This window comes from Amblyomma maculatum, chromosome 9 (genome assembly GCF_055883805.1).
Source record: "Amblyomma maculatum isolate TAMU_Amacu chromosome 9, ASM5588380v1, whole genome shotgun sequence".
In the NCBI taxonomy this organism is placed as follows: domain Eukaryota; kingdom Metazoa; phylum Arthropoda; class Arachnida; order Ixodida; family Ixodidae; genus Amblyomma; species Amblyomma maculatum.
The window spans coordinates 50,383,197-50,455,285 of record NC_139352.1 but is presented as its reverse complement, the minus strand read 5'-3'; the positions used below and the strand labels follow the sequence as shown (position 1 = coordinate 50,455,285).

Sequence of the window (72,089 nt, the reverse complement as noted above, 5' to 3'; positions counted from 1 at the left end):
CGGCTCTTCTTTCTCTCTTCCTCCCTTGTGTCTGTGGACACCTTCATCCCTTGGTGTCCACAGACACAAGTGTGACAGATACTGCGCCTTTCCCTTCCTGTGAACCAATTAATATTATTATCATTAATAATTAAAACTGTGAAGATATTTAGCCAGTTAATTTGGCCGTTACCTACAAACAATTCAGTGCCAACTTAGTGAAACGAGTCTTCCTCTACTACTACTACTACTACTAATAATAATAATAATAATAATAATAACAATAATAATAGCAGTAGTAGTAGCAGTAGTAGTGGTAGCAGTAGTAGTAGTAGTAGTAGTAGTAGTAGTAGTAGTAGCAGCAGTAGTATAGGCTTTCTCAAGCTAGTGCCGCGTCCAACATGACGCCCATTGAAAAAGCATACGCCTCTAATCGCTAGGCTGCTCGGCTCCTGGAGGCGGTAGATGCTAGTCGGAACAGCCCGTTTTCTTCGTCTCTTCTGTTGCTTTGTCCTTTGCGGAGCCACCGTAAACCCAAATACGCCCGTTTCCCCTCCATCGAAATGCAGCCGCCGATGGTCTGGTTCGAACTCGGGTATATTCCGGCACAGTAGTTGGGGTTTTTTTCTCCTGATGGGGCTGGGGCAGGTAGGTCACCGCCGCTTGCGGCGGGGGCTAGCCTGCCACCGAATTTTTATCTGTTGTAGACCGTCATTGCACACGCCACCGCTTCGGTGGTGGACGACGGCTGTTGTTGCGGCGCGCGTCTTTCTTTCCCTCTTCCTTTTCTTTCTTTATTTTCTCTTCTGTCTGCACGAGGCAGCGGAGGTGTCTCAGCTACAGAGCCAGTAGCAGGCCCGTGCATTTTCTTTTCCTTCTTCATACAGCCACAACAACAATGGGGATCTTAACCACTGCGTCCACGCGGTGGGGAAGTAGTAGTAAACACTTTATTCATGCGTAGTCATTAAGTGGCTATATTCGAAGCTTGTCTGCAGCATTGGTCATCACGATTGCGGTGAACTGAAATAAGTGGACGAATAAGAACAATCCTAAGAGAAAGAAGGACAAATAATCTCGCCAGGGAAATTGTGTGGTCGAAGTGGACTCATTAGTGAATTATAGCCAAAAGCGCCAATCAGACCCCTTAATAGCCGAGCGAGCTAATATCGACGTCCAAATCGACGTGGCGTCAAGCAACCGGAAGGGAACGTGTGTTTCGATGTCATAGTTAAACAGTGCAAATAAATTATCGAGATCGATCAAAAAGTGATTAACGAGTGTAAATTTAAAAATATGGTTAAGGCAAGAGAGGGCGAGGAGAAGCAAGCTAAAGCACAAATATAGCCCCGCCGGTGTGGTGCAGTGCTAAGACGCCGGACTACTGTGCCCGAGCACCCGGGTGCGTATTTGGGTTTGCTCGGTACGGTGGCTCCGCAAGGGATAAAGCAACAGAAGAGACGAAGAAAACGGGCTGTTCCGACTAGCATCTACCGCCCCCAGGAGCCGAGCAGCCTAGCGATTAGCGGCGCATGCTTTTTCAAAGGGCGTCAAGTTGGACGCGGCACTAGCTTGAGAGAGCCTATAATACTATTACTACTACTACTACTACTATTAAATAATAATAATAATAATAATAATAATAATAATAATAATAATAATAATAATAATAATAATAATAATAATAATAATAATAATAATAATAATAATAATAATAATACAGAGTAATATTTCTCTGCTAATGATTATTATTAATAATAATATTATTATTATTATCATTAGTAGTGGTAGTAGTATAGAGGAAGACGCGTTTCACGAAGTTGGCACTGAATTGTCTTGTTAACGGCCGAATTAACTGGCTAAATATTATCTCCACAGTTTTAATAATAATAATAATAATTGGTTCACAGGAAGAGAAAGGCGCAGTATCTGTCACACTTGTGTCTGTGGACACCTGAACTACTCCGTAGCCCACCGCTACGGCTCCTCTTTCTCTCTTCTCTCCTTGCGTCTGTTCTTCTCCCCTTGTGTGTTCATCTCTTGGTGTCCACAGACAAAAATGTGACAGATACTTCGCCTTCCCCTTCCTCTGAACGAATTAATATTATCAATAATAATTAAAACTGTGAAGATAATATTTAGCCAGTTAATTTGGCCGTTACCTACAGACAATTCAGTGCCAACTTAGTGAAACGAGTCTTCCTCTATACTACTACTACTACTAATAATAATAATAATAATCAATCAATCAATCAATCAATCAATCTTTATTTAATGTGCGCAGGAACAACCATGTGGTCTTTGTGCTGCAGCACAAAAAAAAAATGAAAAAGCACAAACATGTTTACACACACAGAGAGAACACAAAAAAAAGAAATAAATAATACATGAAATGAAACTGAGACGAAAAGTATCACGGAAATTAAGCAAACAATGAGTATCATCACTTATATACACAGTGAGAGAATTTTTTAGCACACCAGGAAATAAAGAAAAAAAAAAAAAAGAACGGTAGGTAGAAGAGAAAAAAAAAAAAACAGATGACTGACATTGATTATAGTAATATAGAAATATACATAAAATAAACAACCATTCCAGGCGCAACAAGTGCATGGTACTTAAAACACAGGCTAGAAATACAGAATAATACAATAAAGAAGTAAAATTGAACAAGGGACAGTAAGATTAGAATATAAAGTTTAAAGTTGAAATATAAGCAAGAAACGGATAAAAAGTAGTTCAAGATACAGACAGCATTGAACAGGAGAAAAAGCAAAAAGTGAAGTAAATACAATTTAAGGCTAGAAAGTATAATAATAATAATAATAATAATAATAATAATAATAATAATAATAATAATAATAATAATAGTAGTAGTAGTAGTAGTAGTAGTAGTAGTAGTAGTAGTAGTAGTAGTAGTAGTAGTAGTAGTAGTAGTAGTAGTAATAATAGTAGTAGTAGTAGTATAGGCTTTCTCAAGCTAGTGCCGCGTCCAACATGACGCCCATTGAAAAAGCATGCGCCGCTAATCGCTAGGCTGCTCGGCTCCTGGGGGCGGTAGATGCTAGTCGGAACAGCCCGATTTCTTCGTGTCTTCTGTCGCTTTGTCCCTTGCGGAGCCACCGTACCGAGCAAACCCAAATACGCCACCCGGGTTCAATCCCGACCTCGGCGGCTGCGTTTCGATGGAGGCGAAATGAAGTGGCGTCCGTGTGCTGTGCGATGTCAGCGCGTTAAAGATCCCCAGGTGGGCCAAATTACTCCGTAGCCCTACACTACGGCTCCTCTTTCTCTCTATCCACTTTCACTCCCCCCTTCCTCCCTTCCCTTACGGCGCGGTTCATGTGCCCACAGCAACAAGTGTGACAGATACTGCACCTTTCCTTTCCTGTGAGCCTATTATTATTATTATTATTATTATTATTATTATTATTATTATTATTATTATTATTATTATTATTATTATTATTATTATTATTATTATTATTATTATTATTATTATTATTATTATTATTATTATTATTATTATTATTATTATTATTATTATAGACGGAAATGTGGTGACGTCACATCGACGACGTTGCCATTGCGACCACCGCTGACGCCGCCATGGCGCCCCTAGCAACGGTGAAGTCATGGAAAGCCGGCGGCGCAGCATGTCTGAGGGCGTTGAGAGAGGAGGCGCACCGGTGCAAAATAACGTTGTTGCATGGTTGTGTAGTGTAACGTTACTTCACGTAAGGATCACTGCGCAGCCGTCAGGTACTCCCCTGATGGGGCTGGGACAGGTGGATCACCGCTGCTTGCGGAGGGGGCTGGCCTGCTGCAGAATTTTTGTCTGTTGTAGGACGTCATTGCACCCGCCACCATTTCGGTGGTGGACGACGGCTGTTGTTGCGGCGCGCGTCTTTCTCTCCCTTTTCCTTTTCTTTCTCCTCTATTTTCTCTTCTGTCCGCATGAGGCAGCGGAGGTGGCTCAGGTACAGAGCCAGTTGCAGGCCCGTGCATTTTCTGTTCTTCCTACAGCCACAACAACTGCGCAGCAGTCAACGACGCAGCTGCTATCATAACTACCGCAGTTTGAAATTTCTGCAAGTCACGCGCTTTATGACTGTGCAGCAGCAACGCTCAGGCTTACGCATCTCTCCAGGTGCAGATTCTGCAGTGCTCTCGGAATTTTTCAGAAAGGGAACTAGTTTCTTGTTGAATGCTTGAGTGAAAATTCCTATTTGGGGCTCCATGTAGTTGGCCCATGCCCGGGCGTGTGCCACCAAGGATCGATAGGCTTACAAGGCAAAACAGCGGAGCAGCTACTCTTCCCAGGCCTTTCTAGTGGGAGTGAGAAAAGGGGAAGAGAAAGAGAGTGGAGTGGCGAAGCAAGATCCCTTACTAGAAAGGTGTCCGGGAGGACTGACACTTGGGACCCGTGCCGGAGATTTCCGGCATGAAGTGTCGGGCGACCGCCGAACTAGGTAAATAGTATAGTCTGAAGTTAAGTTAAATTGGTTCACAGGAAGGGAAAGGCGCAGTATCTGTCACACTTGCTCTGTGGACACCTGAACCGCGCCGTAAGGGAAGGGAGGAAGGTGGGAATGAAAGTGGAAAGAGAGAAAGAGGAGCCGTAGTGGAGGGCTACGGAGTAATTTCGACCACCTGGGGATCTTTAACGTGCGCTGACATCGCACAGCACACGGACGCCACTTCGTTTCGCCTCCATCGGTACCGTAGTCGTTCGTCTGCTTTCCCCAGACCGTGTGCGGGTTCAGGGCAGATTGAGCCTTTGTTGTTGTTTTTGTTGTTGTAGCTGATAGGAAGGAGAAGAAAATGCACTGACCTGCTACTGGCTCTGTAGCTGAGCCACCTGATTGATTGATTTAAACTGATTGATTTATAGGAAGGGAAAGGCGCGGTAACAGACACTTATTTTCTGTGGACATCTCAACCGCGCCGTAAGGGAAGGGAGAAAGGTGGGAGTGAAAGTGAAAAGAGAAAGAGGAGCCGTAGTGGAGGGCTACGGAGTAATTTCGACCACCTGGAGATCTTTAACGAGCGCTGACATCGCACAGCACACGGACGCCTCTTCGTTTCGCCCACATCGAAACGCAGCCGCCGAGGTCGTGTTCGAACCCGGGTACTCCGGCACAGTAGTCGGGCGTCTTACCACTGCACCACTCCGGCGGGGCTAGCACCTCCGCTGTCTCTGATTTATTTATAGGAAGGGAAAGGCGCGGTAACTGTCTCACTTGTTTTCTGTGGACACCGCAACCGCGCCGTAAGGGAAGGGAAGAAGATGGGAGTGAACGTGGAAAGAGAGAGAGAGGAGCCGTAGTGGAGGGCTACGGAATAATTTCGACCACCTGGGGATCTTTACCGTGCGCTGACATCGCACAGCACACGGACTGCAGACAGAAGAGAGAAAGCTGAGAAGAAGGAAAAGAAGAGGGAGAGAAAGACGCGCGCCGCAACAGCCGTCGTCCACCACAGAAGCGGTGCCGGGTGCAATGACAGCCTACAACAGATAAAAATTGAGTGGCAGGCTAGCCCCCGCCGCCAGCGGCGGTGATCTACCTGTCCCAGTCCCATCAGGGAGTGCCAGAATCAGCCACTCTCTAGTCCTCCGCCGTATATTGAGTGAGCGCGAAGTGCGAAGTGATTGAAAGGTAAGCTCAGCGTTATCTTTCGATCCTTCCATAACTTTTGAAACATCTCACTCAACTCAGGCCGCTCTTCGCTCTTTCAACCACTCTTTCCAGTGTTCTCACGAATGTTCATTTTCTCTTACTGCATATATTGCATACATGCTATTGAGAATAAAAACTCTTGCCGTATCAGAATTGCAATGTCAAGGATGAATTTTTTGTCCTAGAGTGGACATCTTTAATGAAATTACTCAGGATGATATTGCAAGTTAAATTCATTTGGAGGGCGTTGGCTGCTGGGACATGCAGGGATAGTGCAGGATCCATATGTCTCAAAAAATGTTGTAGCCTTGTCATTGGGGTTATATTTGGCGTACTGTGTGAACCAAGCGGGGTCTATCACGACCAACGCACGCGCTTTCTGACAGCGCGTTTCAACCTAACGCTCAATGCAGAAGTCAGTATCATCAAGACAGGAGCGTGCGCTTTCGCCCTTTATGTGGCGCGTATCGCGACATTCCCGCGCCACGTGGCGAACCGACTCGCATCTCTTATAGGGGAGAAAACCTGGGCCAGGGGGCGCTGCGCCGCTCTGTGCGTCAGCGCCCTTCATGGAGATCCCGTCAAAACCTACGCGCAGTGCGGCTGCGTCGTCTGCTCCCCGCCGCATAGAAAAGCATGCTGTCGTCTGCTCCGCGCTGCTCTCCAGCACGTGTTTGCGCGCGCGCGCTCGGTTGTTTCTCTCCTCCTCCGGCCGCATTCTGGCCGCCGTCGCGCTCCAACAAAGGGGGCAAGAAAAAAAAACTGGAATAAAAAAGTGACGGCGCGCTTTTTCGCAAAACTCGTGAAAGTGTTTTTCTCTCTTCTCTCTTTCGTGTTGAAACGATGGTCGTCGGTTTTTTTTTTTTTTTTTTTTTTTTAGGTATCTCGTACTGCTCGTATCTCGCACCTCTGTTTGTAACTGGCGGTGCCGCAGCAGCCATCGCAGAACTAAGTCGGCCTCAAGAAACAGATATATGTCATTAATGCCATCACTCGGCGCTTATAAAGGGAAAACACATACGTTAATCGTCCTATCCTCATACGCGATCCTGCTTCGGGAGCTCAAAACTGCGCATTCGCTAGAGGAGATAACTGAACTAGGGATTGCACAGCGTAGCTGTGGAATTAAGAAGACAAAGGTTTACTTGGAGAGATGTCCCCGCCTGCATGAAAAGTCGTCAGGCATTTCCTCGCTCTTCGTCTCACGGAAAGAGGAAACAGCCGAAAGAATGGCATGCCTCGACTTCTCGTCAGTGATCCAGGTCGTTAAGAAACCTCTCATCGTTAAAGGTAGATAAGTCATTCATTTCGGATGGCAGCGCCACAGCAGCGCACTCCCCCTGACCGCTGTCAGCAGGAACCAAATGGTAAGGCGGCATGCTTTGTGCCTTTGTAGGGAACGCGTCCTAAACGCGCCGAAAGCAGGCACCACGGCTCCGGCAGCATCGCCTAAAACGTCTGTCCCCAAAGAGTTGAATAGGCCCCTTTCAAGTGAGCAGTCACAAATGGAAAGGAAGCTCCCCAACCAGCGCCCGGAGCACTCGTCGCTGTGTACACGCGTATCAATTCTCAACGAGAAGGCTGGACCTTTCATTCTCTGAACAACATGGAAGAGACATCAAGAGGTGCCGCCTCAAGTCCTTCAAAATACCTGTCGCTTGCCTCTGCCTTCGAGTACCGAATTCGCGTTTGTTTGTTGTTTTTTTTTTTTTTTTTTTTTTTTGTCTGAGCCTGCCAACAGGCTCTCTTTGAAAACAATGTCCGCGGCGAACAATTAATCATAATTTCTCACTTTCGAAAGCACCGATAAAAAGCGTGCCTCCAGCCAGCCTCTATGTCAGCCGGGGCACAGAAAAAAGCAAAAATAAGAAACACCACTGGCAAAGAGCGCCGGCTTTGCGCGCACAGACGCACGACCATCCCCCCTCGTCCCACTCTCCTTCTCCCGTTCCGCTTGCACGTGCGGCTGCCTGTAGCACGCGCTTCCGAGCGAGCGGGCTGCGCAGACTCCGCAGACAGCCGCGCGCAGAGCGGGCGCGGATGCGCGTAGGTTTTGTAGTTCCTCTCCGCTCCGCTGGAAACCGAGCGCTGGCGTCGCGGAGCAAACTCCAGCTTTGGTTCATAGGGACTTTTGTTTGGGACGGCAGGACAGCGCTAGTCGCCCGTCACATCCTACACCTTCCGACGAGTAGGAGAGGCCTTGGCCTGCGTGCATCCCGACAGTGGCTCGAGTACTCGCGTTAAGGCTGGTAGAGAGGCTATTAGCTGACGAGTCCTACCCTGGTCGCTCGCTCATCGTGTGCTGGATGAGCACGGCGCGTCGTGTGTTTTCACCCTGACATCACCTCGGTCCACAGGCGGACAGACCGCTGTCTTTTTACCGCGTGGTTGCCGAGATAAAGTCGACTCTCAATGCCGACCTGTTTAGATGCGAATGTATGCGACCTACCACCCATACGCATCAACGAACTAGTTGCCGTTCGCATTCTTTCAGCTGATGAGCAACGAGAGATTCGCTGTCCCCAAATGGCGAGCGTGGGCAGCTTGTCGTCTGCCAGATAAGTGCGAGATTTTGACTGCCTTAGGCGCTGGGGCGTCCTCCCCACGAGACAGCGCCTTGCCAGATGGGGTGTTGTACCCAATGACCAGTGTGCCAACTGCGGTGCTCCCAAAAGCCTCTCGCCTTCTTTGAAACGAAAAGCTTCACTACGAGGGTCAGAGTCGAGCTTCGCCTATGCCGTATGCCGTATGCCGTATGCGGAATGCCGCGACCGAGTGACGTCACAGCCGAAGCCAGCTGCGCAGCCCCCTCGCCAAGCTCGATCTGCCGGCGTTGCAGATGTCCATAGGAACCTATGCATTTGGATACATCGTAACTATTACTAACCACCATCACTTACTAGTTAAGGAGAGTTTACCAAACACTAATCAGACATTAACTAGTATTCAGAAAGTGCAAGTCATGGTTAACTATCCCTAACCAAGAGTAATATTTAGACGTTTCGAGACGTCCATAGCCAATACATAGTTACATCATCACCGGATGTGACGTCGTCACATCCGGTCATGTATATTAACCAAAAGCGCTAACTTGCGTAGGAACAGAAGCTAAGTTCAAAATTAGCGACAGCAAAACTGCCATTCAAAATTTTGGGAAGGGGAGGATATCGCCGGAGGCGGCCAAAATCCTCACCCAAAGAACAATAAATAGGAAAATTCAGTTAATTTGGACACCCGCTGCGCTGCCGTCCCTGGTAACGAGGCGGCTCACGAGCTAGCCCGAGCTCTCTACTTCCGGGTAGCCGTCGAGCCCCCCGAACACTGGGCATACGACGAGCATCTGCGAAATTACGGGGAAATCATCGACCATTATAAATTGGGACGTAGACTGGTACCCCCGCCAGATGTTAGACTAAATAATAGAGAAGCTGTCGCGTGGAGGCGGCTACAAACTAATACGTTCATGAACCCGGTCTGGGCGTTTCACGAGCTACCAGACCTTAGGGACAATGATCTCTGCAAACACTGTAGGGCGAGAGGGACCCTCGACCACATAATTTGGGAGTGCCCACAATCTCCGGGGATAGGGCAAAATATTACAAGTAGAGAAGCCTGGGATACCCTGCTGCGAAGCGCGGACCCTGCAATCCAGCACCGCACCGTCCATCTGGCGGAAGAGGCCGCAACAAGCCAAGGGCTACCTGCCAGCCTCTAATCCGCGGGCGCACGACTCCCCGTTTCCGATGGAATTAAAAGCTGTAAAACCAACCAACGTCATGACTGGTGGTGACGTGAGCATACGCATATCCGACGTATACGTATGGTCACGCATATACGAAGTTAACCCCGCCGCCGCCGGGCGTTCCATCCCTGTGTCCGTGCGGCACCTTTCATTTGGCGCTTCTTCGAACGCCGCACCACAGAGCATATATAAAAATAGACAAAAAAATAGTTGTCACTCAATTAGAGTGACGTCATGGATGTGACGTCACCCATCTGCCATCAGCTATTAGGACCAAGCGTGAACGAGTGCGCTCCAACGCCGCCGGGTGGCGCTTCTTGCCTTCCACGAGTGACAAACGTTCCGCCTTTCCTTTCTTGTAAACGAATTATGGAACGCCGGTAACTTAGACGCGCTGGACATGGAAGCCAAGGAGAGCTTAGCTGCTTGCAAACGGCGCAGAAGATTAACTTCTGATTCCGAGGTAGTCACTGCTTTTCGCTATTTATATCCAGGCATAGCAGAGCTAAGCCATCTTTCTTTCTTTTTTTCGAGTGTATAGTTGCGAGAACAATGTGGCGGCTCGCATATAGGATATTTAACGTCCGTATGAATCCCGGCTTCAGGCGCTGGCGCAACACTTCTGAACATATTGTGTTCACTGGGGTTCTGTTTGTGTTGTGGCGTTGCAGGTGCCTCGCTGAGGCGCGCTGCACTCCAGCCCGCGCAACGTACCCAGCCTTGCAAAGCCTACGCCTCATGATTTGGAAGTTTGGTTGGTTTGGTTTGTGAGGTTTAACGTCCCAAAGCGACTCAGGCTATCATTCTAGCCACTGTACTCAGGCTATGAGAGACGCCGTAGTGGAGGACTTCGGAAATTTCGACCACCTGGGGTTCTTTAACGTGCGCTGACATCGCAAAGCACACGGGCGTCTTGCTTTTCGCCTCCATCGAAAAGCTGCATCTGTCTGGCCAGTTAGAAACGGATGGCGAGGCGCTGTTTCTGCGGCGCTGGCACACGCGCTTCTATGTTGTACGCGGGAGCAGACTTGAGATGCCTATTGTGCTTTATTAGAACCCTCCCCCCCCCCTTCTACTGTTTCCCTCTCTCTGAGAAATCATGTATTTGAGCTTATTTTGTATAAGTACCTTTATAGTGTTTGTGTAGTGCTATTCGTCTATGGGTAATGTGCGTTGTATGCATGCATGTATGTATGTAAGTATGTATGTATGTGTGGTTGGTTTGTGGGGTTTAACGTCCCAAAGCAACTCAGGCTATGAGAGACGCCGTAGTGGAGGACTCCGGAAATTTCGGCCACCTGCGGTTCTTTAACGTGCACTGACATCGCACAGCACACGGGCACCTTGCTTTTCGCCTCCATCGAAAAGCTGCCGCCGAGGCCGGGATTCGATCCCGCGTCCTTGGGTACAGTAGTCGAGCGCCGTAACCACTGCGCCACCCCGGCGGGGTGTATGTATGTATGTATGTATGTATGTATGTATGTATGTATGTATGTATGTATGTATGTATGTATGTATGTATGTATGTATGTATGTATGTACTGTCACCCGCAAAAGTTTGCGGGATCTCCAGCGCGTGGCTGAGCGGCGGGAAACTGCATTCCTGCGCCATCTGTTGTCAAAGAGCACGGCGTCAAGGCTCACGGAAATGGCGCGCCAGGGGCGCTTTGCGCATGCTGTCCTTTCTGCGCTATCAAGCATGTCTCGTCACTAGCTTCCCCGTGATGCGCTTTTGCCACTCGCGGCAGCCGCTGATGCGCCGCGTCATCATCGTCGCGTGTCTGCTTTGGCGGGTAAGATGAACGACGAAACAAGCCGGTGTGTTTTGCTCGACGCGCAACGTTGTCACGGGGAAGCTAGTGACGAGACATGCTTGATAGCGAAGAAAGGACAGGCATGCGCAAAGCGCCCCTGGCGCGCCATTTCCGTGAGCCTCGACGCCGTGCTCTTTGACGGCAGATGGCGCAGGAATGCAGTTTCCCGCCGCTCAGCCACGCGCTGGAGATCCCGCAAACTTTTGCGGGTGACAGTATGTATGGAGGCGCTTTGCTGTCTGCTACTGTTTTTCCTGTGTGCGTCTTTTGACTGGTTTATCCTAACCTCCTCGAGTCTAACGCATAAAAAATTCGCTTCTCGCTGCAAGGTAACGGTGTATAAACCAACACTGTTTAAAAACAAAAGGGGCGCTCCAGGACGCCGAAGCAGAATGGGTGTGAAAAGTATAGCTGTTGTGTTCTGCGAAAAAAAAAACTTTTTTTTTTTTTTTTTCACCGAGCGGAAATAGACGTAGGAGGTCGTTAAACGTTTACGACGCCTCTGAAGAGGTTGACGAAATATCCTACATCGTTACTAAGGCAATCTGTTTCCAAATGACCTCATAAACGTGTGTGATGAATCGGACATGCACTAAAGATGCGTATAATCAGCTGGTTGTTTTTCTATCGCGCAAGCGTCTCATTTAGTCGATGTATACTTCGGCACTAAATTTTCTCGCAAATACTGTCGTCTAACTTTACAAAGCTGCAGTCATCAAAAGCCGCAGCAGCGAAACGAAGGAAAACTTCTCACTTCAACAGACAGCGTACACGATACCCGCTTGCGTTTTCGCTACCTTTTTGGGTTAACACTATGTTAGCCGTCTGCTACTACGAGCAGTCGGTTTATCGGGCTGCCTGAGGTCTATATTCAATGTAAACCTTAGCAGTATTTGCAAGGGAACGCAGCGTGCGCGGCAGCATGTTGGACTAGACGAGTATAGGCCATCCGGAGAAGCGCTGTTTGGCAGTATGTGCGGCTTCACAACATAGATTCATCATAACGTTTTAAAAATAGATTTTCTACGAAATGACAAGGCGAACTTTTCATACTCGATTTCAAACAACTCCCCAACTTTTAACGACAGGCCGCCTGCATTGGTGCTCTGCGAAACAATAAAAATGTTTTGGAAAGTTTTGTTTGCATTTATTTGTACTGTCCGCCTTTGAAATGACGCTTCATACGTGCCTACACTTTTCTAGGGTCTTCATGGTTACTCTTCACAAAAGGATGACATCATAGGCTCACAGTGATGTCAGAAAACTTGTTTGAATTTTTTCTACGTATTCCTAGGGTACTAAGCCTACTTTAGTCGCTGAGCCGGGAGTCATCAGCGCCATCGCACCTTGTTTACGTCACAGATCGGTGTTGGTCAATAGGATATCGCTATTATAATAGAGAGATTTAGTTTACCGTGATCCGCGATCCGCCACCATGGCCCTCTACCATGCATGGACTGGGCGCACAGGCTGATTGGTCCTGACGCGGCAGGTCTATGTGCCGGCATCCAGTATGTGGCGCCATCTATCGGCGTCAAGGGGGTCTGGGCATGCGCAGTGGAATGCGCGGTGGCGGATCTCGGTAGCGGATCACGGTAAACTAAAACTCTCTAATGTTAAGCATATGTAGGCTGGACCAGAAAGTGCCTTAATGAACTATTGAGAGAGTACCGGCGCAACCGTAGTCTGTTGAAGCCGTTGATTACAACAAAATACGCCAACATCAAGCCGCCGCAAAGGACGTGAATAAAAGACGCAAGCCCTACTGCCTTTTTATTTTTCTTGAGCAGTCTTGGGCCTAACTTCAGTTTCGCTTTTTCCAAGTTTGTCATGCCTGTTGATCAATTAATTCCTTCATTGAAGACAAAACTAGCAATGAAACAGCGAGTTATATTATACTGAATCTATTACTAATCAGCACAATAGGCAAGATGAAAGAGACAGTTTACGTAACACGTCCATCGAGGCGCGACGTATTGCTTTCCACTAATGTCGACCTTGATTGCTACCGCCATATTAGGTATGTCAACGCTTCTATTTGATTGCGATAGTGAAATTCGTTAACACGCGAAAATTTAGCGGCGATTCTATTCCCGAATTCTATTGGTAAGGTGTCAGCAGTGCATTTCCGTTCTTTTTGTGTACTAACAGTGCAGTAAAAATGAAAAATAAAACAGACCACATCATATTTTCCATACTTGAGGTGAAGGGCATTCTGCACGCGGCTTCCACAGATCTTCACTGTGAAACTTCAGAGCAAGAGGAAAGGGTTACCATTTTTGCTAGCTTCTTATATCAATATATGACTATACACTTAGAAAGAAGAGGAATAATGTCTTTATTTACACAGTATTATGCCGAATGGAGTCAGCAGGCTGTTAACTCAAGAAACCTCTGGGCGGGGCTGTCCTTGTGTCCCTCTCTACCAGTCACATGAGTTGCTCACGGTCGCAGTCGAAAAGGGCGGCCTTCCGTTAGTCCACAGTACTCCTCACATTCTCGCTGGCTGTACCTGCGATCTCACTGGGCATTGTAATCACAAAGGCAGATCTTATTTATTTATTTATTTATTTATTTATTTATTTATTTATTTATTTATTTATTTATTTACTTATTTATTTATTTATTTATTTATTTATTTATTTATTTATTTATTTATTTATTTATTTATTTATTTATTTATTTATTTGCTTATTGAAAGATTTATTTATTGTATGTACCCACAGTGGTGATGAGACAATTAACATAAATCAAGCGTTTTTGGTTAACAAAGCTCCGGAAACGGAAATAAGAAATATTCCTCTCTCGCAACCGGTGTTCAGCTTTTCCGGTTCATACTATTTTATTTATGCCTTCTTTAAACCAAACAAAGATTTGTTTGGCAAAGGTACGATAGAAATTAATTTTGCGTTGTTTTATTCTTCAACCGATGGGCTCATTTCATACAGCTGATCGTTGATATGCATATTTTAGCTATAAATGGCGAATGACTAGAAAGGTTGGTGAATAAAACTCTTCCTAACCCTACTCCTCACTACACTCTTGATATGGTTCCAATTCGTTTTTAAAAAGTTCCACACGTAAGGTGGAACTTCTTCTAAAAAGTTCCTCTTACAACTGGAACTTAAGTGGATCCAGCTAGATTAGAGTCCAATAGCCATTCCCTTGCAAAGAATATATAATCTAAAGCCACCGACAATGTTTCAACCATCTTTAAGGTCAGGAAGGCGATGTAAGCTTGGCGCCACTGTTTAAACTAAAATTTATAACGCAAGCAAGGATCAGAAAATTATGCAAACCTATAATATGCGACATTAATTCTGGCACAAAATTATGGCACTAAGCATATCCTGCCCGTCCACATGGATCCGTTGTCAAATGCTTGGATCTTTAGGCAGTATTTGTTAAATTTCATTAGTGGGCAGGAAGCGTTTAAGGTTTGCATTTACCCTCCAAAAGGATAATGTGGACGATTTCCACGATGCCGATAAGTATACTAGAGAAACGCAGGTGAGGTCCCAATCGCCGAACATCACGAGTCCTCATATGGGGCCGTGTGCATAAAAGCGCTTGCATGCGCCAATATTAAAAATAATCGCATATATACATGCGCACATTGGCAAAAAGAAATGCTCTTGAAGTCAGTGGTAAGGATCAATATTTCGCTATGCAAAGCAGTGTTGCGATGTCTTCGGCTAAGAGAGCATCTATTTACAGTTCGTTGCCTCTGTCGTCAAGCATCGCCGCCACATACAGTGGTCATCGTTTGTTTATTTATTTATTTATTTATTTATTTATTTATTTATTTATTTATTTATTTATTTATTTATTTATTTATTTATTTATTTATTTATTTATTTATTTATTTATTTATTTATTTGTTTATTTATTTATTTATTTATTTATTTATTTCACTGTCATGGTGCAGAGTACCCCACAGAAGGGAAGGAAAATTCACGACAATAAATAGAACAAGAAACATAGCTTATACAATAATAGAAAATAATAATTACAGATACTGTCCTCACGCAGAGCAAGACATTACAGGAGTGGTTAAATATGCAGTCATGATCTAACAACAAGCGGGCAAAGGAAACAAAATCAGCAAGAACGGTTGCACAAGGATACAGCACTGATATGGTTACAAATGGTTACTATTGTCAGCATTGGGACACATGAAAACGAGCGCTTGTTCGGGCCGAGAAGTTGTCTAAAGAAACGCTTAGCGGCTTTTTTAATACAGGCATGCCACTACCAGGCATCGCAGGCGCTAAGCTTCTAAAACATAAAATTTAATAACCGTCTCTCTCTCTCAGGAATAGGAAGTGCAGGCGAGTGATCGTAACTGTCCATACTGCCTGACACCGTAGCTGATGGTAATTTTCTCCGCTTACTAGAAACGAACATTTTCTCTGCGCTGTTCGAACAATAATCAAAATTGTATCCTTACCGTTATCGTCATCTAAGCCTGTTCTATCTGAGGACAATACAGCAGTAATATTTTCAGGGGAGTCAGTTTTAGAATTGGAAGCAGTAATTAACTCCCAAGCATGTCGAATAAATGGCTTGTTTAATTACAGTAAACTCAAGCTAAATAAACCGAAAAAAAATTGTTTTATATCATCCCAAAAATAAGTTCGTTAACTCTTCTAGCCTCAATATTTTAACTGATGGAAAAGCCTTGGACGAGACAGAATCGATAAAATATTTAGGTATTACAATTGACAGCCAGGTAAACTTTAAATAACACGTTAGAGAAGTGTGTTCGAAACGTGCTTCAGCTTGCTATATTCTTTTTCGAACGCGTATATATTTCAGTACCCCTATATTAAAAATGGTTCGCATTGAAAATTTTATTCCTACATCCCATCACCCGTTTTTGAAATAGAGCTAAACGCATAATGACCTTCTCGCACTGGCACTCACCTACACCTTTATTATTCTCAGAGCTCCACATACGCCCTTTTACTCTCCTGTCGGGAATAAAAGTATGCCACGCAGTAAATCCCATTCTACTGAATGCTCATTCTTTACCAATTACATTATTTTTTACACCAAAAAGGAGCACTAGAAATGCAAGCAACATAAACTTCAACCTTCCTATCACACGAAACAGTTACAACCAGAGCCTAATACAGTATGTTGCTGTAAAAATTTGGAATAATATTCCCCTTGTAATTGAAATGGCAAATACTAACTTCTTATTTTCTATCGAAAGATTTTATTTTGGCGGAATTCCATCATTATAACACTAAATAAAACAGATAACAATGCTTCCATTTCTGGCGCTGCCAAATTTGTTTTCGCTTTGTTCATTTCCTCATAATGGAAATTGTATTTTTGCGGTCTCTCAAACATGCAAGATGCATAAAGTAATAATTCATGTATGTACAGGGTCGTCCACTTCTAGCTAGAACACGGTCACTGCTTTTAAAGCAACATTGTATCTGACGCGGGCAGATATCGATGCAAAGCGATGCAAGCACACAGAGACACGGATGTGCTGCTTCACATGGCCAGCCACTTTACTGCGTGGCCAGGTCGGATGCAATGTTGCTTTAAAAGCAGTGACCGTGTTCTAGCTAGAAGTGGACGAGGCTGTACATGCCTGCTTTTCATTTTTAGGGTATTATGTTTCTTGCTTTTGTTTTTTGTGCTCATTGATCGTTATGCTTTTCCTTGTGTACAATAACTGTGAAAACTTTTGTCACATGTCCTTTAGCGTGTCTCCACTGTTGTGTATATGTATGTATTTACCGGTGCGGACAAAAGTAAACGGAGCCCGCTTTTTCCTTCTAAAATTTTTTTACGTGTTGTATAATTGAGACCGGCAGTCATGGTATGTGCGAACCGGTAGTAGACGTCAGTGTCCTTTCACTAGGACAAATATTGTTTTCTTATCTGCGGTACTGAAGGCACGATTTTAATTTGAGCGGAAAAGCGTGCTCCGTTTACTTATGTCCGCACCTGTATGCACGGACCTAAACTAGCTTCTTCTATTGGCCTAACATTTTTTTATTTGTGCATTTTATTGATTGATCGATTGATCGATTGATCGATTGATCGATTGATCGATCGATCGATCGATCGATCGATCGATTGATTGATTGATTGATTGATTGATTGATTGATTGATTGATTGATTGATTGATTGATTGATTGATCGATTGATTGATTGATTGATCGATTGATTGATTGATTGATTGATTGATTGATTGATTGATTGATTGATTGATTGATTGATTGATTGATTGATTGATTGATTGATTGATTGATTGATCGATCGATTGATCGATTGATCGATTGATCGATTGATCGATTGATCGATTGATCGATTGATCGATTGATTGATTGATTGATTGATTGATTGATTGATTGATTGATTGATTGATCGATCGATCGATCGATCGATCGATCGATTGATTGATTGATTGATTGATTGATTGATTGATTGATTGATTGATTGCGATCTGTATACGTCATGTGCAATGCAATCATGGTGAGTGAACGCTTTTGGCGATGCATCTCGCACATTTTCGCGCCATCTCGCATTGTTATCAATCCAGGGTATGTCATGTCTGCACGTTTTTGTAAAAGGGAAACAATCAGCTCGAGTAATTCTAATTCTAATTAAAATTACTTAATGCTAATTAATACATTTTGGTACAGGTTGCAAGGTGATTTCTCTGAACTTTTAAGGCCCCCAGATTAAAAAGGTGTGTAATATTTCAGCTATATCGCTATCAATCCAGATCTTGAACGAAAAATAACGCCTTTAGAAATGCACTCTATTAGCCTAATAAATAACCCACCCTCTGATGCATGGCGTTGTATGCCTTATGAAAGAAATAACGTTTAACATTTTTGGAACTCTATAATAAAACTATCTCTTCGGGTGGACTAGTTCCGTCAGGTCCAATTTACGCTAACACTGGTTCAGTGGTTAGAGCACTCGACTTCTGTAACCAACGATGCGGGACAGAATCTCGGCCGTGGCGGCCGCTTTTCGATGTGGCGCCCGTGTGCTGTGCGATGTTAGCGCACATTAAAGAACCCCAGGTGGCCGAAATTACTCCGTAGGCCTCCACTACGTCATCGCTCACAGCCTGAATCGCTTTGGGCCGTTAAATCACACAAACTAGAACTAAACAAAACTAAAGCTAAACTAACGATAAAGATCCCGCCTTGTGGATGCAACACGTTTTTGACTAGAGCGGTATTTCAGAGACCTGCCAGGCCAGACGAACCAACGTCGGTTCGGAATCTCTCGCGCTAGTAGTCAAATATGCGGGATACTAGAAACGAGAGATCATGCTTAAATTTGTTCTAAAGCCCGAAACTAATCAGGATATTCTTGATTTTTAATTTTGCGTCACACTATAGCTCTTTCTTTCTCTCTCCACACTTTATTCCTCACCGTGGGCACTCACCTGAAAACTCCCAATCCTTCTGATCAGTCTTCGGCACTCCTTCAAACGAAAGAAAAAGAAACGCTTCAGTGAAATAAAACAGATTCTTGCTCTAAACGTAAACTTCCAAGAACTCTTATAACAAGAAAAGCATCTGTCCTGAAGACCACATGGCGAAAGAGACGAGATATTTTGTTTGTAAAATGACAGAACCAATTCCAAGCGCCGACTTTTTGCTACAAATTCTCTGGTGGTTAACCGATGAATGCAAACCTCCTTTTTATATATATATTGTAAAGAAGACGAAGAAGAAACAACCCTGCGGCATCACCATCGCCACCATCGCTGGTCTCCGACGCCCATCTCCCTCGCGCTGAAGCTGTTCCCTGCGGCTGGTATTCTGATCCCTCTGTGCCCGAGTTACTGCCAGCACTAGACGTTCAGGTCATCTATTAAATCCACATTTCACTTGGTGGAGGTCAAGCTGAAGTTCCCTGTACCCATCTCGCCCTGGAACTTCGAAGCAGAACGTTGACTACCCCAATGACGGAGCCTACTTCATCGCACCTACATCCGCCAGTCACCTGCACAGGTTCCCTTCGCCAACGGGACCCCGCTACCTTCAGTGGAAGCAGTGATGACGACGTCGACGATTGGCTGTCCACTTACGAACGGGTCAGCCGCCACAATAACTGGGACGACAATCGTAAGCTTAATAATGTCATTTTTTTACTTGAGCGACGTCGCTAATCTGTGGTTTCGAAACCACGAGTCCGACTTTACCGCCTGGGCGCATTTTAAGACCAAATTTTCTGATGTCTTTGGCCGCCCCACCGTCCGAAAACTCCGCGCGGAAAAGCGTCTTCGATCGCGACTACAGCTGCCCGGTGAATCGTTCACCAGTTACATTGAGGACATTGTTGATTTGTGTCGCCGCGTTGACCCGACCATGACCGAGGCCGTTAAAATACGTCATGTCCTCACAGGAGTTAATGACGGCGCTTTCAACATGCTCGTCGCCAAAAGCCCCACTACGGTCAAGGAAATATACGACCTCTGTCAAAGCTACGACGAACTCCGCAAGGAGCGTGTTTTGATTCGCCAGTCTCAAGCATCACTTGCTGAACTTGCCGCGGAGAGGGAGTCATCTAGCCTCTCTGAAGACATCAAGGCTTTTGTACGTCAGGAGGTCGCGCGACAACTGTCTCTGCAGCCATATATTAAGGAGTCGACACAAACTGGCCTTGTTCCGGAGCTTCGCCGTGCAATCCAGCAGCATGTGTCTGAAGTCGTCCCTAATCCTGTCCCTCAATCAGCTCCGGTCGCACCCTCAATGCCGTTCCCCACGCCCACAATGTCATCGTCCGGCGTTGCGCCATTGAGCTACGCTCCAGCATTCGCGCCGGCTCCTCCTCAAGTATTGCGTCGCACGTATGCCGAAGTCACTTCAAGTTCACCCCCTGAGCCAGCATATGCCTATGCTTCGCCCCCCATGCGGTCGGCACCAACAGCTTTCGCTCCCCCCTTGCTTCAGACACGATCTCCATGGCGCACTTCAGACAACAGGCCTATTTGCTACCACTGCGGCATCCCTGGACACACTACACGCTACTGCCGGCGCCGAATAAATATGGCCTTTGCTGCACGGCCTGCGCCACCTTATTTGCCCCTCAGTTCCCCGTTCCATCGGGTCCTCCAACAGCATCCCCCGATCCTCCGGACTTTCTGCCTCGTCGTTCGCCATCACCACGTCGCCGCTCCATTTCGCCAATGCGCCGACGACCCGCTACTCAGCCGGAAAACTAACCGCCGCAGTTCGCGAGGCACGAACTGCGTATTCGACAGAATTTCAAAGTCCTCGTCTTAATCCCGCGAATGTTACTGCTGTCATCGTTGAATGTGTTTATACTCTTGCGCTCGTTGACACCGGTGCCGCTGTATCAGTTATCAGCCAAAAACTCTGCCGCTCCCTCCGAAAAGTGACTACGCCCCTCGAGGGACTGTCGCTTCGTACCGCATTCGCTCACAGTATACAGCCGACAGCTGTCTGCACTGCTCGCGTCGTCATTGCTGCAGCCTTGTACATCATCGAATTCGTCGTCCTCCCCACATGTTCTCATGACGTCATTCTCGGCTGGGATTTCCTGTCCAAGCATCATGCTATCATTGACTGCGCCAGTCCTCAAGTAGAGCTCATTGAATCGAGTGATGCACCGTCTGATGCCCTGCTCCACGAGCCGCGTCCTCGTTTTGCGGCCAAACTCCTCGTAGCTCATGACACAACCATCCCACCCGTTAGCGCTGTTCTGGCTCCCCTCACTGCCTCTTTTACCACCGCCGCGACAGTCCTCTTTGTGCCCTCTAACGTTGTCTGCCGCCGCCGCCACTTACCGCTGCCGTTTGCCGTCCTTGACATGAACAACGGCGCTAGCACACTTCTGGTAGCCAATCCTCTTGCGTCTCCCGCTATGTTGATCGAAGGGGAGTGCCTCGGCCGCATCGAGCCCGTGGACCTTCTGTTCGCCTTTGATGATTTGTCATTCCCTGTCTGCCAAGTTGACGCCTTGACTCCAACTCGTGTGGCTTCAGATCCGCTACAGCGGGATCTTTTTGACCATTCTGTGGACAGCGCTCTAGAGCCGCGCCACCGAGAACAACTTCTTGACCTTCTACACCAATTCCGCTCCTCCTTCGACATCCCGCAATCTTCCTTGGGCCGCACGACGACCGTTACTCACCTCATTGACACTGGCGCTCACCCACCTCTCCATCAGCGGCCGTATCGGGTGTCCCCGACTGAGCGCCGTGTTATTGCCCAACAAGTCGATGACATGCTGCAACGCGGAGTAATTAGAGAATCCTGTAGTCCATGGTCATCTCCTGTGGTCCTAGTTAAGAAGAAGGATGGATCCATACGATTTTGTGTTGATTATCGCCGCCTAAACAAAATTACTCGTCGTGATGTGTATCCCCTGCCAAGAATCGACGGTGCTCTAGACTGCTTGCAAGGCGCAGAATTCTTTTCCTCACTCGATTTGCGCTCTGGATATTGGCAGGTGCCCATGGCAGAGGAGCATCGCGCTAAGACCGCCTTTATTACTCCAGACGGACTATACGAATTTAATGTTATGCCGTTCGGACTCTGTAACGCCCCAGCCACATTTGAAAGAATGATGGACACTGTACTGCGCGGCCTGAAATGGAACATCTGTTTATGCTACCTCGATGATATCGTCGTCTTTTCAACAGACTTCCCGACCCACCTGACTCGACTTCGCCAGGTCTTCACCTGCCTAACCCGCGCCGGTCTTCAACTGAACCTCAAAAAGTGCCGCTTCGGTGCCCGCCAGCTCACAATACTCGGACATGTTGTGTGGAAAGATGGAGTTCTGCCTGATCCTGAGAAGCTCCGCGCCGTTGCTGACTTTCCGAAACCGACCACTTTGAAACAACTGCGAAGCATCGTGGGCCTCTGTTCGTACTTTCGTCGTTTTGTTCGCAATTTCGCGACCATCATAGCCCCCCTTACACAGCTCTTGAAAGGCGCCCCTAACCTCCCCTCTTGGTCGCCAGCCTGCGATGATGCATTCGCGACGCTGCGCAATGTTCTGACGTCACCGCCAATCCTTCGCCATTACGACCCTACTGCACGTACAGAACTTCACACCGATGCCAGTGGTGTCGGCCTCGGCGCCGTCCCCGCCCAGCGCAAGCCTGGCTTCTCCGAATACGTTGTCGCCTACGCAAGCCGCGCTCTTACCAAAGCCGAGACCAACTACTCCGTTACCGAAAAGGAGTGCTTAGCAATCGTGCGGGCTATAACGAAGTTCCGCCCTTACTTATATGGCCACTCTTTCGATGTAGTTACAGATCACCACGCGCTCTGCTGGCTCGCGTCTCTCAAGGATCCGTCTGGCCGACTCGGGCGCTGGGCTCTCAGGCTTCAGGAATACGACATCCGTGTTGTGTACCACTCTGGCCGCAAACACTCTGACGCCGATGCTCTTTCTCGGTCACCGGTGCGTTCGCCTAACTCATCATCCCCTCCTGAATGTCAGCACTCACCATTGAGGATATGCCTTTCGAGCAACGACAAGATCCTTGGGTTTCTAACCTGCTAGATGTCCTTGGCACTCCTTCCGCGGCTATGCATCCTCGGGCACTCCGCCGACAGGCCTCCCATTTTACATTCGGGACGGCCTGCTATACCGCAAGAACTACAACTCAGATGGCAGAAAATGGCTTCTTGTCATTCCGCGCCACCTCCGCTCCGAGGTTTGTGCCCACCATCACACTGACCCGCAAAGCGCTCATGCCGGCCTCCTAAAAACCTATGATCGAATTCGTCAGAGGTATTACTGGCGGGGAATGTACAATTTCGTACGTCGTTACATTCGCTCTTGTACCGCCTGCCAACAACGCAAGATTTCTCGCCACCCCGCTGGCCCTCTCCAGCCTTTACCGTGTCCAGCTCGCCCGTTTGATCGTGTGGGAATCGACCTCTATGGTCCACTACCATGCAGTGCCGCTGGTAATCGATGGGTCATCTCCGCCGTCGACCACCTGACCCGTTATGCGGAGACTGCTGCACTTCCCGCGGCGAAAGCCCGAGAGGTAGCCCATTTTCTCCTGCACCACTTCATTCTTCGACACGGCGCCCCTCGCGAACTGCTGAGCGATAGAGGTCGTGCCTTTCTTTCCGAAGTAGTCCAAGAGCTTCTGTCGGCTTGCAAATCGATACATCGGACTACAGCCGCGTACCACCCGCAAACCAACGGCCTCACGGAGCGTTTCAACCGTACGCTTGGGGACATGCTCGCAATGTATGTTACATCTGAATCTGGGAGCTCCAACTGGGACCAGGTACTGCCATTCGTAACATTCGCGTACAACACTGCCACCCAGGCAACAACTGGTTTTTCGCCCTTCTTTCTCTTATACGGCCGTGAACCATCTTGTACTCTGGACATAATTTTGCCATACCATCCAGATGCCTCTGAGTACAGTGCTTTGTCCGATATTGTACAGAAGGCTGAGGACTGCCGTCAGCTAGCTCGCACGTTTAACTCCAACACTCAAGGCTATCGCAAAGATCAGCATGATAGCGACACCCTTGCTCCGACGTTCCTGGCCGACAGCTTCGTTTGGCTATGCGTTCCTGCCACCAGCAAACTAGAAACGAAGTACCACGGACCTTATCCCGTCTTGGAACGCACATCCCCTGTTAATTACATCATCGAGCCAGTCACCCCTTCTTCCGACCACCGCCGCCGCGGCCGTGAGGTTGTCCATGTTAGCCGCCTCAAGCCGTATTACAACCCTCTGGTTGTCCCTTCCCCGTGAGTCGCCAGGATGGCGACTTCTTCACGCGGGGGAAATGTAAAGAAGACGAAGAAGAAACAACCCTGCGGCATCACCATCGCCACCATCGCTGGTCTCCGGCGCCCATCTCTCTCGCGCTGAAGCTGTTCCCTGCGGCTGGTATTCCGATCCCTCTGTGCCCGAGTTACTGCCAGCGCTAGAAGTTCAGGCCATCTATTAAATCCACATTTCAATATATATATATATATATATATATATATATATATATATATATATATATATATATATATATATATATATATATATATATATATATATATATAACGTGCCTGCAAGATAAGTGAAAGTTGATGAATTATACAAATAATAACGCGTAATAAAGTGGAAGAGGGGGACGGGAGCCCTGTCTGTATTCATCAACACCTTTTTTTTTTTTTTGACCCCGTGCTAGTGTGTCGTTTCTGTTCAAAGAACCTTCTTCCTGCGAGAATGCACTGAGGGATCCAATTCTACTGGTAATCACGAATATTTACAGGGCTCCTGCAGCACTCTAACTTCTTACATTGTGACCTTGGATCTCCGCTATGAAATCCAGAAGTGTCATGCGTAATATATTTTGCATCTATATTACAATATTTAAAATACGTACGTTCGCAGGAAAACTTACTTGTGGCGATTTAGCACCTGCCAAGAGTGACTCATGGGTAAATATAGTAATATTGCCTATGACATAGGCAATAATAATCCATAGGCAATATTACTGTTTACCCAAGAGTCACTCTTGGCAGGTGCTAAATCACCACAAGTAAGTTTTACTGCGGACGTACTTATTATTACTATTATTAGTGTCGGTCGGAAGAGGCTATTAGTTCACTATGGAGAGAGAAAAACATAGAGCTAACCCTCACCCACCACTCTGCCCTCAATAAATCCTAACACCGCCGTCGCAGCTACGGTCATTAAAGCAGAATTTTGCTTTGTGCGAGTGATTTAACCTGACCACTCGTAATCAGACGGTGTAGCATCCTGGGCTGTTGGAGCCCAAAAAGAAGACTACTGCATAGCAAAGGCGCCATGTGAAAAGCTCCTTGTTATTGTTTACTTTTACTTTAATTGTAAGGAACAAGCAGGAACTTGCGGTGCAGAGCTCCAACGTTGAAGAGAAAGGAGGTAGCGGAAATAGTATAAAGCACGAGAAAGCAGATTTTGCTGGCAGCTGATGAAACTGATAGAGCGCAACAACAATGCATAACACTAATCGGCACAGCTTTGTTCAGGTAAAGTGGACAATAGAGGGTGTTTACAGCTTTTCCATAAGCACGGCAAAAGCCTGGAATTACCTGCGCATTTCTAAAGATCACTTTTTCTTTCTGCTCAAAATATAGAGAGGAGCAAGCTTCTCACGATCGATATAGGACGCCAGGTCCAAACGTCAGTATATATGTAGCTGCAGAAGTGCTCGTGAAATTATTATCTATGTATACGTGTAACCAATAACAATTAATCAATCATTTTTTCTTTCTTTTAGCATGAACCACTTAGTTGGACAAAATGACAAACACGATTTGTTCCTTACCTCCAAACTTGCTCATCAGGAGTCTCGCGACTGCAGCCTTTACACCTTTGGCTTCAAGTTCGTGGCTTTCGACTAAACAAAAGCCGCTGGTTGTCTTAATTCCAAAAGTGTCGAGAGTGGCAATGAGTTCCCAGATTTCTCTGTCTGTGTAAAATCCGATGTCGGTCAAAGCCGCGTGAAGCTCCAAGAAGAACACCCTACAGAAAAGATAACAAGAAGAATGAGGGGCAATAACGCACTCGCCCAGTCTCTGTTTGCTTCTTCTTGAACTCTTTGCGCAAAACTTGTTTGCTTCTGTCAAAAGGACTCGTGAAGTATATGTTTACTACGCTCCTGCGTCTGCCTCGATCCAGATTTTTTTTTCTCCCTGTATTACCTGAACAATTTTACAAAATAAATGAAGTATATGTTTACTACGCTCCTGCGTCTGCCTCGATCCAGATTTTTTTTCTCCCTGTATTACCTGAACAATTTTACAAAATAAATGGGGGTCAACTATACTGGTACAAGCGCAACCTCTGTTAAGGATAGTTTTGCGTGATTTATCAAGGTTTCACTCGGGTTGTTGGTTTGATTTAGGTTTACAGTATACATTTGCCATACTAATAGACGTGATAGCTCCTTTAACATCTCCGTTGCGCGATGTTTCAATACTTTTTGTCTAAGTTGGTTTTTATAGCAAGGAAGGCGCGGCATCTGTCTCACTTTTCGGTTGACAAGTACAACACTTCATTAGAGAGATTTAGGTTACCGTGATCCGCGATCCGCCACCGTGACTCTCTACCACGCGTGGGCGGGGCGCTCAAGCTGATTGGTCCCGACGCGACAGGTCTATGTGCCGACATCAACTGGGTGGCGCCATCTATCGGCGTCAAGGGATCTGGGCATGCGCAGTGGAACGCGCGGTGGCGGATCACGGTAGCGGATCGCGGATCACGGTAAGTTAAAACTCTCTATTATGTCAAGGACAAATTCGGACCCAGTGTGACGAAATCGGAAGCTGCACCACGAGTAGTAGAGCCTCGGCTATATTACCGTGTACGCCATGCAGCAGCTGTCCCATGTCAGTAGGCCAGCCAGTGTATAGTGAGTTTCCGGCACCGTGGCTTTTCGCCGCATTTCGCAGATCTTAGGGTGCGCTTATCGAAAGAAAGAAAAATGAAAAAGCCCAGCGTGCACCACGCCACATTGGGCAGAAAACTGCACACGCAAACTATACAGATTAAGCCCTACAGTACTCAAAGGTGAAGGGGGAAGGGGGGGGGTGAGATTCACTATTTTGGTCATTTGGATCAGTGCGGCTACATACCCCCTTCATGGATCACTGCCTTGTCGTGGCGGAGGGGCTTGCGGAACTCGATGAAGTCGTGAGCTCTGCTGTGTAGGGCCACCCAAGATAGACAGGTCACGGCAGAGAGTTCTGACAAAATGTGATTCACTGGAGAAGGTAATGGCAACCCACTCCAGTATTTCCTGCCAAGAAAACCCTATGGCCAGTCACAATACCATTATCAATTATATTATTTGCCAGCAGAGATGGAGAAGCGCTATACAAGCAATAAAAACAAGGCCTGGGGCCGATTGTGGCACCGATCATCAGCTTCTTGTTGCCAAAATTAAGCTTCGATTGAGGAAAACGCAGAAAACTAGAAGGCCTTTCAGGTATGATCTGGATCAAATTCCATTAGAATATGCTGTGGAAGTGAGGAATCGATTTCAAGAATTAGATCTAGAAGGCAAACAGCCCGAAGAGATGTGGACTGATGTTCGTGATATAATACAAGAAGTTGCTACTAAGGTAGTTCCAAAGCAAAAGAAATGCAAGAAAGCAAACTGGTTATCTGAGGAGGCTTTGCAAATAGCTGAGGAAAGGAGGATGGCAAAAGTTATGGGGGAAAGAGAAAGATACAAGGTTCTCAATGCGGATTTTCAGAAAATAGCAAGGAGAGATAAGAATGCCTTCCTGAACATACAGTGCCAAGCAATTGAGGACAACAGCCAATTAAGGAACACAAGAGCTCTGTATAAGACAATCAAAGATATCAAAGGAAGCTTCTGTGCTAAGCTAGGCGTGATAAAGGACCAACGAGGCAAGGACCTCACTGAAGCCTCAGAGATAAAGAAGAGGTGGCAGGAATACACAGAAGAACTGTACAAGAAGGACCCGAATGTGCAAACCCAACATAAGACGGTTATGATCACTGATCTCGAGCCGGGAATCCTGAAGAGTGAAGTTGAGTGGGCCTTAGCCAGCCTTGCTAAGAACAAAGCTAGCGGAATTGATGGCATTCCAGCTGAGTTGCTTCAAAACCTCAACCATGACGCTGTTAACATTCTGCATACATTATGTCAGAAGATTTGGACAACCCTGCAGTGGCCACAGGATTGGAGGAGGTCAGTTTACATCCCCATTCCAAAGAAAGGCAGTGCCAAAGATTGTTCCAACTACCGCACGATCGCGCTTATTTCACATGCTAGCAAGGTGATGTTGAAAATCCTCCAAGGTAGGCTGCAGCAGTATGTGGATCGGGAGCTTCCGGACGAGCAAGATGGGTTTCGCAAGGGCAGAGGAACTAGAGACCAAATTGCCAACCTTCGCTGGATCATGGAAAAAGCAAGAGAGTTCCAGAAACCCATCTACCTCTGCTTTATTGATTATGCGAAAGCGTTTGGCTGCGTAGATCATAGCAGATTGTGGCAAGCTCTCCAAGAGATGGGAGTTCCAATTCACCTCATCTGTCTCCTCAGGAACCTGTATGAAGGGCAAGAGGCCACAGTCAGAACTGGGCATGGTCTTACTGATTGGTTTCCGATTGAGAAAGGAGTGAGGCAAGGCTGCATACTGTCGCCCTGTCTATTTAACCTATATGCAGAGTGCATCATGAGGAAGGCCGGTCTGAACGAGTCTTCAGCTGGAGTGAAGATTGCTGGAAATAGTATCAACAACCTTAGATATGCGGATGATACCACTTTAATGGCAGAAAGTGAAGTGGAACTCAAGAGACTTCTGATGCGCGTACAAGAAGAGAGTGAGAAGTTTGGGCTTAAACTGAACATTAAAAAGACAAAGATCATGGCGTCTTTCCCTATCAAGTCCTGGAGCATCAAGGGACAAGAAGTGGAAGCTGTGACAGATTTCCTCTTCTTGGGCTCGAAGATTACCTCGGAAGGAGACTGCAGCCATGAAATTAGGAGACGCCTGCTTCTGGGAAAGAGAGCAATGGTTAGCCTTGACCGCCTAGTAAAGAGCAGAGACATTAGTCTGCCAACCAAGATACGTATAACTCGTGCTATGGTCTTTCCAGTTGTGATGTATGGATGCGAGAGTTGGACTGTGAAAAAGGCTGACCGCCGAAGAATTGACGCGTTTGAATTGTGGTGCTGGCGAAGACTCTTGAGAGTTCCTTGGACTGCCAGAAGATCAAATCAGTCGATATTGTCGACCATAAACCCTGACTGCTCATTGGAGGGTCAAATTCTAAAGTTAAAGCTCAGCTACTTTGGTCATCTGATGAGAAGAGAGGAGTCGCTGGAGAAAGATTTGATGTTGGGAAAGGTTGAGGGTTGCCAGAGAAGGGGTAGGCAGCGAACGCGATGGTTAGATGGCATCCTCGAGGCACTGCAGATGAAGTTATGTGATGCTAAGAAGATAGTGAGAGACCGGAAAGCGTGGCGTGACATGGTCCATAGGGTCACGAAGAGTCGGACACGACTGAACGCCTGAACTGAACTGAACTGCGGCTACATAATCTAAGTACGACCGGGAGAAAAGACGTAGCCACGATCTGCCTCACGGTTTACTTTTCCAAATTTATAGATGCTTAGCCAAGTTTACACTTGCTCTCTCAGCTCTTTACGGGAACACATTGGTGCGGTGAGGTCATTGTATATTCTTCACATTCCAGTCTGAGCACTGCGGGAAAGTGTGAAACTTTCATCACTGCTCTAACCGACATGGGCAACAACTCATTGTTAGCAGCGCCTCTATCTCCAGTGGTCCGACGTTGCCGTTCATTTCGCCGCAACAAAGTACGTGCGACTGATTTTATTCATCCGTATCTATAGAAAGCTTCTTCGTTTAAGAGGCCTACTAAGGAACGATTTGGCCTCCGAGTGCAAGTATATCATCCAGCGTGGTTCTCACCGACATTCACTAGGGGTACATGACACTGAACCATGTATCTGGAGGTAACTTTTCTCTTTCTGTGGCCCAGATAATTTTCCTCACGCTGTTTGCAACCGTTCAAGAGATTATTTCAAATATTCCGCAGTGAAGCGACCCCCTGAAAGTGAAGACTCTTCTCTTTGGTTTGGAGGGTTTGACCTCCCAAAGTGATTTAGGCTATGATAGAAGCCATAGTGGAGGACTCCGGAAACTTCGACCGTCCGAGATTCTTAACGTGCACTGGCATTGCACAGCACACGGATGCCTTGCTTATCGCCTCCATCGAAAAGCTGCCACCGCGGCCGTGATTCGATGCCGCATCCGTGAGCTCGGTAGCCGAGCGCCTCAACCACCCCAACCAGGTAAGACTTTTCTCTTTGTAGGGTCTTTAATGCATCGGCTACCTGTGCCTTCCCTCCGGCGAAATATAGATGAGTAATCTTTATCGCAATATTACGGTTTGCTTTACTTGGACTCCAGAATTTCGTAAGCTTGTTGTCCACAAGGCATACAGTTATGAAACTGTAACATGTGTCAAACATGAGCACAGCCGCTTACCACAGCTGCAGTATCTTTGGATATCAAGCAAACGTCCGACGCTGTTTGCCACATAAATGTCTCGCTCAGGTTACTGGCCATGGTGCGAGTAGTTCGCTACCGCAATAATGAAAAAAAAAATAATAGTTGGCTGACATGTCTGATCGATTTTACCTTTCTCTGTAAAAGAGAAAGGCGAACCAAGAGCTACCGAAACGAAGAAAAACAAAGAAGAATTATTTCTTGCATTCTGTGGTGGTCAAGCTAAAATTATTAACCTAGTAATTTTAGGACTGTAACTGTAAACAAAAAAAAAATAGAACAAAAGACAACAGCATACCAACTGCGGATTCCAAATCCACAACCTCCGAGTTTCTCCTGTATGGGGCCATAACAATTCAAATGGCGCAGCCGCAGTTGTCTTCTACTTTCAGGGGTAATTATGTTGTGTGTTGATTAACCTTGAGAGTATTCACCAACGCCGTACTCGGGTCATAGCGATGAATGTACAACATTTTTTGCTACCGCTAATACTCACTCACATTAGTGAGCATAAACCGCCCAGCATTGCTTCAGACGCGCAGTGCTGCCGTATAGCACGCTGGAATTTTCTCTTCATTTTAGTAATGTAGTGATGTAGTATTCGCCGAGAAAACTCCCGCGTTCTAACAGTACGGCGGTTATATCTCCATTGCGGCTTCTCGCCGAGCAACAAGCCTCGCTCATTCGACTTTGCATTAAGACCTAGGCGTCACTGTTGAACATTACCTTAGTCTTCTGCGTATTGATTTTCAAGCCTACAGCTTCTGGAAGGAACAGCAGTTTACATTATGTAGCGAAATACTGGAAGTAGTAAGCGAACATGTCTACTTAGGACAGGTAGTAACCGCAGATCCGGACCATGAAAAGGAAATAACAAGAAGAATAAGATTGGGATGGAGCGCATTTGGCAAGCACTCGCAGATTATGACTAGCAGCTTACCGGTATCGCTCAAGAGGAAAGTATACAACAGTTACATCTTGCCTGTACTAACCTATGGGGCTGAAACGTGGAGGCTAACCAAGAGAGTTCGACTTAAGTTGAGGACAACCCAGAGGGCTATGGAACGAAAAATGGTAGGGGCAACATTAAGAGATAGAAAGCGTGCAGAGTGGGTCAGAGAAATAACTCAAGTTACCGACATTCTAGTAGAAATTAAGAAGAAGAAATGGACATGGGCAGGACATGTAGTGCGAAGAGAGGATAACCGATGGTCGCTGAGGGTAACAAACTGGATTCCAGGGAAGGAAAGCGTTGCAGGGGGCGGCAGAAAGTTAGGTGGGCGGATGAGATTAAGAAGTTCGCAGGGGTCAAGTGGATGCAGCTAGCACAGAACTGGGTTAAGTGGAGAAATATGGGAGAGGCCTTCGCCCTGCAGTGGGTATAATCAGGCTGATGATGATGATGATGTCACTGTTTGTTTTATAAAAGAGAGAGAGAGAGAGAGATGACGCACGCAAAAAGGAAGGAGATAACGGATTTTCAGCTGTTTCTCGGCGGGAAGCCTTTGACAATTTATGAAACACAGCTTTCTAGGGAATAGTTCTTGACCGACAGTTGTCTTGGTCTCCGCTTACGAGAACTCCAGAACAGCAGGTAAATTTTATGGCAGACGTGGTTCGCAGGCTCGCTGGTACATTTCGGGTAAATTCGACGTTATCTATGCTCTAAGTTACCGATGATCTGAGTGCTAAACAAATATCTTCTCCTTCGCCGATATTGCATGGGCTTTCGCGAACATCGCAGGAGCGCTTACAAAGGCTCATATCTAGATGCTTCTATAGCGTTTAGGAGTTCTTTAAGCGATTTTATTCATTATAGTCATTGCAAAAGCACCGCGACTTCATTTCAACCGCTGCGAGCAGAATATAGCGGGTGCATTTCCGAGTTTTAAGTCGCGGTTTAAAGAAGCACTCAATAGATTTCGGATTGTAGCAACGGAATTGAAGGCACGTATAAAAAGGTACCTCTAAGAGCAGCGAAAACTTGCACCAAGTTACGAATTTTTCGCAGGAGATATATCGTATCGACATCGGTCTGTGATGGTCACTACAGTCGAGTTGTCTATCGAGGGGATAGTCGGGAAACACAACGTGGTGATAGTAGTTGCTCAAGAGTTGAGACTTCAACAGATGCAAATGGCGTCCATTCAGGTGTTGATACTGGAGGCTTCAATTGCAAATTATAAATGACGAGCATTTAAACCGACACACACACACACACACACACACACACACACACACACACACACACACACACACACACACACACACACACACACACACACACACACACACACATTAGCGTCATTCACTGCTGAGTTTCGCGGTTCTTATTGGGTGGTGGACGAGTTCCATTGGTGCGGTTCTTATTGTGCGATCTGCATGTGTGGACAACCTTCGGTGACTCCCAGACATCATTAAAATCCCTTAATGCATCTAGTTCAACACTCTCGAATTCAGTTTGGTGCACAGTTGTGAAAATTCTCAAGGCTTCCAAATCACAGCCTATTGTCGTCGTTTGGTGGATACACGGACATTGCCTTAAACGAGAAAACACCGAGGTGAACGCAAGGCTCAGCAAGTTTGTGCCAATAGCCCAAAGTTTGTCTATCTATAGCAACAGCATAAGAAGGGCTGACACAAAGAAAATTGACAAGCACTGAGTAGCAAACGCTCTCGTGTCGATTCGTTTCTTTCGCCTATTCCCTGTTTGCGCCCTTGTCATATAATGACTACAGAACAATCACCCTAACTATCAACACCAATGCAAGCTACTTCTTTCCGTCAGCCTCTGGATCTAGAATGCGTCATCCATTAAAGTCCTTGAGTATCGCCACGCTCGTAAAACTGTGGCGAGAAGACAAATTATAGAAATTTCGACAAGTATTACATCGAGCCATTTTACCCCATTCCGCTATCTGTAAAAAGAAGTCCGAGAACTTTCATCACCGCTTGAGGTTAGAAAACAGCCTATATAAAACTCGTGCTGCACAGAGAATAACCAGCGTTTCTTTCTACTAACCTTTGCTGATGCGTAGTTCTGCTCGAGATTGCGCCCATTTTGTTGTAATTGCAGCTTTGTACCTGCAGAAGAAGCAGGCGCAGTATTACAATTAAGCTTGAACACACACGCTCACAGAGACGAAACCGGAGCACCAGAAAAAAGCTTTGCCCAATATCTCGTCAAGATACGGTAGGGGTTGCCAGAACTAACCGTGGTTAACCTTTCTTGTACCGTGAGAACTGACCTAAACGGTTCCAACTTATCAGCTTAACGTCTGTTGTCACCAGCTCGCAGCTCCACATCTTAATCAAGAAGACTGTCACTTACTTTCATGTGCACGGAGACATCTCTTTTTTCAGATTTCTAGAAAATTTCAGATTTTTTTTTTTTTTTTCAGATTTCTAGCACCTCGTTCCTTGTCACATCGGAAGCCGCTTAATTGAAAGCCGTTCAAATAAAGTCACAATGACGTAACCGCCGGTTCGTGCTTTTCTAATTCCTCGAGCCCAGCGGCATTACCTGTACGATCATGCCCTTAATATCGAAACCAGAGCGGCAGAAGGCCTGCAAAGAGCCTCTCATCTATTCAGGCTGAATATGGGGCACTAGAGAAAATGCTACTGTCGGTCTCAGACGGGTGCTTTTTTGCATTGATTAATTCCTTCATTGCACGTTTAAATATAAAATGCTTTAGAAAGAAAGCTATAGCTATGGATGAGACAAGTGTCTTGATGTTAGCTGTTAGCGTTAGGTGGGAATTAGGCACTGCATGGAGAACCTAAGATGTGGAATTCAAGCCAGAACGGTGGTGTTGTTATCTGAATAGCAAATAAGAGAAGTTTTGTTTTCTCGGGAACACGCTTTCTGGATATGGTAATCAAAGGTGATATTTCCCTTGGGCTTATTTGTGTACAAGGTATAACGATAATATGTTTATTCAGGAGAATCTTTGACAAACTGCTAAAAGATTCGCACACAGATCTACAATGTTTAGATAGAATAAACTTATCTTAGGCAAAAATGTCTGGAACTATGAAGTAATGCACTTGATTATGCTTAACAACTCGTAGCGCTTCCTATCATAAAGAGACAAGCGGATCACTTCTATATCAGCACATATTAATTCTATATCTTTGAAAGCCTCAACTTGCGAGTACCCTACGCCTCCATTCGAGATAAAGGCTAATTTTTTTTTTATTTGGTAGTAATTGTACAGAGCTTATCGAAGCTACTGAAGTATACTTAGATATAAGGGGGGAAAGCTTGAAATAAAACATGAAATCTCGCAATTTCTAAGCAGCTTAAAAGTGCTTCCATGCGTCCCAAAATAAAGCAACCTGCAGAAATATATACGCAATCGCTACGATTTAGTTTAAGTTAGCCAGTTGTCTTTAGCCTGGAATCCAAATGGCGCAATGAAATGAGGAAGCCTGTTATATGCACTATAACGAACGCGAAGACAATGTCGTCGATAACAGTGATTGATTTTAAACTTCAGAAGTGCTGAAAAATCTTCTAGTTGATACCTGTTATGTCACGAAACAACAATTCGTATTTTATAATAATAATAATAATAATAATAATAATAATAATAATAATAATAATAATAATAATAATAATAATAATAATAATAATAATAATAATAATAATAATAATAATAATAATAATAATAATAATAATAATGTATTCACCCTTCAGCTTCAGATACGTATACTGTATGGATGGACCCCAGACGAAAAGCTACAGTTAAGCAGCTTGAGAATGTCTAAGGCCCTACAAACAAAAGATACCATAGGGAGAAGGAAACAAAAGCAGTGGCAGCGTGATAACACGCACGACTGTATTCACCGAAAATACCCTAATATTAGAAATGTTTTACAAGATAAACACACGCACAAGCGAACTGACGAAGTAATATCAAGGTCTATAATAATAAAAACAAACAAACAAAAAATGCTGCACGATACAAAGAGGAGCTACTTATCTCTGTTAGCAAAGAGGAACTTCAAAGTCTTACGAGAAAGAGAATAAAGGTTATTGTCATATTTCTGCTATTTATTAATTATATGCGGTATTAAGAACTAGAATGTTTGCATGCCATAATTAGTTCGAAGGCGTGGAAGGGCTCACTTATCGGAGCCTCGCGTTATGCTTTCCGGTTTAGGCGTTCATTCGGCAAGAGCTTTGAGAAACTACGGAACTATAGGCTGACAAAATTTAAAACAGCACAGCGAACGATATTTATACAGGCGATCAACAGGAACAACTTGGTTTTGAATGAAATCTCTATGTGTGGGCTCACTGTAACCAGCTCCAGCACCGAGCCGAATTTCTTTTTTCTGCACTACCAATCGTTTTGATGTTGTTGACCATACTAGATGACAGTAGTTCAGGTAACATTGTATGACGGCGTGATGAAATAACAGTTTTAAACGGGGAGAAAATTCATATCGGCATCTTCACAATAAGTCTAATGACTGTGGTGTCCGGTATCCGGACGGAGGGAACGAACAGGCGCAGACCGCAGCTCAGGGTAGACTGTTTATTTACGTCAGAGTGTGAGCGTGTGAGCTCGAGAGAACAGAGAGAGAGGAAATGTGCTGATGATGATAGCACTGGTGTACGGAAACGAAACCGAAACTTGTGCGGGATACAACAATGACCTTTATAGTTTTCTCGTTTTTTTTTTTTTTCATAATTTGATTCAAGTGATCGTTCCATCTCATACACACGTAGAAAACGACAGCAAGAGATTTAAAGGCTTGAATAATTTCAATCTCATCGTTTCCGAGCAGGAGTGGGATTCTTGTAGTAACCGAAAAATTAACTTGCCGAAAGAAAACTGCCTTACATTTTTTGGTGTTAACTTTTAAGCTATTTGATTTTCAGGTTTTATTTTTAAGCCATTTTAAGATTTTATTTCCCGGTTGTGCTCAGTGCGATTCAGTCAGCAAATCAGCCGAAAAGGCGTACTGCGCTCAAGAAGCGCATTTCTGAGTTCATTAACCATCTTATCTCGAGCTTCGGGCAACAAGGGATCATCAATATTTGCAGCCTTTAAGTGGCGCTGAAGAAATCGACTGAAACACAGCTGTCAGGACCGTTTTTCGGAACAAAAATACTTGTGAAACCCACTCAGACAATATTGCATGATTGGCAAGTGTTCCTCAAGGTTCTAAACAAAATTCATATGCAAATCAAACAAAAAGTTAGAACTATACATAACTGAAGCTTACTTTATCAAGTAAATGGACGTTTTCTCTTTCTTTAGCTACCACATGATTCACTCGCTTTTGTATTTTCTTGTTTGGCTCCAAATAGTGGCTCTTCCGAAAAACAAACTCTATTGGTAGTTGGCGCCAAAACTGCGTCGCGTTTTGTCCCTCATTTCTTCGCGCTAGTTCGATTTCATGCTAACTATACGCATATTTTGGCGACGATGCAAACATTGTGCTAGAAACTTTTGTCACATTGAGTGTAAATACTCGATGTTCCAGGCGCCTTCAAGGCATACAAATACGCTAGCATCATACTCTTTAATTATATGGGAAATTATAAAGCTTAGCCTTGTTTGCTGACATTGCCAAGATGATTTCTAATAGAATCGAAGTGACCTCAGACTTCAATCAGCCAGAACAACAGGCAATGTCTCGTTAAGATACTCGTCGATATATACGAGGGGGTACCCAAAAGAAACCGAACTAATTTTTTGGTGGGCAGTGCTCTCGTAGTAGTGTGTTTTGCCGCTAGGAGCGCATACAGTGAACATTCCAGCTGAGCATGATAGCTACTGCTACCACCCCGTTTCAAAGGGGACGCTCCTATATTCCATCCATCCATCCATCCATCCATCCATCCATCCATCCATCCATCCATCCATCCATCCATCCATCCATCCATCCATCCATCCATCCATCCATCCATCCATCCATCCATCCATCCATCCATCCATCCATCCATCCATCCATCCATCCATCCATCCATCCATCCATCCATCCATCCATCCATCCATCCATCCATCCATCCATCCATCCATCCATCCATCCATCCATCCATCCATCCATCCATCCATCCATCCATCCATCCATCCATCCATCCATCCATCCATCCATCCATCCATCCATCCATCCATCCATCCATCCATCCATCCATCCATCCATCCATCCATCCATCCATCCATCCATCCATCCATCCATCCATCCATCCATCCATCCATCCATCCATCCATCCATCCATCCATCCATCCATCCATCCATCCATCCATCCATCCATCCATCCATCCATCCATCCATCCATCCATCCATCCATCCATCCATCCATCCATCCATCCATCCATCCATCCATCCATCCATCCATCCATCCATCCATCCATCCATCCATCCATCCATCCATCCATCCATCCATCCATCCATCCATCCATCCATCCATCCATCCATCCATCCATCCATCCATCCATCCATCCATCCATCCATCCATCCATCCATCCATCCATCCATCCATCCATCCATCCATCCATCCATCCATCCATCCATCCATCCATCCATCCATCCATCCATCCATCCATCCATCCATCCATCCATCCATCCATCCATCCATCCATCCATCCATCCATCCATCCATCCATCCATCCATCCATCCATCCATCCATCCATCCATCCATCCATCCATCCATCCATCCATCCATCCATCCATCCATCCATCCATCCATCCATCCATCCATCCATCCATCCATCCATCCATCCATCCATCCATCCATCCATCCATCCATCCATCCATCCATCCATCCATCCATCCATCCATCCATCCATCCATCCATCCATCCATCCATCCATCCATCCATCCATCCATCCATCCATCCATCCATCCATCCATCCATCCATCCAGAGTCGGTCAGCCGAGTGGCGTCGCTGAAGGTCCGACGTACCAGCTTCGACAGAGTTTACTGTGACAACTGTTTTCTGTGAGGTTTTTTTTTTTGTTGTTGTTGTTGTTTTGTTTTTTTGTTTGTTTTTTTTTTTGCAATGGCTGATTTTCATTAATAGATTCCGACTTTTAAATTCTGCTTTCTGCTCGAAAACCAATGGAACAGAAACTCTTGAAATGTTAAAAACGGCTTACAAGGATGATGCTATGGGTAAAACTCAAGTGTTTGAGTGGTTTTCCCGTTTCAAAAATGGTGAAATGTCAAGTGATGACCAACCTTGTTCTGGTCGTCCTATCACGGCCTGAACACATGAAAATGTTGAAAAAATTTCAGCAATCATCAACGAAGATCGACAACGGACGATTGAAGAAATTGTTGAGCTGTCGGGAGTGACTTGGAGTTCAGCGCAGTGAATTTTGACACAAGCTTTAGGGATGAATAGGGTGGCTTCCAAATTCCTGCCACGACTGCTGACTGCTGAACAAAAACAAGGTTGCGTAGAAGCATGCTGAGTTTTGATTGAAGAGTCCTGAAATGATCGAAACGTTTTTTGTTTTTTGTTTTTAATCTCTGTAATGCCCTTGGGCCCGCAGGGTAAATAAATAAATAATTATCACAGGTGACGAAACTTGGTGCTATGCTTGCGATCCTGAATCAAAGCAACAATCAAGCCAGTGGAAGACCAAGTTCGCTTCGCCCCAAGAAAGCTCGTCAGGGGAAATCAAACTTCAAAACAATGCTGATTTGTTTTGTTTTGTTTTTTTGTTTTGTTTTTTTTTTTTACGTGAGAGGGGTCGTTCATTCAGGGTTTGTTCCGTAGGGTTAGATAGTTAACCAGGCTTTCTACATGGAAGTTTTGAAAAGATTGCGTAACATTGGGTGGCGGAAGCGGCCTCATGTAGATCTGAGCGTCAATGGAGTTCAACTGCAGGCCTAAGGTGCGTCTTCATTGTGACGGTCACAGCCGACAAAGCAGCCTCTCGCCAGAACAGAATTCCACCACCCTGGTGTGGTAGTTCTGGACCAAATTGCGCTACCGATTTTAAATCAGAGCTTCACAGTGTTTCCTCCCAGTGAGGAAGATGCGGGCAGCTATTCTCCCTAGAAAAGTAGCAAAAAAACAGGCCGCCATTTTTGCGTGCGCCATATTGACCACGGCGGACCAAACAAAGTCAGAAATGCACAACAATCCCCGTACAGTGATTTCACTTAAACTTTAGCTAGGAGCGGAATGACAAACAGGCTCGTCAACGACGGAAATTACAAAAATGTTCGTGGAGAAAAGGGCTCGTTTAAGGCAGAAGAAGAGGTCATGGTTGAAAAATCTGGAGTTGAAATCGCTGGAAATTGCAAACGCCGAGAGCGTCCCTAATTTCGCGCATGAAAGTAAAAAAAAAAAAAAAAAAGAAACGTATTTTGGGGGTCCGCACGTTCCGAAAACGTTCGCTGTCTTCATTAGCCCCTAAAAGCCTAGAAAAAATATGCTTTGCGTCTAGCAGCATGGGCCGCACTGGAGACAAATAGATAACATCGACCCAGCACTCGATACGGGGAAAAGGGTCGATAGTTTAAAAACCGTGCTATGCTTGATAGACGCAAAAATATATTTTCAAGCGTTAAATAACCAGGTGGTTTGTACATTAAAATAGGGAGTCTATTGAACAAACCACTTATAACGTGCTTTAATATTATGAAGTATGAAAACAAACCTGCCCACGGATGGAAAACTTTCCACAAATGCTTCACGATGTCTCTTGAGCAATAGTTGTGGGTCCCAGCAGTTCGAGAGCGAACCTCTTGTTTGCACTGAAGAAAGATAAAGTATAACGGCCTTCGAAAATCAACAGCCGCTGGCTCGCGAGCACAAAACTAAAGTTTAATTATATATTTTAATCTTCTTGTAGGGACCTGACGTAGTGGTAAAGGCTTCGGCGCTTCGAAGAATTCGTCTGCTGCGAACTGTACTACAGCAGGAATATAAAAGTCAGGACGGAGTGTAAATGGGGAAATGCGAATGTATCTTACCTGCGGCCAACGAACTTGTACTGAGTATGCCGTCGAGATGACTATGTGGTGCTCTAAAAGCACATGCAGTGTTACAAGCATGAAATAAAGTAAGAAATGGAGGAGAGGACAGAGAAACAAAGGTAGGGAGGACAAACAGAGAACCGATTGGCTACACTGGTAGAGAGAACTCTCCCGTTATCGTGAGGCTAAGCACTTGACAGCTTGAAAACAAGAGAGATAACTATGGTTGAAGTACAATGAAATATCCTGAAACAATCAGTAGTGGGAGCAGGCTGATAACAGAACGAGTTAACAGAACCGAATCTATCTCGTAGTCAATCTATCAGTCATGTGTATTTCACATCAGTGATGTTAGGACCGGAGACAAGAAGCCTATACGAGACTTGATGCCCCCTACGGCGAAATTCAATGTGCCAAAAATAAAATCAATATAACACTACGCTACAGCACATGGTATGCCCGTTACATATTTAAACAAAGAGTACAGTGCTTCGAAATACACATGTTCTGGGTATCAGTAAGGACACAACCTTCGACACCAGTCTTCGCGTTTCTGAGCTTCTCCTTGGAGCGTAAAAAGACTTCCGTTCGGCTGAGAACTGAGAAGGCCAATGCGTATCTATACGACAAAATTTTGATGAGGATGGGACGATCTTTCACCGGTCAGTTACAGTACCTCATGGACCAATTACATTCAAGTACAATTCATTACGAATGTTCGCCCTCTCCCCTTCCTCCTCCGGTCATGCTCCTTTGAAAGATATATTTATTTTACCCTCAGGATACAGAGTACACTACAGAGGGTAACGGCAATTCACAGCACAGTAGAAGATTTTAAAAAAGGCTAAGTTGACTAATTACTAATCCTTGAAGAACACTGGAACCAAATGGTACAGTAGAGGATATCAGCGCCATTAATGCTGACAAATTCAACACTATGAGAAGGAAATCCACAGACCCAGTTGAGAACTTCAGGGTAAAATGTTCAGCACACTTAGTTTATGTAATACCAGTGAGTTATTAACTTTACCGAATACTTTAGCAAAGTCGAGAAATATGCAGTCAGTTGAAAAAGTGGAGTTCAAATAGGTGTGCAAGTCTTAAGTGGAGGAGTGGAAAAAATGTCGAATGTCACAAAAGAAAAACTTCCGGAAGCCATGCTCTGTTCAGATAAGAAATTGTTATTCCTCCAGAAAATGAACAAGATGTGTAAATATATGTACCATTATTTTTCATGCTATTGAACTCAAAAAGATATAGGTCAATGGTTAGAGGAATTCTGTTTATCTGCGGCTTTATGCATACTGGTATAACCACAGCAATCTCCCAGTCTTCAGCAGTACACCATGTTCAAATGATTCTGAGAACATGCATTTCATGATGACAAAACTGTACTCTTTAGCATTCCGTACAGATGTTTAATTTATGCCATGAATTGCGCTAAAGGATGTTATTCAAATCGATAATCGGTGTGATGCCTTGCAAGTCGAACATGGTGGTATCTATCGCGATATGATCGCTCAGTTGGAGATCGGGACGGTGGATAACATCGGATGAAAAAGGAAACGACTTAACGAAAGTATCATTTAGTACCTATAATAAAACAGAGGTGGCCTGGACACGTTTGGGTGCAATAACGTCACTTTATCGGTGTTTCCAGGTTTTATTATGTTCCAAAAGCGTTTTGGATTAGTCTTCAGAATGTTCGGGAGGGTTAGTTTAAGTGTACTTAGTAGACTTCGGTATTCGTTAATGAAACAGCTGTCTTGTATGCTGTCCAATGGGGAGGTTTTAATGAATACTTAGCAGTTCGAAAAAGCCCTTTCTTTTTGTTAGAAAATCGTCTTAAATATATGTTATATACCATAGAACATGGCTATCGGAGTTTGCGCCGGAGAGAGATAAGACAATTAATTATATTTAAGACACTTTATCTCAGTGCATGTAACACGTCGTTTCTACTGAGTGCTCGATATAACCCGGTAAGAAAATATCTAAAAAGGATCCTAGTTATTAAGGGCTACAAAATGACCTTTGTTATAGCAGCTATAGGTCTTGGAGCGTTTTGACTATGGTGCATGCGATAAAATCGAACGCGAAATGCAATATAGCGTGATCGATCAGGCCGGGCATATGTATTAATTGTGTCAAGACATCTTCAGATGATAATATACAAGTTGTTGGCAGGCGGCGAGGCTACATGCTAAAGGCCGCGCCTTCTAAAGAACGGGTCTGCGATCCATGGCCTCGCCCTACGAGCGACAAATGCAGTCTTCTAAAAACACCGGTTTATTCCCGATAGACAAAAAGCATTTTGTGAGGACTCGACATTGGACGAGAAGATTACAATCTTAAAGTAAACATATTTTAAATTCTCCATGTCTAAGAAACAATGAACCATACAAACATTCTCACAACATGCAAACAATTTAAAATTAAAAGGAAGAATATGAACTTTTCATGCAACTTTCAAACATGGAAACGAAGACGACACAGTGAATTGAGAGCCGATTTTATCGGAGGGATTAATTTGAGCTCATGGACAGTGGCAACTTGAAAAAAGCTGGCGTATTCTACTATGATGAATTCACTGTCCTTTATATCATACAAAGGCTACCGCACAATCCAGAATGTGTTTCTTCGCACAGTAGACCTCTGAATAAAGTCGTCTGCAATGTCAGTGAGACTTAGCGAGATCTTTGCGCCCACGGAGAAGTGCTATGAGATTTATTCGAGCTTGATCCATTGTTGACCTGATATTGAGTTGATAGAGAGAAGTGAGAGCTGTAGTGGAAGGCTACAGAGTAATTTTGACCACCTTGGGATCTTTAACGTGCACTGACATCGCACAATAGACGGACGCCTCTCCGTTTCACCTCCATCGTAATGTAGCCGCCGGCGGTCGGGATCGAACCCGGGTACTCCGCCACAGTAGTCGGGGGTCTTACTGCGAGCAGCGAATGCGCACCACAGTGCGAGCGGAACAAACGAAATCACTTGGCGCATGTGTCATGCATGTGCCACTACGCGCTCCAGCACATTATCCAGCACATTAGTCGTACTTTTGACTGCTTATTTTTTCCCTACTCTTATCAATTCTTTTCCTCTTTCGCTCGGTGTTGCGCTCATCTATGTATGTTCACTGTATGCACTGTTTAACCAAAGTATTTCGTGGTCTTCACTCTTATGCCAATTTGTAAATCATTACGTTTTATTTTGATGTTTGCCTCTTCACGCGCTCCCATCTATGTAGACGGCATAGCTGCTTTTTATGTTTGTGTACGTTATTCCCATGCGGAATACCGATCGGTTGTTCCTAACAGTATCATTAACATTAGGAACTTAATTATTTACTTGTACATTATATATTTAACATTTACTCAGCTAGAATATAGCATTTCGCCCATCCACAGCAATGATCAGTGTTGCTCTATACTTAAGGCTCACTGACGACGCCAGCGCTATTACACGTTAAGCGGTTATATCACGAAAAACATTCCTGAGAGCGAACTTCTCAAGTAGGCCGACTATGGCTTTCTTAAATAGCGGAAACAGCGGAAAAGGGCGGCGCCGCTGGTTTAGGTTCGAGGGATTGCATGTGATTTTGGTCTGGGTGATAGTACGTCATCATTATCAGCACTTGACAGCGCAGAAAAGATACCTCGCCGATTTTCGCTGCCTTCTTTTTCGATCGGCGCTGTGACGCGGTTACGTGAGCGTCCGCATCATCTTCACAAACCGTACGCCGAATGCTTGTGTGCGATACACAAGAAGGCGCTTTCACCCGTGCCGTGTTCAGTGTAAGTTGTGGAGGGTTATGACACCTGTTCTGTCAGGTAAGGTTGATATTTCGGTTAACTTTTTGTTTCGTTGCCAGTGTGCGATTGAATTAGCAAGACGACCTCGCGTACTTCACTGTTTCCTTTCAGTCGCACCATTAATGCGTTCCGCATCGTTAATTTCTCTTCACCATTCGAAAACAAAGAGCAGCTAATGCATATTGACCCAATCGAAACATGCGGGCCAAAATCTTGGTTCGCCGCATCGCGTTGCAGAAAAAAGGTGGGCTGTTCGCCCGTCGTTGAAAAACCGCCGCTTGTTGACGTCCGCAGAGGGCGCCACATGCTGGAACCGCTTTTGGCTCGCAGAGGTGTCTGCATGTGTACGTGCGCAGAATGCCAAGAAAAGCAGAGCTTGTTTTTTGTTTGCTTTTTTTTTATATTAAGATGGCCGTTAAAGCGATGCATGACAACCTGCAGACCTCTCTGTTGTGAAAGTGGGTACTATTACAATTTGACCAAGCAATCTCGCCTCTCTGTCAGGAACAACAGGTAGTCATTTCTCCCCATTTAGAGTTAGTTATCCGGGGCCACGAATTTTTTCTGCTAATTGGTTTGTTGATGTGACGGCGGAGGTCAGCATCAAAGGCACCGACTGCGGGGGAGGTGAAGTGCTGAGACCGCCGCCCCCTTCAAAAAGCATATATTCAGCATATATTCTGCTACAGCCTGGCACATTCACACGGACGACAGGGAGTCGCCTAAAGAGGCTTGGCTGTTTCCAGACGTGGCGGAGTACACTAAATCAAAAAAATAAAAATAAAAGCGCGGCAAAGTAAAATAAGCAAACTGGTTCCATCAGCTACTTTATGTCAGCGTCAACGTATCGTTCGTCACTTGTTGATTATCAACACAAAGTTCACATGGGTCAGTGCCACACAAACACTTTTTTATTATTCGATGATGTCACATACGTTAAATGGCTAGAACCGCTTTCCCGTATACACTGTGTAAATAAGCGGTTTTTGTTTTTTTTACCAGACACATCTTGCTCATCTGAGAGACCGTTTCAGTGCCTCCGTCGTGTCAAAACCTATACTGTCAGGTCAACAATGGGTCAAGCTCAATTAAATCACATGGCACTTTCCACGGGCGCAAAGGGCTCGCCCGTAGAATAAATAGCGGATAATTTTACTCTGAGCTCTGCTGTACGAAGAAACACATTCTGGATTGTGCGATATCCTTTGTATATAATGAAGAACAGCGAAGTTCATTATAAAATACGGCAGCTTTCTTCCAGCTGCCACTGTCTGTGAGCTCAATTTAGTCCCTCCGATAATATCGGCCCATAATTGCCTGTGTTGACTTTGTTTATATTTTTTAAAGATGCATGAAGAGCTTATATTCCTCCGTTTAATTTTAAATTGTTAGCTTGTTGTGAGAATGTTCGTATGGTCTACTATTTCTTAGACAGGAAGAATTTATGTTTATATTTCAATTGCAGTGTTGTGCAATGGTGTGTCCTTGCGAAATGCTTTTTGTGTATCCGGAATAAACCGGTGTTTTTAGAAGACTAGGTTTGCCACTAGTCGGGCGAGATCATGGCTCGCGGACCCATTTTTTAGAAGGCGGGGCCTTCTGTGTAGAGCCTCTCGGCCTGTCCACATCTTTTACTAATATCATCTGAAGATCCGTGTCACACGTAGTACATATGCCTGGCCTGGGCGATCATCTGGCATTTCACGTTCATTTTATGGCATGCATCGTAGTCAAAACGCTCCAAGACCTATAACAACAATAACAAAGCTTATTTTGTAACCCTTAGTAACTGGGCTCCTTTTTAAGATATTTTCTTACCAGGCATCTCGAGTGCTCAATAGGAAACTGGGGCATGTACCGAAATAAAGTGTCTTGATTCATCCTCGTATCCCTCTTCGGCGCGTGCACACCGATAGCTAGCCATGTTCCATGATATATAGCATATATATGAAACGATTTTCTAACAAAAAGATACTTTTTCAAACTGCTAAGTAAGCATTAACACCTGCTCATCGGCATCATTCAAGACAGCTGCTTCAGCATATTAACGAGCCCTGAAGTCTACTAAATCCACCTTCTTTAAAGTAACCCTCTTTGACATTCTGAAGACTGGTCCAAAATGATTCTGGAACATCATAAAACCTGGAAACACCGATAAACTGTCGTTATTGCACCCACCGGCGAACCTGCTCCGGACTATCTCTGTGCTACTGTGATAAATGACACTTTCGTCAAGTCGTTTCCTTTATCCAATGTTATCCGACGTTCCGAAACGAAGCAACTATTTTGCTAAATGAAAGGTCATAACAGTACTGCCAGTCTGCAGACAGCTCGGCCGATAATGCCCACAAACTTTCGCTGATTAATGCACTAAGCCGGCAAGGATATATTTGCCAGTGTTTTTTTTTTTTTTTATTTTATTTGTAATTCTGCTCAACAACTGTCGTACATCAAGGGCGCTCGAAGGCGGTCGTAAGAGAATGCTTTCAGCATTTGCATTGATGGCTTTTGTAACCGTGAATATGCCTTGCCAAGATTAGCTTTGTCGCGGAAAGTTATCCCAAATTCTTCTTCTAAGCTTTGAAAATGCCTGAAACTCTTTCAAGTACCTTTTTCTTGACCCGATTTGGGGTGAAAGCGTACTTAGAAAAGGGTAGAATTACCGCAGTTGATCGAGCAACACTGCCCAGGAATGCAAATGGCCGGGTAGCGGACAAGGACGTTTTGTCAGAAAAAATGTATGCGGTTAAGCTTAGTTACGAAATTCCCCAAGTTAAAGTTGCACTTGCCGAATGTTTTAACCAAGCCGTTGCTCTAGTCTAGAAGCTTTCTAGTTTAAATAATGTAACGTAATGGCATTCTAGGCAGTTTAGTGACTGGGTAGGCAGTGTGACCGCATGCTGGTGAGTCACTCTTTAGGATCGCCTTACAATTCTTGGAGCGACGCAGGTCACGCGCAAGAAAGCTCGCTGGATTTGACAGCTAACCGTGCGAACTATAGAGTACGAATTTCTACGTCGTCTAACTGTTCAATAACCGGGTATTTAAATACAGTGACATTTTTATGGCCGCGCACTGCAACGCCCAAATTTTTTGAACTATGGTCCACTAAACCCTGACGTTCAAGACATGGTTTTGATCAGGAAGATCGAATGTTGTAACATCATAGATTTGTTTGCAAAAATGAAACGCTCTTTTTCAACTGTCAGAAAGGTAAATTTATAGGTTGCGTCACCGTAACTGTGTTCGCAAAGATAACGAATTCAATCGCATACGAAAGCTCAATTATTCGGGCAGCCCCATCTTAGGCATAAAGGCAGCACAACAATGCGATCTTATATAATGACGCATAAGGGTATTGGCAGTGGCGTGGCCAGAAGTATTGTTCATACATTCGTGTGGGCGAGTCGGTAATGCATCATGTATAGAGCAGGAGCGCAACAAACAAGGACACAATAATCATACTGAAAAACAGGACTAACGCATTACAGGACTAGGGCAGGTATGAGCTAATCTTGTTTTTCAGTGTGCTCCCTGTGTCCTTGTTTTTTGCGCTCCTGCCCTACATGATTGTTCATATTTCATATTGTTCAGGTGGTCGAAATTTCCGGAGTCCTCCACTACGGCGTCTCTCATAGCCTGAGTTGCTTTTGGACGTTAAACCCCACAAACCAAGCCAATATATTTATAAAAGGAAGCCCTGCATAAATAAACTGGGCGGTAGAAAGTTTCCAAAGAAAGGGACACCAGGAATGCAGCGCCCCCATCACGTCTATACCCCTGGGAGTTGGCGTCTGAATTCGACTCGGTACAGTGCAACATGTATAAAGCATGCCCTGTACAAAGAGCTCTCTGGCGGTAGACAATATGATAAGGCCGAGAAGGGTGGAAAAAAGGTAACCTGCACTTTTGCACTAAGGTCCGTCTATGAGTATCCTTTACTGGAGAACACAGATTGTGAGGATTAGCAAGCGCCATATTGTAGCTCTCTCTGAGCAATCGCTTGTGTGATAGTGAAAATCGTTACTTTCCCGTACCCGATACACCTGTTGAAGACATATATGGAAAGTTAAGTACGTTCCATGGGGATGTGTATGCACGGTTGGGCGTGATCGAGGTAGACCTCTGTACCACACCTACTTTTCTTTTTAAGTACACAACTATGGGTTATTCCTCATGTGTGTATTGGGGCATTAGCGTGTAGCTAGTTCATGGATCTGAGCGTCTCAGGATTTCTAAATTAACAACCTCGGTCACAACAGCTGCTGGCTTATAAAACGAGACACTGTCGTGAAAGTATAGGAACTTAGATGTGAATAGCGCCTATTTGTTTCTTCCTATACGCGCTGGTCACTTTTTATTCATGCCTGATATTATGACGTCTTGACTGCAGTACGGTTCCTGCTGGTACAAGCGTATTACCAGCTGGCATGAAAACCTGCAAAATGGGGCACCAAGGTTGCGACTATGTAACGTGCGTAAAATTGCAAACAGCCAACATAAATCGCCGTTCGTGGCTGATATCATCATTCAGAGGCTGTCATGGTGGACATATAAGAGACGCGCAGAGTACTAAAGCTCGGCTTCCGTAGGCGCACGTCATCCACATGAACAGCCGTCACTGCAGTATATATTATATATGGGCTTGTAAAATATTCCCTGCTAGATATTTTTTCACACACTTAGATCTTGTTAACTTTTCCTGTATTTCGCTTACAGAAAGTGATTAAATTCTAGCAGCAAGGAATTTTTAATTCTCTGTACCTATATCATCTTCTTTGTTTTCATCCAGGTCGGCAAGCGGCAATGGCAGACGCCGGTGGCGAAGAATGTGCTATCGACGCTTTCGTTTCGTTCTTGGATAGCGCGCCACAACGGTATCGAACGGAAAAGGCGCGTATTCAAGAGTTAAGAGCGTTCCTGGAAAATGCCGGTGTCGACATCCTTAAGCCTTGCTCGGGCGGCGAAGACAAACCTTGCTGGTTGCGCAGCCATCTTCCCTCCCTCAACGAGGTCTTCACCAAAGCCGGTCTGGAGGTGTTGCACGGTGCGGCAGGACTGGCGATCAGTCCAGCTTTCGGGCTGTTTCCGAAAGAAGAGGACTGTGTTATCGCAGACTTCCTGAAGGACTGGCTTCTGGCTCATCATGTCTGCATTCGCGAGCTGAGGTTAAAAGGGTCGGAGGAGGCGTGCTGGGTGCTTCCTGGTCTTCGGCGCCTCGATCTGTCCGACGTCCCTGCTAAATCCGCCGTGAAAGCATTACAAGGGGGCAAGAGGCTAGAATCACTTAGGATTGACCAGGCGCGAGATACCGAAGACTGCATTGAAGATCTAGTTAGCGCTTTGCGCGCGAATGCCTCCTGGAAATGCCTGGAGTTCCGTCAAAACGATTTCCCAGTCGGAAGCTTCAGAAACATATTTGAGGCGGTTTCCGGGTGCGACAACCTCGAGTCGCTGTCGCTAGAAATCGAGTCTATTTCCAGCGATGATGTGCGCGCGCTGCAACAACTCTTGCAGAAAAGTTCTAGCCTGAAGAAGCTTGCCCTCGAGTTTATTAAGGAAGAGTCCGTCTCCGGAATAATTTCAGGCGCCGTGGAATGTCCTCCACTAGAGGAGCTACACATATTTGGCACTGAATACGGTAGCGATGTCCATGAAAGCCTGCCTTTGAAGTTTGCCGGCCTACTCAGTAACCTTCGCGTACTAAAGCTCAGATGCAACGACGTCAATGATGATGTGGCTGCTACTGTGGCGAAACACCTGACACAAAATACCTCACTGAAAGAGGTCGACTTGTCCTCGAACAGCATTGGCGAAGCCGGGGCATTGGCGCTAGCGACGGCTTTGAAAGAAAATGCGACTCTAGAACGGCTAGATCTTTCGGGAAACGAGCTCGATTCCGGCACCTTTCTCGCTTTTGCTGAAGCATTAAATACAAACAAGACCTTGAAGGAGCTCGACGTATCTGATATAGACCTTTCTGATGAGAGGAGTAACCAGCTGTTTGAGGTCGACCGCTTTCCAGGACTGTTCAAGCGGGCTTATATTTCCTGGCGGCAGACACGCATTAAAGAGCTGGCCAACATTGTGCGGACTAACGACCACCATTCTCTGCTGTCCTTAGAGATCGATGACAAAGTGTCGCTGTCAGACATGGACACCTTTTTCGACGCACTTTCCGTCAACACCACAGTGACGACGTTGAACCTTTACTCGGAGTGTAAGCTGTCTCCTGCCTTCGCAAACCAAGTCACTAGTTTTTTGAAGACAAACACATCTATTGGATATGTACAGCTTAAAGTCGATTCAGAGGACTTACTCCTCAAGACTCTGGAAGCGTTGAAAGGGAATACCGTTGTTTGGCGCTATGATGCCTACAGTGCAGAAGTGACTCCTGCGATCGCCCGCGTAGTCAAAGATCTCCTTAAAGCGAACGGTACGCTGAACATTCTTTCCCTCTGCCTGCTCGATGTCTACAAGCTGAATGAAGAAGCCTTGCTCTTGATCGCGGAAGGTCTTCGGGAAAACATGTCAGTGGTAGACATTCATGTAGCTTGGGAACCGAACATCGTGGATGGCCTTCCTCAGATATGGCAGCTCCTGGCTAGGAACAAGAACCTGGTATCTCTGGGCGCCCTGTACGTGACTGGTTCGGAGCGCAGTCCTGAATCTGTGGAAGCTTTCAAGGTCACGCTCAAGAGCCACGCCCTAATCGAGAAAGTGGCTGAGATGTCCGGAAAAACTGACGAGTTAGCGAAGGAAGCAGTTGCTGAGGCAGCGGACAGGCTTCTTGATTGTGGGGCTGTGCTGACGCAACTATAAAAAGTCTTCGCAGTTCTCACCGCTCTAGCACCAGCTCTTGCTAAGTGTTGGCGACCGGACGCTTCACAGTTGATTTTGACACTCTTCTTTTTTACGTCTTTGTAATAAACTGTGTTTACACATAGAAGACAAAGTTCGTGTTTTCTTGGCAAGCACCAAGAGTAATAGCATGCACATGCAGATATTCTGTTTGCAGGGTCTATGGCTTTGGAAATTTAAACGCCCTAAAATCCAAACACAAAGAGATGGTCACTGCTATCAGCAACTTCTTTAATTTAGAACGCCGTGATTTACGGTAAAAGAGATACATGGTATGAGTGATAGTTATCTTAAGTGTAAGCGTATTCGTCGCGCACTCTGTATGCTATTTCCTATTTTGCAGAAACGGTTATGGTCACCTTCTAGCATGATGAGCTATCGCCACGGCATGCTTAGAGGACGCAATCGAAACATCTTGCCCTTGTCTCAAAGGCCTTTACTCTTCAAAAGGAAAGTGCTGAATGTTGAACTTCCACACCTTATTTCAGACGCTAAAGGCCTTCTCAAAACGTTGCATCCAGGTACAAACGTGTGCCACCCGCCTAGGGTTGACGTGTATGATGTCGACCCTCCTTTCCTCTTTGCCCTCCTCCTACACTGAGGAAACGCATGCGTTCTTATCGTACGCCTTGATTCGGCCGGCAACGCGACAGCAACCACTGAAGTTTGATCTAAGGCATAGCAGTACGTGACCCGTGTGTTACGCGCCTACAAAAGAGCAATGTGCTGAGTGGACTACATTATGTTGTCGACGGAGACGGCAAGCATTTTCGACCCGAAAGCAGCTCAGACCCTCTCCGGGGTCTCGCCTATAACTCTACTGGGAGCGGGGGATCTGTAGCGCTCTTGCGCCGCTCTCACGGCCGCTCCGGTCTTGGACATCTGGTGGGAGAGGGACCGACTCGACCACGCCGAACCCGAAACGGACACTTCGGGGTCACAGTATGTGTTTTGTACGCCATTCGAGCGAGTGTTAACGAAACGTAGGGACAATAAATCTGTTCCATTGTTTTTTATTCAACGACTGCATCGACTACAGTAAATTTCCGTTCGGTCGTGGCGCGAATCCTACTTCTGAGAAATTTACTGTCACGAAAAGGAATCGACACAGCGACGGAAGAAAACTATCTCCATTTTTTAATCCAACCTGCTAGCCACTGAGTACTTTGCTGCACGAAACACATCAACAATTTCAACGAGGGCTAGCCAGTCGAGTTTTACTATGAACAACTAAAGTATAAGTTTTATGGTGTTTAACGTCCCAAAGGGTTCAGGGTATGAGGGACACAGCAGTAGAGGCCAGAGGGCTTCGGAAATTTAGACCACCTGGAGTTTTTTAACATGTACTCAGCCTCGTACAATACGGGCGCCTTGCTTTTCGCACCTATGGGAAAGAATAACGCAGTTAACGTCGAAATGGTAGAGCGCAGCATCGAGAAACCTCACTACTCTCAGCTTGACCGCGCTGGCAAGCTAGTCAAGTCATCGTTATCAAAGATTAATTTCACAAAAACAGACTCCTCAGCACAGAGTCCTCCTTGTTTTCATTCTTCATGGAAACGTCATACGGGCATAGCAGTCGCGACTGTCGTTCTATTGACGTCATCGCTGCCAGCGGATCACCATCCTCGCTGATTGCCCAACACATCGCAAAGCAGGCGATGTTATCAGACAGGTGAGCCGAGTGCCTGATCACTGCATTGTTCTTCCGATAACAGCTGCGAAAGCGTAGGCGGCTGATGGATGCCCTTTGCCTTTGCAGCAATGTTTGCAAATCGTTACGCTATCTATACCTTTATCTACCATGTTACAGATTTCCACTGGGAGCAGGGCGACAAACGTAGACAGGACGCCGGGCTCTTCCACTGTTAGGCGACCTGTTAGACCGAGCAGGGGGCGTTCTTTCCTGAATGCTGGCACAAGGCGCGCAATGGACCGTGCTCGTAACACGGTGTTCCTGGTTTCTGCTTGAGACGGCTGCTATGCCAGCCAAAAATTTTCGCATTTGTGTGGACACCGGCGCAGTTTTGTAATAGCTGTATCAGGCGGACATCGGGAAGGCGAACTGCAATGCGCGCAGTGCAACGCAGTCCGAAAACTGTCTATGTGGATGCCGCTCTATACAAGCATACATCGACCGCAGCAGCAGCAGCGGTGATGGACTGTTCTTACACGAAAGTCTCCAGCATGTCCATCCCGCACTGTACTATCACAGAAGCGGAAGTTGCGGAGATCATGCTGGCCATTACCTACGGAGACGGGACCAACTGAGAGATTCACGTAATCACTAACTCACAAGCGGCGTGTCGGCACCTTCTTGCAAGCAGAATACCTACAACATTAGCTCACTTCACAACTAATCCATTGGCTACAAATTAATTGCTTAAACATCAGATCACTTGGGTCCCGGGACACTCCGGGCTAATTCGTTGATGGGTTTCTTTCTTACTAATCCGTTGCGTTCCTTCTTTAGCCTAAATCTGAAGAAGGAACGCAACAGATTAGTAAGAAAGAAACCCATCAACGAATTAGCGGTTAGGGGGAGGGCAGAAGAGTTCAGGATCTCGCTACAGAATAGGTATTCAGCTCTAACTGAGGATTGCGACATTACCGTAGAGGCAAGGAACAATAATTTCAGAGATATCATTACTGAGTGCGCGGTAGAAGTAGGCGGTAGGATAGTTAGAGAGGATACCGGTAAGCTGTCTAAGGAGACGAAAGATTTGGAAAGCTTCCAATCCAGCAGACCAGATCGAATTGGCCGAGATATCAAAGCTAATCAATAAGCGCAAGGTGGCCGATATAAGGAAGTATAACATGGAGAAAATTGAGCATGCTATAAAGGACGGGGGAAGCCTTAAAGCGGTAAAGAAGAAATTGGGCATAGGCAAAAACCAGATGTATGCGATAAGGGACAAGGCGGGCAACGTCATCACTAATATGGAAAAGATAGTCAAAGTAGCCGAGGAGTTCTATACAGATCTCTACAGTAGCCGAAGTAGTTAGGACCGTAATGAGATTAGCGGTAGGGAAAAACAGTCAGACGTTCCTCCAGTGACGAAGGACGAGGTCAAGAAAGCACTAGAAACTATGAAAAGGGGGAAATCAGCTGGAGAGGATCAGATAACTACAGATTTGCTGAAGGACGGGGCGGATATCGTGCTAGAAAAACTGGCCACCCTATATACGCAGTGCCTGGTGTCATCGACGGTACCGGAACCATGGAAGAATGCAAACATTATCCTCATTCACAAGAAAGGGGACTCTAAGGACCTTAAAAATTACAGGCCAATCAGCTTACTGTCTGTTACGTATAAGGTATTTACTAAGGTAATCACTAATAGAATCAGGACAACCTTAGACTGCAATCAAGCAAAGGATCAAGCAGGGTTTCGGAAACGGTACTCTACTATTGATCATATCCATACCATCAATCAGGTGATAGAAAAATGCTCGGAATATAACCAGCCCTTATACATAGCATTCATTGATTACGAAAAAGCATTTGACTCAGTTGAAACCTCGGCGGTGATGCAGGCATTGCGAAATCAGGGGGTGGACGAGCCGTACGTGAAAGTGCTGGAAGATATATATAGTGGCTGCACAGCAACCATAGTTCTCCATAAAGCAAGTAACAAAATTCCCATAAAGAAAGGTGTTAGGCAAGGAGACACAATCTCCCCAGTACTATTCACCGCTTGTTTAGAAGAAGTATTCAGAGACTTGGAATGGGAGCAGTTAGGGATAAGGGTAGATGGAGAATACCTCAGTAACCTGCGATTTGCCGATGACATTGCCTTGCTAAGCAATTCGGGGGATGAACTGCAAATAATGATTGATGACCTAGACAGGAAAAGTAGAAAGGTAGGCTTGAAAATCAATATGCAGAAGACTAAGGTAATATTCAACAGCCTCGGGAAGGAACAGCAGTTTACATTAGGTAGCGAAATACTGGAAATAGTCGGCGAATATGTCTACTTAGGACAGGTAGTAACCGCAGATCCGGACCATGAAAAGGAAATAACAAGAAGAATAAGATTGCGATGGAGCGCATTTGGCAAGCACTCGCAGATTATGACTAGCAGCTTACCGGTATCGCTCAAGAGGAAAGTATACAACAGTTGCATCTTGCCTGTACTTACCTATGGGGCTGAAACATGGAGGCTAACCAAGAGAGTTCTACTTAATACCCTCTTTACACGGGCAGAGTTAACCACGGTTTCGCGTAACCGCAGTTACGCTAACCGTGGTTAGCCCATGTACACGGCAGACCAAACCATGGTTACACCCCTAACCACGGTTATCGCAAACCGAGTTTAGCGACCTCGGTTTGCTTCGTTAACCGAGGTTATGGCAGTGTCTGTTGTTGACAGAGGCTGCTCGTCGGCACCCGAGTGAGCGAAGCGTACGAGCGTGTCTGCTTCAACAGTGTACTCGTTTGCCCGTATTGAATAGGCGGTGTCTACTGTGTCGCCCGGCCTCTTCGGTTACGGCCTACCGCCAAGCGTCTGAGTACTGAAGCCCCGTCTTGTGTCTGCAGTGTATATATCGTTTGCGCGGCTTGTCGCTGAGCGTGGAACGTCCAACAATACGCGGTCGTAGCTTTACAATGAGAGGGCACAAGTTCGCAACGCTTGCAGTGCGGGAGGCTGCGAGCAGGCTGAGGTACGTTACACTTACCGCGGCGGTGAAGCGTGCGAGCGCGGCGAACTATGGCGGGGTGAGTAGCCCCCTAGTCGCCGATAGGCCTAAATCATTTCTCTTCGAAGCCGCGGCGATCGGCGCTTTGGAACTGATCAACGCTATCGAAATGGCGTACTCATGAAACTTCCTTATTGTGAATCCTATACTGCCGCCGTAAAATAACGATATGATTAACTTTGGTGACGCATTAATCGCAGCAGAGCGGTGAGCCGCAATGCACCGGCGGCAGCTGGCTTGAGCAGAAACTTGATAGTATCGCGGTTATCGGTTTTGCCAGCAATTTGCCGCTGGTCAGTGATCCTCAAGAGTGATTCAATCCTGATATTCGGCTCAGTATTCCAGATGTCAATAAATTTAGCACGCTTTGTTTCTCACGTCGGCGCTAACGAGCCGCCGTGTCGTTCGCGTACAGTCTGCGGGAGGAGGGGTCAACGCGGCGGTGTTTACGGTGGTCGATGAGGTGCTGCCATCGTGCGGGGCTTCACCGCGTTGTTGACGCCTTGTCGGACGGCACTCCGGAAACTAGATTATAAATAACATATTTGTAAATGCTGTTTGGTTCCGCAGATTACCGCGTCGCTTCGGTTGTACTTTATGGGCAATGGCGGCCGTAACCGAGAACGGCGGCGAGCTGTGTAAGCACAGCTAACCGCGATTGGCGGTTAACCGTGGTTAAGTTCGGTAACCTCGGTTAAGCGTAACCGTGGTTAAGCCGGCCGTGTAAAGAGGGTATAAGTTGAGGTCAACCCAGAGGGCTATGGAACGAAAAATGGTAGGGGTAACATTAAGAGATAGAAAGCGTGCAGAGTGGGTCAGAGAAATAACTCAAGTTACCGAAATTAAAAAGAAGAAATGGACATGGGCAGGACATGTAGTGCGAAGAGAGGATAACCGATGGTCGCTGAGGGTAACAAACTGGATTCCAAGGAAAGGAAAGCGTAGCAGGGGGCGGCAGAAAGTTAGGTGGGCGGATGAGATTAAGAAGTTCGCAGGGGTCAAGTGGATGCAGCTAGCACAGAACCGGGTTAAGTGGAGAAATATGGGAGAGGCCTTCGCCCTGCAGTGGGTATAATCAGGCTGCTGATGATGATGACACTCCGGGTCTGAAGGTAATGAGGTCGCGGACTGGCTAGCTCGAGGTCACACAAACCGAGTGGCCACCATCCCCGATCTCACAACGAGCATTCCCCTCCCCGTAACTTACGGCACGCGACTTAAGTACCTACGCGAACTACGTCGGATTTACCCCCCCCCCCCTCCACACAAGAGGCTAAATGCACAGGAAATGCAGGAATGGAGACAGCTCCAGACCAACACTTTCCTAACCTACATCAATACAGCATCATTTTCCCAGAACACTACAAAAACATGCCCTTGGTGCAACTACCAGCCCACCGCTTACCACATCACTTGGGGGTGCATGGGCCCCAAACCTGCAGGCATAAACACACACCATTCGGAGGTGCAATGGGAGGCCACTCTGCTATGCTCAGCCCTAGCGACCCAGAGTAAAGGCCCGTTCACACTTGCGACTAGCAGCGGTCGCGCGACTGTTTTGGTCGAAAAGCGACAGTCGCAAATGGTCGCATCGGTCGAAAAGCGACTGCCGCGGGCCGATCGGGCACTGCTCGAATTTTCAGTCGCGCGACTACTAGTCGCAAACCATTTCACCAATCAGCGAGGTCCCGGAGTACTCGATCGAGCACCTTCTCAATGCAATTAAAGAATACCCCTACCTTTTCAACAAACGGCACCCGGAATTCAAAGGCAGGGAGATAGGATATGGCCTGGGAGGAGATTGGAAAGTCCGGTAAATACCATGAACTTTTGAGAAATGGGTTTTTCACGCAGGTAAAACATTTTATATTGACACCACGGTGATTGACATCGTCTATTCGTCGTCGGTGTTCTCCTGGAAACACGAGAGCGCGGCATGCGTACCGGCTCTCCTGAAAAAGCTGAAGTGTCTGGCAGGCGGCAGCTACCGACGTTCACTGTCATCGCCCAGCAGCTCTCCTACTTCCAACTCGTTCGGAACGAGAACAGAACGAGAAGGCGACTGTCGCAAGTGTGAACATCGGTAGTGGCGAGCTCCTCTCCTCTGGTCGCGCGACTGGTAGTCGCGCGTCCTCATCTAGTCGCAAGTGTGAATAGACCTTAAAGTAGTAACCCAGGCAAGAGTGGCAGCCCAGGCCACTGGGGTCTTGAAATGAAGACTCCACTCACCGCCTTCCCCCCCCCCCCCCCTTTTTTTCTCTTTTTTTTAAATAAAGTTTATCTCTCTCTCTCTCTCCCTCTGTCGGTGAGACATTGAAACTATGCCTGGTAGATTATACGCGGCTGGAGGACAGAGCGAACAAGCTGGCGGGCCGTGTGAGCACGCGCGCCGCCAAAGCGCATAGATATGCGACGAATCAGACCTAGAGTAGCGTGAGCGAACTTACAGATGGATGCCAACTAAGGGGTGCCAGTCCCAAAGGAATGAAGAAAACCAAGAATGCGAACAGTTCGCGTCTGAGGGATCGGGGAATTATATATCATAAAATTTACAGTGGGAGCTTTCCGTAAGCCAGCTTTATTTCCTTACCTTTATACTTTTTCAGAGATTATATCACCTAAAAACTCAATTCTTCAGCTCCAACTTAGCATTTTTCTGGATTGAGTGCCACTTCGGCCCGCCTCGCGGCTTCATGAACAGATTTTAGGCGCTGATCGTGCAGCTCTCTTGACGTTTCCCAAACCAAAATGTAGTTCAAGTAGACGTGAACACCAGGCAGAGACTAGAAGATTTCGCTGAGTACCTTTTGAAAGCAGAAGAGATACCAAAGGGCAGCCTCAAGAAGCGGTACCTTTCAAATGGGGTTGTGAAATTACAAATACGTGAAGTGCTATCATCCAGCGGGACTCTGGAAATCAGCTTTTGCATCAAGCATGCTGAATACTTTCGCGCCTGGCAATTGTGCTTGTATGTCCTCCCTCCGCGGCATCTCGTAATGCTCTCTCTTTACGCGCTCGTTAATCCTTCGCGGATCCATGCAGATTCTCAGCTTCCCATCGTTCTTTTTGACAATCACTAAAGGGCTCACCCAGTCCGTCGGTTCGTTGACCTTGGTTATGATGCCAGCCTCTTCCATTCGCTGCAGCTCTTCGCGCAGTGGTTACCGCAGTACCAAGGGTACACGTCGAGCGGCTTGCACGGCTGGGACAGCGCCTTCGCGGCGCGCCATTTTTGCGTTGGACACAGCCTGCGCCTTGAAAAATGACGCTGTATTCTCTGAGCAGTTTCTCGGAGCTATTTGTTATCACCGAATCTACTCCCCTGGAAACCAGCCCGAGCCGTTCACTTGCTTGAAGACCAAGCAGCGCCTGGTACCCTTTCTGGACCACGAAAAATTTCAAGCCACAGCATCGGTCGCCGACGGCGATTCGTTAGCTGATAACGCCCAAGTGCTTGATTGTGCCTCCACTGTAAGATCGTAGGGTGGAACTGCTGTGCTTGAGCGCCGATGTGAGCTTGATCTTTTTGTAGACAGAGTAGAGCCGTAGGTTCGCTTGAGATCCCGTATCAACTTTACGGAAAACAGCCGCATTGCCAGCATTTGCCTTATCAATCCAGTCCCGCTGGCTTCCCACGCTGTCCACGCAGACATCCAAGATGTTAAAGTCATCGTCGTCATCCCTGAGTTCACCAACTTACGCTGCTTTTCTGTGCGGCGAAGTGATTCCATGGCAGGCTCTACAAGTCTTCTTATAGGCAGGGCAGTTGCGTGGCTTGTGTTCTCTACCACAATTAAAGCACCGGGTTTTTACTTTACAGCATTCTTCCTCCTGGAGTAACCTTCACAGGATCGACATGTTTTTCTGTCTGTGCCCCTACTTCCTTCTGAAGAGCCGCTAGCAGCTTCGCACATTTGTTCCGCTTTGGCCAATATGAATTGATTATCCCGGAGAAGTTTCGCTCTGAGGTTGTCATTACTGATTCTGATTACTATCTGGTCGCGAATCATGGAATCCGTTAGCAATTCAAAATTTCAGTGTCGCGCCTGTTTTTTTTACTTCTCGTGATAACTGCTCGAAGGTTTCACCTACCTCCTGTATTCTCGTGCGGAACAAGTATCGTTTCGTACACTTCGTTCGTCTGGGCACCGCAGTAGCTGTCGAATTTCTTTATGACCGTCTTATAATCTTCTTTGAACCAACTCGCCCAGAAGAAAGTACTTATTGAATCTTCTTTGCTTTCGTTTTTGTTGAAAAGAAAATTATTGAAGACATCGATAGCATCGTCGCCAGCTAAAGACAACTGCATTACAGTCTTTGCAGCATCACGTTGGAGAGACTCGCTGCCTACATTCGCAATCAGGAAACAGTGCATTCTTTGTGGCGAGCGAAAAATATTAAATGGTTTGCCTGCAGGCTTGTTGTATGATACATTTGTTATGAACATGAATAATGCGTTTATTGGGTGACGCGCTGTCACTTTCATGATATCTTCGGCAACTCTACCACAAAATTAGCGCGGAGTAGCACGCCTTTTTTTTTTTCTTTCATGGCGTCCGCGGCATTCGTCTCGTTCCCTTCCCTGCCTCCGCTGCGCAGCCATGGAGAAAGAGATTGGTGCAGCCACCACAACACAATAACACAATGCACGTGTTGTCCTTGCGAGCGAGAAGACGCGGCCAATTTAAGTGCAACGCGGACGCGTGTCCACAAATGACTCATGCCGTAGTACATGCCACCTCTGCTAATCTTGGCGCTTCCGAGTATTGCAGCTCGCGCTTGGTGTAATAGCTCTGCACCCTACCAGTACATTCCTGTACAACCGGAAGCGATCCCCGGAAGCCGGAAGTGTCATTGTGCCTGGCATGCATATGTTGCATACCTGACACAAGCTCACATCGCCTCAACCGCTCTCCGAGGTGCTGGCAGCCGCATATCGTCGCACGCGCGTCACATGGCCACATCTTCGCTGACGAAGTTGACAGCAGCAGTCATTTCAAGTTGTTAATCGCCCTGTGCATTGCCTTGTTCGTGGAGTACGTACGTTTCTTAAAAGGTGCGTACGTTTCAGCATCACCTAAGAGCACGACTTTTTCTGCTATGCCTAAAGCAAGAGCAAAGACATGGGCAGCACGCGCAGCTGCGAGGAATACTCGTGCCACGTTTTCTGCTATTGGTGAACCGACGAGTGTGCAGAAGTGCATAAACCAGAAATGGTAGTTGTAAAGCTAGCCCGCAATGACAGCCCGGAGCCCACTTCTGTCATGTTTGACCCAGAGTTTATAAACTCTGGGTCAGCGCAAGGATCACCTGCGTCATCGGAACCTTTAGCTTTTTCTTTAAGCGGTGGGCCATTTTGCGCGCGTCGCCTAGCAAATATGTGCGAGCGACATTGCTGATATTGACATAAAGTGCATTTTGCGGGAGTGGATACTAGAAGAGAACATTATGCAGAAGGCCGCGACCTCCCTGCTATATTATTTTTTTTTTATCATCACGTTTTGCATGCCTTCATCGCAGAATGGGTTGCTGCTTTGCCATTTTTTGTTCAAGTTTTTTGTGAAAAGCTGGGCTGGCTCTTATTAGATCACTTCAGAGAATAAGATTGTTGTCTTGCCATGCGTGAGGTGCCAGCTTGTTCACACTGTATATTTTTCTGGATATTATGAAGAGTGTATGAAACTCTTTTCCTTTCTTGCTGTCATTACGCTCTACTTGTCCTTGTTTCCTCTCCCTGTTCCTTTATTTCCACTGGCTGCTGCTCAGTACTCAGGTGCTTAAGTGGCTGGCAACAATTTTTCCTTCTTTTTAGTATTTTAATAATGAACCACAGCTACTATACTGCTGTATTTGTTTCAGTGGCTGCGAGGTCAAACATGCGGTATGTTGCAACCGTGGATGATGTGCAAGCAGAAAGAAATGGCTCCAACATGCTCCATGCAGTCTTAAACAGCAACAGGAAAGGCTTGCAAAACAATTAAGATATGAAAATTTAGCCACTATTTTGTACAAAACTGTGTGTGTACATACCAGTTAGATGCCTGTTTAAGCATGGCTTGAACAAATTTAAATGAGCGAAAGCTCAAGCGTGATTTTGCATGGTTTACCAAGGCTGTACACGGTTTGAATTAGGGGGTGCTCAAGCTTCTCATTAAATGTAGATGCGAGAGTGCCTTAACACCACCTTTTCATTCCGCTATTTTTTTGGTTTTTGGGGAAAGGAAGGCACAGTATGTCTCCCTTTTTAGTGGACACCTATGCTTAATTAGGTTGAAGTAATTCAGTCCCAGCGAGGTGAAATCTGAAGTTGCAGCCTGAATAGTACAGCTTACACTCTAAAACAACTTCCAATCTTAACTGAAAAAGAAGTGAACACAAATTGTTAACTATCTTTGTTACAGAGACAACAGGTTGTGAAATTTTTACATTCCTTTAACTGCGGGCCCGGTGGAACTACGTGCATGTTAATAGGCTTATTTTCTTCGCACGCAAAGGTTTTACATCCATTTATTTTTTTTTTACTGTTGTATAGCTTTAAGTTCTGTTGCCAGCTTTCAGACAAGTTTGTTTTGTGCATGCGGCCTTTTTTTTTGTGACTATTTTTTGTTACCTGTCCATTTCTTAATGCCTCACTTTATTGTTCACTTCATCTTTCATATTTTCCAGGAGGCACAAGCACAGACGCAAACTGACACCCATGAAGAGGGGAAGGTGTTTGAAAGCTTGGAGTCTTTTTGTGAATAAAACTATAATTCACGCTATGTGTTTTGCTCAACAGCTATCCCCAGCTCTGATAAAAGTGCATGCTTGTAAATCTTGGCAATGTCCATGCAATGTCCAGAGACTGATTTAGCAACGTCCTCTAGACATCATAATGAATGTCCAAGTGGACGTCCACTGTGAGGCAATAGGGACATCTCTGGAATATCCACTGGACCAATTGTGGGTATTTATGGAGATCCTCTGAATATTAAATATTTTGAGGGGTACATTTTATGGACATCTCCTGGATCTGATATGGTTGTCTGGGACATAATAACAGGTGGATATCAGGAAGACGAACTGCAATGAGTCTTTATTTCGTGCTCAGTTTTATAAGCCAGGCCAGTCCGACTGAAAGCGATAAGGAGGCGCTCCTTATGCCGAGCGGCACGAGTGACGCAGCTTAAACCGGGCTACGACTTAGCTCAACGCGATACAATAGCAGTTTAGATGAAGTCTAAAGCCTGTCTTTGTCGAAAACCTCCAGAGTCCTGATTTTCCAATCCAGGATAAAAAGACTCCAGCAAGCACAGTACACCAGACCATTATTACTACAATACTAATGCTAACGCATTAAATGAATTACTGATATCAACGACCGCTTTCACAAGTACACTTCGACTTTTTGTCTCGGATATTCTACCACCACCATTCATTTCAAAATGCTGGCAACCTCTCTTAATCCGAGATGAAGACGTCACGAGCTTGAATTACCGGCGCGAAAACTTCCCTTTGCGATATCTTTGTTGATAAATGCGCACGCTACTGTCGAACAAAGGTCGGCGTAGCCAGAAAGCGCTTCAGAATGATTTTTACTGAGGACAATAATTCGGTATTTTTGTCCCCGGTGTTAATTCTTCAGCGTAAGCTCATATTGCGAAACCTATGGCTGTCTTTTCCGGCTCGACTGCGTGTTGCACAATTAGAAGCGCGATGTAGAATGATTCTCCCAACTAAACCGCGAAATCCTCGCTGTTCAAATTTTGCACAAAAGGAGCATTTTGTCGCTACTATTTTTTAATACCAAATCTGTCTTGGGTACTTGCCTGATTCGATCAAAAGAAGTCCAATGTTCCCATCTTATGCGGCGAAGACGACGCCAGACGAGCCGCTACCCCAGCGATGGTACTGGTGGCGCCACCTCATGCTGCTTACAACAACTCTGTAACAGGAAACATGGCCTCCGAGATCACCTCCGCGCGCACGCGCGCGAGGGTGATCTTGGAGGTCATGCAGAAAAAGAGGGGGCGAACGTTTTTGGAAGGTTTGAGTTGTTGTAAGCAGCATGAGGTGGCGCCACCAGTACCATCGCTGGTGCAGCGGCTCTTCTGGCGTCGTCGCTGCCGCATAAGATGGGAACATCGGACTTCTTTTAATCGAATCAGGCAAGTACCCCTAACAAATTTGGTATTAAAAAATACTAGCGACAAAATGCCCCTTCTGTGCAAAATTTGTACTGCGAGGATTCCGCGGTTTAGTTAGGAGAAGCATTCTACATCGCGCCTCTAATTGTGCAACACGCTATATGTGGATATAGAGCAGAAAAAACTTATTGCTCTAGAGAACGGACTAAAAGATAGTTGGGGCAAGTTGGGGTCCCTATTTCAGGCCTCTTGCGGCGTCGCTGCACCCTCTGTGCTGTGCGATCAGCCCTAGCTATCAAGTTTCATCAGGACAGCGCGGCCTGCCACTGCTCCGATGCGACGTTTGGCATGATTGACACAACCTCATTCTTATTATTCATAAACATGGGTACACATTAGATCTCCATCTGTCTCAAGGTTACCGACTGCTTTCTATCGAGTTCCGTGTGCAGAGGGTGGTTAATCCTCTATAGCAACCGCTGGTGCTCCACGATGTCTTGGCGGATTTTCTAAACACTCGAGAGCTGTCTAGCTTCTACGGTTGCTCGGTTAATGTAACCTCGAACTACCATGTCAGCTTTCCGGTTCCCACCTGTATGCCTTCCTGTCCTGGAACCAATAGGGCTCTTTGTTTTCTTGTGCACCTAACCGTACGCTTTACACATGATGCCCACAATGGAAAGCTTTAAATTATGGGGACCCAACCGGTTAGGGAGATAGGGTAATAGCAGGGCAGCAATACGCATTCGCGGAGTGCTGCGATGAATAGGTGAGGGGTGCGGTAATTACTCTGGGCATGTGCACTCACACCCCGCTATTACCCTATTCCCCAAACTATTAGAATCTCCCCATTCTAAAGCTCTCTAATATGTGGAATGATGCGACTACTGTCTCCGTATGGGCGTTCTGTGCTACAAAGTGTACGGTACTGTTGACCCGTGTAATCGGGCCGTTGTTGTATGCTGACTGTCGGCTTGTCATCTGCGGAGACTATATTTCTTCTCCTCGGTTGGAGATACACGTAGTATGAGGTAAACCGCCCTATTTTTCTTGTGAGAGCATGGGCGTCGGCAGGGTTTTTGTCATGAGGGGAGGGGGGGGGGGGCGCACACACACACACACACCAAACACATCTTTTTTGCCGTTGGGGTCAAAACAAACATTTCACAAAGTTTCTTGTCACCGATGTCAGCGGGAAAATAAAGACATATATGGAGCATCGAGCATTCTCTAAAACACGGCGGCGGAAAGTAGTGAAAACGAAAGTATACGGGTAAGCTGAAATCGAGTGTATGCGCTAAGAGGCAAGGCGAACCAATGTAGGTAATAAAATTGACAAGACAGCTGCAGCCAAACGGTTCTATACTGACCTATACAGTAGCTGAAGTAATAAGGACAACAATGACAGTAGCAGTAGAGTGCAGAGCAATCAGGCATTCCGCCGGTAACGAAGAAAGAAGAAAGCTATAGAAGAAATGAAAAGAATGAAAGCAGCTGAGGGGAGGATCATGTGACTGCAGATTTGCTGAAGGACGGTGGAGACCGTACTGGAAAAACTGGCCACCCTGTATACAAAATACCTTATAATCTCAAGAGTACCGGAACCTGGAAGAATGGTAACATTATTCTGATCCACAAGAAAAGGAACCTCAAGGACTCGAAGAATTACAGACCGATCAGCTTAATATCTGTTACGCACAAGCTATTCACTAAGGTAATCGCTAACAGCATTAGGGCAACCTTGGACTTCAATATCAACCAAAGGATCAGGCAGGCTTTTGGAAAGGCTATTGTACAATATATCACATATTTATCAGCCAGGTGACAGCAACAATCTCGAACTATAACCGACCCTTATACATAGCATTCGTAGAGCACGAGAAAATATTTGACTCTGTAGAAATCTCAGGAGTCGCGCATGCAGGCATATGCGAAATCAGACAGTAGATGAGCCCACGCAAAAATACTGTAGATATCTATTATGGCTATATAACCATTGTCCTCCATAAAGCAACAAAAGTCTCATAAGGAGGGGTGTTGGGCAAGAAGGCACCACCTCTCCAATTTCATTCACCGCTTGCTTAAAGGAAGTATTCAGAAACCTGGATTCGAAAAAGTCGAGAGTCAGAGTTAACGGATAATACCCCAGTAAGCTGCAATTCAGTGATGATGTTGCTTTGCTAAGTAGCTCAGGGGGCGAGTTGAAAAGAATTACAGGCAAATCAAAATAGTGGACTTGAAGATACTGTGCAGAAAAGTAAAAATTTTTCGAAATCACTACAAAATCTGTACTGGAGAAATGCATTACCTTAGTGTTGCTGTGTTTGCCCGCGAGATGTGTCAGCGGGATGCCGCAAGTGATATATACTGGGAATTTCCTTTCCTGTAAACCACTCAATTGCCTCTAATTGTCTAATTAACACAACCAACTTATTTTGTCACTTGCACATATTTCCTTATGAAGCTTTATCCGATGCTACCATTCTTTTTTTCTATATACCAAATAGTTCCTCATCCGCGAGTGACAGATACTGGGCCTTGTAAACCACTTAACTGGCTCTAATTTCAGTTCCGATGGAGGCGAAACGAAGAGGCGTTGTTGTTGTGGCTGTAGGAAGAAGGAAAATAAAATGCACAGGCCTGCTACTGGCTCTGTAGCTGAGCCACCTCCGCTGCCTCAAACGGACAGAAGAGAAAATAGAGAAGAAAAAAGAAGAGGTAGAGAAAGACGCGCTCCGCAACAACAGCCGTCGTGCACCACCGAGCAGTGGGGGGTGCAATGACGGCCTACAACAGATAAAATTCGGAGGCTGGCCTCAAGCAAACTACCGTATATTGTTGTGTATATATTTCTTTTAGAGCGCAGCTCTTTGGCGTCCGTTCCTGGGTTTCGCGTCGTCGTCGGCCTCGTAACCAGCTCCGCCCCCCTTTCATCCCCCCAGCGCTAGCAGCGACCGACTGATACCGCTGGATGCCGCTGACGCCGCTAGAGAGTCAAGATAACGTGACTGCAAGAACACCGTCGCCGCCATGCAGAAAGAGGAGGGGGTGGCGAATAGGGTGCTCCTCAGTTGCCAACGCGCCGGTTATTTCACGTAGGCCCCGGCACGTCGACGAATACGTGACCACCTTCCCACGGCTAGACCTGGTTCTTGGCGCTTATAAAATTGCGTCGGCATCGGCGGCGTTGTCCCTGAAACCAACTCCGCAGCTGGGGTTGACTCACTATCGGCGTCAGCAGCATTAGTCAGTCGCTGCTATCTCTTCCCTCCTCCCTTTATCGCGTTGTCCGCTTGCTGCGCGCGCTTCTGCCCCCATCGTTTGCCGCTGGGTGTACACGCCGCCCCCCTCCCCCCTCTTCCTGCGAGTCTCCGGTTGTCAAAGCGCCGGCTCGAACTTAATTCCTTTCTTCGCTCCTCCTCCAATGCAACCCCTGTGCGGTGGCAATCGGAGAGCCAGATCGGTGGCGGTGGATCTGTCCCGTTCCTCTCGCTCGTAACGCGTCCCACGGCTGTGACAACCTCGCGAGGCACTTGTATAGATCTCGTCTTCGAGAATCAAGCATTGGTGTACCAAGTCGAACATATATCAGTCTATTTCTCCGACCACAAAGCTTCCTTCATGACTGTCAAGAACTGTTAGTGGAGTCTTTGTTAAAGGAATACGTGTGAAAAATAAAAAGAAATTCTGTGATAGCGCATACTTGTGTTGCTCGATTTCTTTGCCTCAATCTATCGAAAAGGTGAAACAGCTTATTTGCTGCGCTCAAATTTCGCATTAGGAAGTAACGTAATCGTCGGTAATTTTTTATTTTTACATACCCTTTCCTTTCTCCCTATCGCTCACCTCTTTGATTTCCTCTACCCCTTCCTCGCTATCCCTTTATTTCCGCCGCCCCAGTTCAGGTGCTTCAAATATCAGATAGTAGATACCAGGGCTGGCAAGCATCTTTTCCTTTCTTTTGTACATAAATAAAATAACAATTAACTATCACCACCACCAGGCTGGCTAGCCCCCACCACGAGCGACGTTGACCTACCTTCCCAGCCCCGTAGTGCCAGGAACTGCCACCCTTCACCACTTCTCCACCCTCATGAAGAGGCGTCCGTGTGTTGTGTAATTTTAGTGCACGTTAAAGTTGGTTGGTTGGTTGGTTGGTTGGTTGGTTGGTTGGTTGGTTGGTTGGTTGGTTGGTTGGTTGGTTGGTTGGTTGGTTGGTTGGTTGGTTGGTTGGTTGGTTGGTTGGTTGGTTGGTTGGTTGGTTGGTTGGTTGGTTGGTTGGTTGGTTGGTTGGTTGGTTGGTTGGTTGGTTGGTTGGTTGGTTGGTTGGTTGGTTGGTTGGTTGGTTGGTTGGTTGGTTGGTTGGTTGGTTGGTTGGTTGGTTGGTTGGTTGGTTGGTTGGTTGGTTGGTTGGTTGGTTGGTTGGTTGGTTGGTTGGTTGGTTGGTTGGTTGGTTGGTTGGTTGGTTGGTTGGTTGGTTGGTTGGTTGGTTGGTTGGTTGGTTGGTTGGTTGGTTGGTTGGTTGGTTGGTTGGTTGGTTGGTTGGTTGGTTGGTTGGTTGGTTGGTTGGTTGGTTGGTTGGTTGGTTGGTTGGTTGGTTGGTTGGTTGGTTGGTTGGTTGGTTGGTTGGTTGGTTGGTTGGTTGGTTGGTTGGTTGGTTGGTTGGTTGGTTGGTTGGTTGGTTGGTTGGTTGGTTGGTTGGTTGGTTGGTTGGTTGGTTGGTTGGTTGGTTGGTTGGTTGGTTGGTTGGTTGGTTGGTTGGTTGGTTGGTTGGTTGGTTGGTTGGTTGGTTGGTTGGTTGGTTGGTTGGTTGGTTGGTTGGTTGGTTGGTTGGTTGGTTGGTTGGTTGGTTGGTTGGTTGGTTGGTTGGTTGGTTGGTTGGTTGGTTGGTTGGTTGGTTGGTTGGTTGGTTGGTTGGTTGGTTGGTTGGTTGGTTGGTTGGTTGGTTGGTTGGTTGGTTGGTTGGTTGGTTGGTTGGTTGGTTGGTTGGTTGGTTGGTTGGTTGGTTGGTTGGTTGGTTGGTTGGTTGGTTGGTTGGTTGGTTGGTTGGTTGGTTGGTTGGTTGGTTGGTTGGTTGGTTGGTTGGTTGGTTGGTTGGTTGGTTGGTTGGTTGGTTGGTTGGTTGGTTGGTTGGTTGGTTGGTTGGTTGGTTGGTTGGTTGGTTGGTTGGTTGGTTGGTTGGTTGGTTGGTTGGTTGGTTGGTTGGTTGGTTGGTTGGTTGGTTGGTTGGTTGGTTGGTTGGTTGGTTGGTTGGTTGGTTGGTTGGTTGGTTGGTTGGTTGGTTGGTTGGTTGGTTGGTTGGTTGGTTGGTTGGTTGGTTGGTTGGTTGGTTGGTTGGTTGGTTGGTTGGTTGGTTGGTTGGTTGGTTGGTTGGTTGGTTGGTTGGTTGGTTGGTTGGTTGGTTGGTTGGTTGGTTGGTTGGTTGGTTGGTTGGTTGGTTGGTTGGTTGGTTGGTTGGTTGGTTGGTTGGTTGGTTGGTTGGTTGGTTGGTTGGTTGGTTGGTTGGTTGGTTGGTTGGTTGGTTGGTTGGTTGGTTGGTTGGTTGGTTGGTTGGTTGGTTGGTTGGTTGGTTGGTTGGTTGGTTGGTTGGTTGGTTGGTTGGTTGGTTGGTTGGTTGGTTGGTTGGTTGGTTGGTTGGTTGGTTGGTTGGTTGGTTGGTTGGTTGGTTGGTTGGTTGGTTGGTTGGTTGGTTGGTTGGTTGGTTGGTTGGTTGGTTGGTTGGTTGGTTGGTTGGTTGGTTGGTTGGTTGGTTGGTTGGTTGGTTGGTTGGTTGGTTGGTTGGTTGGTTGGTTGGTTGGTTGGTTGGTTGGTTGGTTGGTTGGTTGGTTGGTTGGTTGGTTGGTTGGTTGGTTGGTTGGTTGGTTGGTTGGTTGGTTGGTTGGTTGGTTGGTTGGTTGGTTGGTTGGTTGGTTGGTTGGTTGGTTGGTTGGTTGGTTGGTTGGTTGGTTGGTTGGTTGGTTGGTTGGTTGGTTGGTTGGTTGGTTGGTTGGTTGGTTGGTTGGTTGGTTGGTTGGTTGGTTGGTTGGTTGGTTGGTTGGTTGGTTGGTTGGTTGGTTGGTTGGTTGGTTGGTTGGTTGGTTGGTTGGTTGGTTGGTTGGTTGGTTGGTTGGTTGGTTGGTTGGTTGGTTGGTTGGTTGGTTGGTTGGTTGGTTGGTTGGTTGGTTGGTTGGTTGGTTGGTTGGTTGGTTGGTTGGTTGGTTGGTTGGTTGGTTGGTTGGTTGGTTGGTTGGTTGGTTGGTTGGTTGGTTGGTTGGTTGGTTGGTTGGTTGGTTGGTTGGTTGGTTGGTTGGTTGGTTGGTTGGTTGGTTGGTTGGTTGGTTGGTTGGTTGGTTGGTTGGTTGGTTGGTTGGTTGGTTGGTTGGTTGGTTGGTTGGTTGGTTGGTTGGTTGGTTGGTTGGTTGGTTGGTTGGTTGGTTGGTTGGTTGGTTGGTTGGTTGGTTGGTTGGTTGGTTGGTTGGTTGGTTGGTTGGTTGGTTGGTTGGTTGGTTGGTTGGTTGGTTGGTTGGTTGGTTGGTTGGTTGGTTGGTTGGTTGGTTGGTTGGTTGGTTGGTTGGTTGGTTGGTTGGTTGGTTGGTTGGTTGGTTGGTTGGTTGGTTGGTTGGTTGGTTGGTTGGTTGGTTGGTTGGTTGGTTGGTTGGTTGGTTGGTTGGTTGGTTGGTTGGTTGGTTGGTTGGTTGGTTGGTTGGTTGGTTGGTTGGTTGGTTGGTTGGTTGGTTGGTTGGTTGGTTGGTTGGTTGGTTGGTTGGTTGGTTGGTTGGTTGGTTGGTTGGTTGGTTGGTTGGTTGGTTGGTTGGTTGGTTGGTTGGTTGGTTGGTTGGTTGGTTGGTTGGTTGGTTGGTTGGTTGGTTGGTTGGTTGGTTGGTTGGTTGGTTGGTTGGTTGGTTGGTTGGTTGGTTGGTTGGTTGGTTGGTTGGTTGGTTGGTTGGTTGGTTGGTTGGTTGGTTGGTTGGTTGGTTGGTTGGTTGGTTGGTTGGTTGGTTGGTTGGTTGGTTGGTTCACAGGAAGGGAAAGGCGCAGTATCTGTCACACTTGCTCTGTGGACACCTGAACCGCGCCGCAAGGGAGGGGAGGAAGGTGGGAGTGAAAGTGGAAAGAGAGAAAGGGGAGCCGTAGTGGAGGGCTATGGAGTAATTTCGACCACCTGGGGATCTTTAACGTGCGCTGACATCGCACAGCACACGGACGCCATTCGTTTCGCCTCCATCGAAACGCAGCCGCCGAGGTCGGGTTCGAGCCCGGGAACTCCGGCACAGTAGTCGGGCGTCTTACCACTGCGCCACCCCGGCGGTGTGGTAGAAATTACTACGGAGCCCTCCACTACAGCACCCCTTTCTCTCCTTCCTCTTCGTTCCCACCTTTTTCCCTTCCCTTACGGCTCAGTTCAGGATTTTTTTTTTTTTTACCAAAGTTTTTCAAGGTCACATTTGAGTCCATGCTGGCGGCTTGAAAACCTGGCAAAGTAAAGCTTTCGCTTCAAAATTTCGAGAGCACACTGCGGAATCTGCAGTGAAGAAATGCGAAAGCCTGAGATTCTGGTGCACCCGGTAGATTGCGCTTCCCTAGTCTAACACAGCCAGCGTTCCGCTGAACGTATCAATGTTCGCCGGCGTTCTGTTATTGGTTTAGAGGAAAGGCGCAAAACAATTAGAGGGTCTCTTAGATGTCTCTTAAGAGGAGAATGACCACAGCCTACCCTTCCTCTCCTATCATATGCCTCTCATTGTTTGCCTTCTATCGGCGTTCGTTGCAGTGCTACATATATGATTGGTTTACAGGAAGGAAAGGCGCAGTATCTGTCACACTTTCTCCGACAAGTATGCATTTGGACGGTACATCTATAGTGCCTAGAAGGTTTAAAACCTTCTAGGCACTATAGTACATCATTGCTCCTTATCCACCCCCTTCCACTTTATCTTCAACTCCAAGTTTGAAAGATCATTTAAAGGTCAAAGGTCACCCAAATGTCAAAGGGTCAAGGTCATGACCTTTTTGTGTGACATCAATGTGGTCCACAAGCTCACACTTCAAGCGGTCGGATGTTATGAGATGGCGCAGTGGTTACGGCGCTCGTCTACTGTTCCCAAGGGTGCGCGGATCGAATCCCGACCTCGGCGGCCGCTTTTCGATGGAGGCGACAGGCAAGGCGCCCATCTGCTGTGCGATGTCAGAGCACGTTAAAGAACCTAAGGTGGTCAAAACTTCCGGAGTTCTCCACTACGGCGTCTCTCATAGCCTGACGTTCACAAAGCAGCAAAATATTGCCGCAATGTTATCTTACTGGCGCCGCCATGTGGCGAGCTCGGGAGACTGGCACGCGCTCGTCTTCTTCGCTCTCGGTGCTCGCCCGCCAGTCGGTTCCG

The 72,089-nt window shown here is 46.2% G+C and overlaps 2 protein-coding genes across 3 annotated transcripts; one reads left to right on the top strand and one right to left on the bottom strand.

Annotated features, from left to right (window-relative positions):
- Nucleotides 1-13,549: 13,549 nt before the first annotated feature.
- On the bottom strand, nt 13,550-58,948 carry LOC146179043 (uncharacterized). Its single transcript, XM_084579834.1, has 5 exons — nt 58,693-58,948; nt 33,290-33,351; nt 25,524-25,720; nt 18,647-18,685; nt 13,550-13,739 (listed from the first exon to the last, which is right to left on the bottom strand). The coding sequence occupies exons 1-5, from the start codon at nt 58,738-58,740 to the stop codon at nt 13,708-13,710; spliced, it is 378 nt and encodes a 125-aa protein (XP_084435960.1). The 5' UTR covers nt 58,741-58,948; the 3' UTR covers nt 13,550-13,707.
- On the top strand, nt 43,767-50,996 carry LOC146179044 (uncharacterized). Of its 2 annotated transcripts, none has more exons than XM_084578767.1 (2): nt 43,767-44,023; nt 48,834-50,996. In XM_084578767.1, exon 2 carries the CDS (start codon nt 48,848-48,850, stop codon nt 50,861-50,863), a length of 2,016 nt encoding a protein of 671 aa, XP_084434893.1. In that variant the 5' UTR covers nt 43,767-44,023; nt 48,834-48,847; the 3' UTR covers nt 50,864-50,996. The 2 variants fall into 2 exon arrangements, with proteins under 2 accessions (XP_084434893.1, XP_084434892.1); XM_084578766.1 differs by having other exon boundaries at nt 43,767-44,059.
- Nucleotides 58,949-72,089: the final 13,141 nt, after the last annotated feature.

Excerpts from the sequence above, each read along its gene's own strand:
- LOC146179043 (XM_084579834.1), bottom strand. The coding sequence starts at position 58,740 with ATGGAAGAGGCTGGCATCATAACCAAGGTCAACGAACCGACGGACTGG. Across the intron at positions 18,686-25,523 it reads CCTGATGAGCAAGTTTGGAG|GAGTGCCGAAGACTGATCAG; the intron begins GTAAGGAACAAA and ends TTTCGTTTGAAG. Across the intron at positions 13,740-18,646 it reads GAAGGATTGGGAGTTTTCAG|TGAGATCGCAGGTACAGCCA; the intron begins GTGAGTGCCCAC and ends TACAATGCCCAG.